This window comes from Schistocerca americana, chromosome 7 (genome assembly GCF_021461395.2).
Source record: "Schistocerca americana isolate TAMUIC-IGC-003095 chromosome 7, iqSchAmer2.1, whole genome shotgun sequence".
NCBI classification, from domain to species: Eukaryota; Metazoa; Arthropoda; class Insecta; order Orthoptera; family Acrididae; genus Schistocerca; species Schistocerca americana.
Genome location: NC_060125.1, coordinates 119,613,848 through 119,685,936, shown reverse-complemented (window position 1 = coordinate 119,685,936; position 72,089 = coordinate 119,613,848). Strand labels below are relative to the sequence as shown.

Here is a 72,089-nt window from a genome sequence, read left to right as displayed (position 1 = left end):
GACAGAGTTTTCTGAAACAGAAGTTAAATTCTAAAACATTTCCAGGGGCAGATGTGCACCCTGACCATAATTTATTGATTACGAACTGTAGATTAAAACTGAACAAATTGCAAATAGGTATGATATTAAGGAGATAGGACATGGATAAGTTGAAAAAACAAGAGGTTGTTGATAGCTTCAACGGAAAAATGAATACAATAGCAGACGAATGGGTGGTTTTAAGAGATGAAATAGTGAAGGTAGCTGAGGAGGTACAAATAGGTAAAAAAGGCCTAGTAGAAGTATAGGATACCACGGAAAATATTCAGTTTAATCGATGAAAGGAGAAAATATAAAAATGCAGCAAATGATGCAAGAGAAAGGGAATACAAACGTCTAAAAAATGAAGAGTAAAATGGCTAAGCAGGAATGGCTAGAAGACAAATGTAAGGATTTAAAAGCATATTTCACCAGGGGAAAGCTAGATATCGCCAAAAGGAAAATGAAAGACGCCTTTGGAGAAAAGTGACGCAGCTGGATGAATATCAAGAGCTCAGACGGGAAGCCAGTCCTAGGGAAAGAAGGGAACGCTGAAAGCTGGAAGGAGTATACAGAGTGTCTGCACAAGCGAGATAAACAAGAAGACAGTATAATAGAAATGGAAGAGGACGTAGATGAGACGGATGATACTGCGGGAAGAATTTGACAGAGCACTGAAAGATGACACAAGGACCAGGGAGTAGACGACATTCCGTCAGAACTACTGATAGCATCCATTTGGTGTGCGAAATACCCTCAGACTTCAAAAAGAATATAATAATTCCAGTTCCAAAGAAAGCAGCTGCTGACAGGTGCGGAAACTACCGAACTGTCAGTTAAATAAGTCATAGTTGCAAAATACTTAAACGAATTCTTTAGATAAGAATGGAAGAAGTGGCAGAAGTCAGCTCCAGGAAGAGCAGTTTGGATTTCGGAGAAACGTAGGAACACGAGGGTCAGTACATACCCCAGGACTTATCTTAAAAGACAGTAAAGGCAAATCCACGTTTATAGCATTTGTAGACATAGAGAAAGCTTTGGGAAGTGTTGTCTGGAATACCTTCTTGGAAATTCTGAAGGTCGTAAGAATGCAATACAGGGAGCGAAAGGCTATTTACAACTTGTACAAAAACTAGTCGGGAGTTATTACATTCCAGGGGCATGAAAGGGATGCTATAACATTCGAGGGGCATGAAAGGGATGCAGTGGTTGAGAAGGGAGGAAGACAGCGTTGTAGCCTATACCCGATGTTATTGAATCTGTACATCGATCAGGCAGCAAAAGAAACCAAATAATAATTTGGAGTAGGAATTAAAGTTCTGAGAACAGAAATAAAACTTTTAGGTTTGTTGATGACAATGTACTTCCGTCAGAGACAGCGAATGACTTGGAAGAACAGTAGAACGGAATGAACAGTGTCTTGAATGGAGGAAACAAGATTAACACCAACAAAGGCAAAACAAGGATAATGGAATGTAGCAAAATTAAATCAGGGGATGCTCAGGAATTAGAATATGAAACGAGGCGCTTAAAGCGGCAGATGAGTTCTGTAATTTGGGCAGCAGAATAGCTGATTGTCAAAGTAGGGAGGACATAAAATGTAGACTGGCAATGACAATAAATGCTTTTCTGAACAAGAGAAATTTGTTAACACCGAATATAGAGTTACGTGTTAGGAGGTCTTTTATGAAGATGACTATCTGGAGTGTAGCCACGCATGGAAATGAACCACTTACGACAAACAGTTTTGACAAGAAGAGAAGAGAAGTTTTTGAAACGTGGTGCTGTAGAATAATGCCGAAAATCAGATGCGTAGACCATATACCTAATGGGACGGTACTGAACAGAATTGGGAAGACAAGAAATTTGTGGTACAACTTGGCTAAAGGGAGGGATCTGTTGATAAGAGGCATTCTGAGGCATCACGGGACCACCATTTTAATACTGGAGGGAAGTATGAGGGGTACATATCGTAGAGGGAGACCAAGAGACGAATACTGTGGCCAGATTCAGAAGGATGTAGGGTGCAGTAGTCACTCAGAGACGAAGAGGCTTGCACTGGGTAGCCTATCATGGAGAGTTGGATAAAACCAGCCTTCAGACTGACGGCCCCAACAACGACAATAAGGAGGTGGTCAGTGACAGAGTCAATTCAGAATTTCTTCCGTTAACATTTTGTTCGTGGTGTTAGATGATCGCTCCAAGAAATGCCGATCAGAAATGGGAAATCGAACGTCTGGGCAACGCAAACGGAGCAAAGGTGTCAACTAGCGCTGCAGATGGCCAAAAAACGAAACACACTGAATGTAAGTTAGACTTCCGCACGTGGTGATACCGGCGATCACGAAGATGCGCGTGCACAGCAGAGACAGCCTGTGCTTTGAAAACAGCATGGCAATGCAGTAACTGTACCTAACGTAAATGGTGACATATCAGAGAAGGTCATGATACCGACTGCAATGTTATTCTCAGATTGTCGAGAGTGAAAATTCATCTCTAATTAGCCAACACGATTTTCTACGTCGAAAACCTGCGTCCCGCGTCGGGTGACGTGATGGGGGCGCACTTGAAGTGATGAGGATAGTATGACTGCTGAAACCTACTCACTGCTGACTGTGGAGCAGATTTTACCTCAGGGTATGAGATCTGGCACTAAACGTCAAACCTGGCACTTATGTCCAACACCTTTTTTCCTTCAGTTTAGACGCAACAGTCGTAGCAATTTCACCGCTGCTGTCACTCAGTAAGATTTAACGCTGTGTGGCACTGCGGTACCCACTACCGCAGTCACTGCTTATCGTTTGGCCTCAAGTTGTGGAAGTAATTTCATTTCATTCTATGTTCTTTGCTTCAGATAATTGAACTGTAACTGAACTTGAACGTCAATGTTACACCCAAAGAGGAAAGTTTACTACTACCATTCCTCTTTTCCGTCTCACAAGGGGAGGCCGCCAATTGTGAAATCCAGATTCGATTCATACTGCTCATAATAAAAGCTCATGGCCAGAGGTGTAATGTGGCAAAGCACCAAGATGCACTTCTCAGCCGTTGTCGAGAAAATCGACAGTTAAAAGAAACCGTTGCGGTGAAACACTCTCTACAATTAATAGTTTTCTACAGCGTCGTGGCGCAGTGGTAAGCGCTCGGGTTCGTAATCCGAAGGTCTCCGGTTCGAATCTCGCGCCATGCAATTTTTTTTAATTATTAGTTTTTGTAATATATATATATATATATATATATATATATATATATATATATATATACTATTAATGAATTGCTTATGGATGTTAGTGAAGGCTGATCGCTCTCCAATTGTACCGCCTCCATTTTTCCGTTTTTTTAACAGGGTGTACCAAAGCTCTCCCGTCCGCACAGCCGGCCGGAGTGGCCGTGCGGTTCTAGGCGCTGCAGTCTGGAACCGAGTGACCGCTACGGTCGCAGGCTCGAATCCTGTCTCAGGCATGGATGTATGTGATGTCCTTAAGTTAGTTAGGTTTAATTAGTTCTAAGTTCTAGGCGACTGATGAGCTCAGAAGTTAAGTCGCATAGTGCTCAGAGCCATTTGAACCGTCCGCACTGATTTTCGACGATGTTAATAAGTTGCGCTAGGGACCGCATCTACCTTCTTTCGAAGTTAGCAGTTAACTACGCTGTTATGCGGCGGCTCGTTTCGGCCCATTCAACATCTGTCCTTCAAGTGTAACGAGCGAGTAACGGAGTTTATATTTGTTACCTGCCGCAGCAAATTTGTGTTCGTGGGGTCTCTATTCTAATTCGAACGTTTGACTTACGCTATACGTATTCGTTTGGGAATACCGTTTCTACGTTTTCCGTTAACTATACGTGGTTAACATTATGAAGACAATTAATAACATTTGTGAAATACAACTTTGTTTGCGGAAAACATAATGATGTTCGAAGTCGGCAGTTTTTCCACGACAAACGACTTTCAACAACTTATTATATGCATAATTGCTGCAACTGATTGCCGGGAATTATATATATATATATATATATATATATATATATATATATATATATTTGAATTACAAAAAACAAATACTAAAAAAAGGGTTGCATGGCGCGAGATTCGATCCAGCGACCTTCGGAATACGAACCCAAGCGCTTACCGCTGCGACACGACGCTGTAGAACATTATTAGTCGTAGAGAGTATTTCACCGCAACGGTTTCTTTTAACTGTCGATTTTCTCGACAACGGCTGAGAAGTGCATCTTGGTTCTTTGCCACTTTACACCTCTGGCCATGAGCTTTTATTATGCGCAGTATGAACCATGGACCTTGCCGTTGGTGGGGAGGCTTGCGTGCCTCAGCGATACAGATGGCCGTACCGTAGGTGCAACCACAACGGAGGGGTATCTGTTGAGAGGCCAGACAAACGTGTGGTTCCTGAAGAGGGGCAGCAGCCTTTTCAGTAGTTGCAGGGGCAACAGTCTGGATGATTGACTGATCTGGCCTTGTAACATTAACCAAAACGGCCTTGCTGAGCTGGTACTGCGAACGGCTGAAAGCAAGGGGAAACTACAGCCGTAATTTTTCCCGAGGACATGCAGCTTTACTGTATGATTAAATGATGATAGCGTCCTCTTGGGTAAAATATTGCGGAGGTAAAATAGTCCCCCATTCGGATCTCCGGGCGGGGACTACTCAAGAGGACGTCGTTATCAGAAGAAAGAAAACTGGCGTTCTACGGATCGGAGCGTGGAATGTCAGATCCCTTAATCGGGCAGGTAGGTTAGAAAATTTAAAAAGGGAAATGGATAGGTTAAAGTTATAGTGGGAATTAGTGAAGTTCGGTGGCAGGAGGAACAAGACTTTTGGTCAGGTGAATACAGGGTTATAAATACAAAATCAAATAGGGGTAATGCAGGAGTAGGTTTAATAATGAATAAAAAAATAGGACTGCGGGTTAGCTACTACAAACAGAATAGTGAACGCATTATTGTGGCCAAGATAGACACAAAGCCCTTGCCTACTACAGCAGTACAAGTTTATATGCCAACTAGCTCTGCAGATGATGAAGAAATTGATGAAATGTATGACGAGACAAAAGAAATTATTCAGGTAGTGAAGGGAGACGAAAATTTAATAGTCATGGGTGACTGGAATTCGTCAGTAGGAAAAGGGAGAGAAGGGAACATAGTAGGTGAATATGGATTGGGGGGAAGAAATGAAAGAGGAAGCCGCCTTGTAGAATTTTGCACAGAGCATAACTTAATCATAGCTAACACTTGGTTCAAGAATCATGAAAGAAGGTTGTATACCTGGAAGAATCCGGGAGATACTGAAAGGTATCAGATAGATTACATAATGGTAAGACAGAGATTTAGGAACCAGGTTTTAAATTGTAAGACATTTCCAGGGGCAGATGTGGATTCTGACCACAATCTATTGGTAATGAACTGCAGATTGAAACTGAAGAAACTGCAAAAAGGCGGGAATTTAAGGACATGGGACCTGGATAAACTGAAAGAACCAGAGGTTGTACAGAGTTTCAGGGAGAGCATAAGGGAACAATTGACAGGAGTGGGGGAAAGAAATACAGTAGAAGAAGAATGGGTAGCTCTGAGGGATGTAGTGAAGGCAGCAGAGGATCAAGTAGGTAAAAAGACGAGGGCTAATAGAAATCCTTGGGTAACAGAAGAAATATTGAATTTAATTGATGAAAGGAGAAAATATAAAAATGCAGTAAATGAAGCAGGCAAAAAGGAATACAAACGTCTCAAAAATGAGATCGACAGGAAGTGCAAAATGGCTAAGCAGGGATGGCTAGAGGACAAATGTAAGGATGTAGAGGCTTGTCTCACTAGAGGTAAGATAGATACTGCCTACAGGAAAATTAAAGAGACCATTGGAGAGAAGAGAACCACTTGCATGAATATCAAGAGCTCAGATGGCAACCCAGTTCTATGCAGAGAAGGGAAGGTAGAAAGGTGGAAGGAGTATATAGAGGATTTATACAAGGGCGATGTACTTGAGGACAGTATTATGGAAATGGAAGAGGATGTAGATGAAGATGAAATGGGAGATAAGATACTGCGTAAAGAGTTTGACAGAGCACTGAAAGACCTGAGTCGAAACGAGGCCCCGGGAGTAGACAACATTCCATTAGAACTACTGATGGCCTTGGGAGAGCCAGTCATGACAAAACTCTACCATCTGGTGAGCAAGATGTATGAAACAGGTGAAATACCCTCAGACTTCAAGAAGAATATAATAATTCCAATCCCAAAGAAAGCAGGTGTTGACAGATGTGAAAATTACCGAACTATCAGTTTAATAAGTCACAGCTGCAAAATACTAACGCGAATTCTTTACAGACGAATGGAAAAACTGGTAGAAGCGGACCTCGGGGAAGATCAGTTTGGATTCCGTAGAAATGTTGGAACACGTGAGGCAATACTAACCTTACGACTTATCTTAGAAGAAAGATTAAGAAAAGGCAAACCTACGTTTCTAGCATTTGTAGACTTAGAGAAAGCTTTTGACAATGTTAACTGGAATACTCTCTTTCAAATTCTGAAGGTGGCAGGGGTAAAATACAGGGAGCGAAAGGCTATTTACAATTTGTACAGAAACCAGATGGCAGTTATAAGAGTCGAGGGGCATGAAAGGGATGCAGTGGTTGGGAAGTGAGTAAGACAGGGTTGTAGCCTCTCCCCAATGTTATTCAATCTGTATATTGAACAAGCGGTAAAGGAAACAAAAGAAAAATTCGGAGTAGGTATTAAAATCCATGGAGAAGAAATAAAAACTTTGAGGTTCGCCGATGACATTGTAATTCTGTCAGAGACAGCAGAGGACTTGGAAGAGCAGTTGAACGGAATGGACAGTGTCTTGAAAGGAGGATATAAGATGAACATGAACAGAAGCAAAACGAGGATAATGGAATGTAGTCAAATTAAATCGGGCGATACTGAGGGGATTAGTTCAGGAAATGAGACACTTAAAGTAGTAAAGGAGTTTTGCTATTTAGGGAGTAAAATAACTGATGATGGTCGAAGTAGAGAGGATATAAAATGTAGACTGGCAATGGCAAGGAAATCGTTTCTGAAGAAGAGAAATTTGTTAACATCGAGTATAGATTTAAGTGTCAGGAAGTCGTTTCTAAAAGTATTTGTATGGGGTGTAGCCATGTATGGAAGTGAAACATGGACGATAAATAGTTTGGACAAGAAGAGAATAGAGCTTTCGAAATGTGGTGCTACAGAAGAATGCTGAAGATCAGATGGGTAGATCACATAACTAATGAGGAAGTATTGAATAGAATTGGGGAGAAGAGGAGTTTGTGGCACAATTTGACGAGAAGAAGGGACCGGTTGTTAGGACATGTTCTGAGGCATCAAGGGATCACAAATTTAGCATTGGAGGGCAGCGTGGAGGATAAAAATCGTAGAGGGAGACCAAGAAATGAATACACTAAGCAGATTCAGAAGGATGTAGGATGCAGTAGGTACTGGGAGATGAAGAAACTTGCACAGGATGGGGTAGCATGGAGAGCTGCATCAAAGCAGTCTCAGGACTGAGGACCACAACAACAACAACATCTCCCATTCACAGGAAGAGATCTGAGGAACAGGGATGGGTTGAATCTAAATGTTTCTTTAATCTCGTTAACAAGTTTTTTCGTTTGTTTATTGGTTTCAATTATAATCACTTTTCTAAAAAATGTAATTATAACTGATAATTGGCGAAGGGAATGCAGACAAAACTTCAACTCGCCGTCTCAGGGTGTCAAAATTTTCAGGGAAAATGGTATCAGATACTCTTGAAAACTGTACTCCGCATGTATGTATCCATTATGAGACGCCTGGAAGTTGTTTTCCGTTCCCACGGCTTTTCTACACAGTACTAGGCGTCGTTTTCTTTTTTTCCTTGTTTTGCCCACCACTTGTTTGCGTTACTCCACGCTCTAGTACCCACAAAACTCAAATATTCAAGGATGCACACAGAATCAATAAAATTCTTCTGGGTTTGAGGCAGGATTGTCATCTGTAAAATACCGACGTTTCGGCGACTGTTGCAAGACGCCGTCCTCAGGTTGTATTGCTAACTGCTGAATGAGCTCTAGTTTGGATACTTATATACTATGGAGGAGTGCTGTCATTGGATGTGAGGGTGAGGAGGAAGGGTATTAGGAGTTCATTTTATTGGTCTTTGCATTGCGTGTTGTCATTGGCAGAAATGGGCGTTTGCCATTGGAGGTTCCTTTACTGCTTGCCACGGGTGGAAATCGGCGCTCGTGTTCAGTTAACCTTGTGCTTATTGGCCGGCTAGTCTCACCTACATACACCAGTCCGCATTCGCACCCGATTTCATAAACTCCGGCGGCGTGAAACTTGTCAATTGTATCTTTCGTCCAGCCCAGAATGTCTTTTATTTTGTTGTTGCTACGAAAAATCGGTTTAATGCCTACCCGACGGAGAATTTTGCCCTGACGATCACTAACCCTTTGTACATATGGTAGCATGACGGTATTCTGTGCTTCGTTCTGCATTTCCCTGTTGCCCTTCTCCTTTGGCGCTATGTTTTTGTGTTATCATCCTCATCTCGTAGCCATTAGCTCCAAAAATGGACCTGAGGTTCTGTAGCTCAGCTTGTAGGTTGTGTTCATCACTGATCCTGTAGGCTGTCTTAGTTAAAGTTTGCAGGGCCGAATTCTTTTGCGTAGGAGGATGCATGCAGGTACCTGTCCGTGTTGGTGGGCTTCCTATAAACTCTGTGTCCAAGTTTCCCCTCTGGTTTACGGTAAACTCCCACGTCGAGAAAGCAGTAAAGCAAACTTCAATGGCAAACGCCCATTTCCGCCAATGATAACACACAATGCAAAGACCAATAAAATGAACTCCTAATACCCTCCCTCCTCACCCTCACATCCAATGACAGCACTCCCCCATAGCATATAAGTATCCAAACCATTGCTCATTCAGCAGTTAGCAATACACCCTGAGAACGGCGCCTTGCAACAGTCGCCGAAACGTCGGAATTTTACAGACGACAATGCTGCCTGAAACCCAGAATAATTTTATTGGCTGTGACAACGGCCGCGAAAGCCTACGTTTACATGTACACATAATCTTAAAAAAACACTCCCTGTTTCAGAGGTAGCTGCATGGGCCAAAAACAAGACAAACATGTCCAGTAAAGTTGGGCTCTAAAATGCATATTTTAAGACAGGGCCGGCCAGAAATTCTGCACGCGTGCGGTGCTCCTGCACATGTGCAACTTCCGGGTCACAGCGTGCACGCCGCAGCCGTCAGCGTACATGTAGTGCATGTTTCTACGCACAGATGTCGCTCCTCTGTTACACAAAGTGCGTTATCGACACCTCGTATGTATTTCACAACCTGGGCTGTATCTGTAAGATCTGTTGCTTCATCGAGCGCAACAGAGAAAGCAACAAAGTATTTAGCCTTATTTATTAGCTGCCTGTGCAGATCGCCGGCCATAGCACTGATCTGTCTTGTCACTGTTTGTCTGGATAGACTGATTTCTTGAAACCTGCTGACGTTCGTGGGACACACAAGTTCTGCAGCATCAATCAGACACCCTTTCACAAACTCCCCTTCGGAAAAGGGTTTCCCAGATTGTGCAGTTCTTAATGCGATTTTAAAACTTGCTCGCTGTGAAGATTTAGCGTGGTTGTCATTCTGGAAAATGGAAAACAGTACGTTGTACTGCGTACAGTAAAACAGACGTAAATGTAACACAAAAAACTAAGAGTTCAAGAAGTATCAGTCACTTTGACGTACAGTAAAATCGAGTTGATGTGTCTCAACCATTTTCTAAAGGACATTTAATTTTGCTTGCCGTTCTTCACTGTTGAGTACACTACACTCGTGTTTGTGATATGTATTGTAATGTCTTTCAATTGAAAACTTACGCTGGACGCCTATTATTCGCCGGCACAGCAAACACAGTGAGTTTTCACCAACGGCTACAAAAAAGAATTGCAGTTCCCAGTCATTTTTAAACGACTGAGAGCATAGATCTCCCGTCCTTTGCTCTTTCATAGTACTTGCCATTTCTCAGTACTTCTCTGTTAAGGTTACAGTCACCAGGGATATACGAGACTGGATATGTTGCGCTCTTGCTTGTACCAAAGGGAAGTGGAGCCGCCACCGTTCATTTAGCACACATGTCTAATAACAGATGTCGCTATCGCTGGCTGTCGCACACGTGCGCACATGTGCAGCACTTCCGCACGTCTGCACTCTGTGCAGCGTTTGGCCGGCCCTGTTTTAAGAGTTATGCTCATCTTCGCTACTGTGAAGAACATCTACTGCATGCTCTTTGCTGTTGCAATCAACCTAGAGAATGCAATATACAAGTGAGGACATGTCGCCTGTTATTGTCACGGATACGGGATGTCCACCCTGCTTGAGGAGGTACCATTTCACCATCGCAAAACATTTTGGCTAAAATTAGTGTTGGGTATTTTATGTACTATGAGATCCTAGAAAATATATTTGCAGGATAATAATATATGTACATACTACGTAACATAAAATAAAACAAAATTAAGGTATTCTTGCTAGATTCGTATTATTCCGGTGATTCCTTCCAGTCTTGTTCATCTGAGCAGTCTGTTTCTATTGGGCACTCCTCTTCATCATCATTTTCAGCTTGAGAGACCTGCCTCATCCATTCTTCGCTCGAGAGCAGTAGATCTAACGTCTCTTTTAGGAAAGATTTACAGGTTTCCTTTGGCTGCGGTCTCACACGCGTCACTTATGGATCAAATGTCAGTAGTAGCCTGTTTATTATATCCAAACTGTATTCTTCTCGTGAGAATTTCCCGGTACAGACGAAAGTGCTTAGTGCGAGCCTCGGCGGCTTCTTCTGATAAACTGTGGGTTCAACAACAGTTGAGCATACACGAAAATCTTGTATACAGGGGAAGACAAGACAAAGGATTCCGTTGATGTAAATCAACATACAGTCCTGGTGTTTCAAAAGTATAAGCAGCAAATCAGTCTATGTCTATCTGATGTCCACCGGAAATAGCCTCTAGAATATCCCTGAATAGAAGAGTTGCAGATCTACACCTGTTATTTCTGCTGATGTTTCAGCGTCTACAAAATGTCTTGTGCTGCTATTCCCATCATTTCTATTTCCCTAGTCTTGCATCTACAGCTAACCCCAAGTGACTTCAAAACATCTCTTGTGTGACTTTTTTCGTCTCTTGAATAAGTACGGTTTTCTCTTTTGAACGGTTTTGCAACTTCTCGATGTTTATTCTATACCACAAATGATACAAAAATTCTAAACATCTAATTTTGGCATGGAGTGTAGGCAGGTTGACCTGAAGATCTTCTGTATTTACTACACACATCAAAAAAAGTTTTGCATCACCCTGGTCCCCAGAACTCCTGAAGATAGACGTTAACTGTGGATATTTTATCACAGACACAGTCCCTTTGACTGTTCAGAGATGTCACTAAACCTTTCCAAAGACGTAAATAGCCATGCATGAGCAGCGCCTATTAGACGGAATGGGTCCGACAGCCGATCAGTTCCAGTCACTCCACCAGGAAGGAGCTACATGGTTCGTGTTGTCTGTAGTTCAGCCATCCCTAGACGGTCAATACCGCGGTTAGATCATGTCCGATTTGTTACTTTGTGCCAGGAAGGGCTCTCAACAAGGGAAGTGTCCAGGCGTCTCGGAGTGAACCAAAGCGATGTTGTTCGGACATGGAGGAGATACAGAGAGACAGGAACTGTCGATGACATGCCTCGCTTCAGCTGCCTATGGATTATGGCTCGGAGGAGCCCTGACAGCAACGCAACCATGTTGAATAATTATTAATATACCGTAATGTTGAATAATGCTTCTCGTACAGCCACAGGACGTCGTGTTACGACTCAAACTGTGCGCAATAGGCTGAATGATGCGCAACTTCACTCCTGACACCCAAGGCAAGATCCATCTTTGCAACCACGACACCTTGCAGCACAGTACAAATGGTCCCAACAACATGCAGAATGGACCGCTCAGGATTGGCATCACGTTCTCTTCACTGATGAATGTAGCATATGCCTCCAATCAGGCAATCGTCGGAGACATGTTTGGAGGCAACCTGGTCAGGGTGAACACCTTAGACACATGGTCCAGCGGATGCAGCAAGGTAGAGGTTCCCTGCTGTTTTGAGGTAGCATTATGTGGGGCCGACGTACGCCGCTGGTGGTCATGGGAGGCGCCGTAACGGCTGTACGATAAGTGAATGGCTTGCTCAGACCGACAGTGCAACCATATCGCCAGCATATTGGCGCTGCATTCGTCTTCATGGATGACAGTTCGCGCCTCCATCGCGCACATCTTGTGAATGAGTTCCTTCAGGATAACGACGTCGCTCGACTAGAGTGGCCAGCATATTCTCCAGACATGAACCCTATCAAACATGCCTGGGATAGATTGAAAAGGGCTATTTATGAACGACGTGACGCACCAACCACTCTGAGGAATGTTCACCGAATCGCCGTTGAGGAGTGGGACAAAGTGCCGTGATGAAACTGTGGATAGTATGACACGACGAACAGTGGCGTGCATCAATGCAAGAGGACGTGCTACTGGGTATTATAGGTACCTGTGTGTACAGCAGTCTGGACCACCACCTCTGAAGGTCTCACTGTATGGCGGTACAACATGCAGTATGTGGTTTTCATGAGCAATAAAAAGGTCGGAAATGATGTTTTTGTTGATCTCTATTCCACTTTTCTGTACAGGTTCCGGAGCGCTCAGAACCGAGGTGATGCAAAACTTTTTTTGACGTGTGTATTTTGTTTTCTGAATGTCACCGAAGTCTTTTGAGCCAGCCTTGCAAATTACATCATTGAAGACCTTTGCATCTATCATATTCATCAGCAATGTATGTTTTATGGATAAATCACCCTCTGTTATTGCGATTTTGTACCTTTTTAGCTGTTTCACGAATAAATCTAATTTTTATTGGTCTTCAGTAGCGAGGAGTTATTTCTTTATTCGTGCGACTAATAAGTTGCAGGGGCACTTTAGATGACTTAAATATGTTCGCATCATGATCATGGTTGTTTTAGGATTTTGGTTTAAATTCGCTGTCAACCATCACAACCCAATTTATAGAAAAGTTCTAGTGCATCTGTGTCATCGGTTGGAAGATCATTTAAAACCTCTTCCAAAGGCTTGAAGTTGAATCTCTGCACATGTGGCAGTAACCTGACAGAATTCAATCAGAGGGTAGCACTGCGTTTTAACCTCTTGAAGGATACTGTACAAGAGGTAGACCTTATCAGCTGTTCGGATTGTTCCATTTTGTTTCGTTGTCAGCGAGGCTTTCCCACAGAATGGGAAAGCTTTTGTGGTTGTAAGTCTCTACGACTCGGATCGAATGCCTCTCTCGTGTAGGAGATGAAGTGACCAATTTGGAATCTTCAACATTTGCAGATGCTCGGAGCTTCATTTGCGGCCATACGTTAATTCTGTGGCTCCAAAATTGCTGTCTTAAGCCTTTTACTACGTTCGCTTAACTCTACGAACAAGTTTGATGGCCGTCCAATTCGAGTTTCGCAACAGCGAATTTTGATGATACTCCGCAGGCAGTTATGGTCATTTTTTAAGAAGGTACTTCCAACTTTGCGAAAATCTAGCCATCGCTTCTTTAATTGTTACTTTATATAGGGCACTTTATGTTTAAATCCTTTCTTTTCTTCGTCATGGAAGGCAGGAACTGATAATACTTTCCCATAACGTTCTGACGTGCTGACCACGTGCCACTCCACATCCGCAACCAGCGATGCCCAGTGGTTGTGGATGACACGGCCGTCGGTCGGTTTCTTTGGGTCTTCTGAAGCCTGTTCGGAAGAAGGGAGAGCTACCGACCGCATTTTACGACCAAAAGAACTGCTTTCATGACATCATCAAGTCGATGCAACATTATGAAACGAAATTTGTTTGAAATCTTATGGGACTTAACTGCTAAGGTCATCAGTCCCTAAGCTTACACACTACTTAACCTCAATTATCCTAAGGACAAACACACACACCCATGCTCGAGGGAGGACTGGAACCTTCGCCGGGGCCAGCCGCACAGTCCATGACTGCAGCGCCTGAGACCGCTCGCCTAATCCCGCGCGGCGCAACGTTATGGAAAACCTTCTCCGATAATAAATATTCAGCTTTCACAGCTTTGTCCAGTAACAATAGTTGCTGGCGCGCCTCTTCCAGTTTTAAAATGTTCATAGTCGGTGCGAGATTCAACACTCCATGTGTTCCTGTCAGTTCGTCTAAAACGCAAATAGCTCGCATGTATACTCTTCGACAAGTCGGCTCCAACTGTAGGTGTGTATATTCATTTCTCAAATCTTCGTTCATTTTTATTACACACACACACACACACACACACACACACGTGCGCACACACACACACACACACACTCACACACACGCACACACAAACACAACACAAGAGAAAGTGACAGACAGAAAGAGAGAGAATGAAAAGAGTTGTTGCTTTGTGTAAATCTTAGAGTATGCACCCAGTAACGATAAGATTTCAACCTACGTGTAGTGCTACCCGGATAATAGCCCCGAAACGTATCGCCAACGATAGATAAGAAAATCCCTTTGCGATAACTGAAGCTTTGAGAAACACTTGTAACGAATCTTACCATCCTGAGTGTGACTGCCTGTCTGTCAAGCGGGAGCGGCTGTCGGACTCCGTAAACCTGAGGACCACGTAAGAAGGCAGCCATGGAAACCAGGGCGCTGTCCACCGTAGCTCGTGGGCTGGTGGGAGGTCTGCCTGGCAAGGCCAGCAGGTAAGAGCAGCACCCTCCTTTTCGTGACATTTCTGACAACGAAAGCAGAAACCTAGCTACACTTCGGTATCGCGTATTTACTGCAAGAAGTACACAATATGTGGGGTGTATCAAATCAGCTACATAATGAACCCATTAACGCACTACCAATACTGAGAAGGCCTTGAAAATATTTAGAAGCGCATGTTAAACTGGTTGTTTGCGAACACTGGAAACAAAAGTAGTGTCCATAAATGCGGAATGAATAACTGTAAGTAGGCTGTTTAATTGTTTATGTTGGTAACGCCACGTAGCGCTCAGTATGATAATCACTGACTGTGCTGTGTGCAGTCTGAGGGTGGTCGGCATTGTTGCAATATTTGCTATTGTAGTGTTGGGCAGTTGGATGTGAACAGCGCGTAGCGTTGCGCAGTTGGAGGTGAGCCGCCAGCAGTGGTGGACGTGGGGGGAGAGATGGCAGAGTTTTGAGAGCGGACGATCTGGACATGTGTCCATCAGAGAGAGTAAATTTGTAAGAGTGGATGTCATGAACTGATATATATGTCTTTTGAACATTATTAAGGTAAATACATTGTTTGTTCTATATCAAAATCTTTCATTTGCTAAGTATGCCTATCAGTAGTTAGTGCCTTCAGTAGTTTGAATCTTTTATTTAGCTGGCAGTATAGGCGCTCGCTGTATTGCAGTAGTTCGAGTAACGAAGATTTTTGTGAGGTAAGTGATTCATGAAAGTTACAGGTTACTGTCAGTCAGGGCAATTCTTTAGTAGGGATTATTGAAAGTCAGATTGCGTTGCGCTAAGAGTATTGTGTGTCAGTTTAGTGATGATCAGAATAAGTAAAGAGAGAAATGTCTGAGTACGTTCAGTTTTGCTCAGCTGTTTGAAAGTAAAATAACGTAAGGCGTTTATCAGCACAGTCATTCATAAATTTTTCTAATTGGAGGTTTCATATAACAAATGGGACATCGACTGTTCACTATGTAAACCATGGAAGGCGTACAATACACAGACTTTAACGGTGCTAATGGAAACCAGACAATTCAAAAAGAAAAACTGAAACTGAGAAGATGTGCAGGTGTCTCATTATTGATGAAGTCTGTTTTGTCAGGATTTTGTTAGAGGCCTAAACTTCAATTTTCTGCCCAAAATTTCGCTTTCTTTGGCATGAGACATCATCAGGTAATACTAGCACGGGGATTAGATATTTCGACGTGTGCTGCTTTTTTTTTTTTTTAAGTAAAAGCTTAAACGCTTAACTGATACACGCAGAAGAAACCAAAGAATCACTTATCGGCAACAGCGCAACATCGTCGTGGTATATTGGCAGCCGGCCGCGGTGGTCTCGCAAAAATGGTTCAAATGGTTCTGAGCACTATGGGACTCAACTGCTGTGGTCATAAGTCCCCTAGAACGTAGAACTACTTAAACCTAACTAACCTAAGGACATCACACACATCCATGCCCGAGGCAGGATTCGAACCTGCGACCGTAGCGGTCGTGCGGTTCCAGACTGTAGCGCCTTTAACCGCTCGGCCACTCCGGCCGGCGGTGGTCTCGCAGTTCTAGGCGCGCAGTCCGGAACCGTGCGACTGCTACGGTCGCAGATTCGAATCCTGCCTCGGGCATGGATGTGTGTGATGTCCTTTGGGTAGATAGGTTTAAGTAGTTCTAAGTTCTAGGGGACTGATAACCACAGCAGTTGAGTCCCATAGTGCTCAGAGCCATTTGAATTTAGTACCTTGGCATACTGTCACCCGAACCGAGTCGAAATTAGCCGAGTCGTGCAGAAGTTTGTCTCACAGATCCTTCTAAGAAAGAAAGGCAGATTGCGGTTTAACGTGATTTCGCTTATGGTATCATTACAACGGCAGCAGCACATCGAATGGGACAACGATGGAGCAGGGAATCACTTCTTCTAATTAACTATCTCTGTATTTGATTTAAACCTTTCAAGAAACACATGCGAAACCTAAATCTTAATGGCGGGACTGGTGTCTGAACTCCACTGCTCCGAGATCTGTGTGCAGTGTTTTGATCTCCTTGTCTCTTCGCTGGGTGAATGTCGTTCAACAGATGAGGTAGTTCTGTAACTTTTATTTAAGAGAGAGATCAACAGTTTGTTTAACTTAAATCCTACACTATCACTGTTGAAGCTGCTATGGTATTTTCGAATTTCCTTGTCTTCTCTATAAATCATAGTATGCCAGTCTTTTTCGATCTGATTAAGCATTTACTTTGAGAGAATAGTATTGCTCCTTGGTACGATCCGATGCTTGTCTCCAAACTTTCTTGTGAATTACTTAGTATAAACAGTAATTAAATACAATGTACCCGTAAACCGGACACAGTCTTGTAATCGATCAATATATGGCCATAGTTTTTAATATCAGCCACCTTGTTCCACAAGAGTTGATGCAGAATATTAGCATATGACAATAACAAATTAAGTAATTAACTGTGCTAAGTGGAGTTTACGCAGTACTGGTCTGATGAGAGACTTATCAGCCCATTGCAGTATGCGTGGAGTTTGCGCAGTACTGGTTTGATTAGAGACTTATCAGTCCATTACAGTACGCGTGCGATTGTGTGTGTGTGTGTGTGTGTGTGTGTGCGTGTTGCGGCATTAGGGATCCACTTGCCGACATATAAGTATAGCAGAAATTCAGTTTTCGGTAAATCAGCCTTCCACTCAACAAAACATCTGATTCAGTCTTTCTTGACCGTGTTCGGATTTCTATTATCCAGTGCATAAGCCACAACTAAATCTTTGAAGTTTCCTGATGAGTAATTAGCAAATTCGAACGTAGATTGACTTTATCTTGAGCGAAAACACTTTCATTTGTTCTTGTTAAATGTCATCTTCGTCGAAAATTGTCAGTGAGGAAAACATTCTCTTGAATGGGCAGCGCCTTGAATAATCTGAAGCTGAACTGTAAATCATAATCTTAGACTATTTTCTCTTTCTGCTGAAAGAATCAGTCAAAACACGAAAATAATTTTCCCTCAGTCCTTGCAAAATAAATAAAATAATAATAATGGGTCTTGACTGAGAAGATGAACAAAATAATTTTCACTTCTTGTGGACTTTACTTCATCGTAACGACTAGCTTTGACAATAAGATGTCAACAAGCATACATAATCTCATTATGTGTTATTTAATTAAGACAACGATATCCATTTGATTTTCAGTTACAATTTTTTTCGTAGGTTATTCAACTGAGGGCAAATAGTGGCAAACATTGGCTGGCAGTATCTCCGGTCGGTTAGTGCGTGGCGGTGGTCGGCTTATTATTTCTGGTGGCGGTGACGAAAATTATGAATCAAGATATTTAAATTAGAAAATAAATTCTTGATTCAATAACTTAATACCATTGCACCATTATCTTATTTCTCACCCGCACACGCTGTGGTGGTAAGAATCCTGGTGTAACTACCACTAACTTCCGTTGCACCACAGTGTGTGCAGTCGAGTTTTCGAATGTACAGGGCGGAGCAAATTAAGGTGGCCTGGAGGACAGAGTTCCAGGGTACAGAGAAACACAGCAGAGGAAAGGAAACACAGTACTAATCTATAACAGCTGCTGAAACTGACCACTACTCAGCTCGTGGCACTTTTGGACCCTAGTTAGCAAGCTGCTGAAGGCGGATCGAAGCTACTGGAATTGCTACAATCTCATCCGAAATGTTCTGTTGCAGTTCTTGAAGACCGCGAGGGTTTTTGCGATGCACCTTAGACATGAGGTCTCCCCAAACAAAGTAATCACACTGACAGATCGGGAGACCTGGGTGGCCAGCTAGGGCAGCGACCAGAGTGCCCTCTGCTAACGGCTCTGTCAGGCGTGAATGTTGTGCGAATCTGCTCCAACGTTCGGCCAGCTGTATAGGCAGTTGCTCTATCCAGTTGCAAATAACTGTAGGTCTTTTCCTCCTCCGTTAATGCTGCCACAAATGGTTTCCAAATGTTAGCAATGTAACGCGCCGACGTCAGGGTCTGATGAAAGAAGATGGGACTAATAACGTGGTGTGCAAACACTGCACGCCAAATTCCAACCTTATGATCACGCAGTGGTGTTTCGTGGAAGTTACGCAGCTGATGGTTTTAATGCATGAACAGCAGAACTCAGTAGGGATGGATATGCAGGTCCAGGTGGTGTATTCGTCCGCAGGATCGACGTGATAAACGTGATACGTAGGTCTCTTGCGACATGTGTCGGTTTGATATGGTAAGACTCTGAAGCACTTTGCGGTGAACTGCAGCCACATTTTCTGGTATGCGGGAATGTTTCAGAATGCTTTCTGACGTGTTCGAAACAGTTCTTGTCTGACGCAAATTCCAGATTAAACGTTGAACGGCGCTCTTAGCTGGCACGTTGACACTATTAGACTTCTCAGCAAGCAACTGACCACACCGTTTCCACGACTATGTTCTCACGTAACTTTCCACAACGAACACTCGCTGCTCCACTTCGAGTACCCATCGGCATTACTCCACTCACAGTGGCACAGCGCACACTATCTGAACCGCTCCGGATCACGTAGCAGACGTACACGTGGTGAGCGCGTCACGTGGTGTGGTTATATGCATTCATTCATCTCCAGTCGTATCCACTCGTCCGGCCTACTTTGATTTTCCCCACGCTGTATATTCGTATCCTATTGTAAAGCCCCGAAATACAGCTGGCTTGGTACCCGCTGGAAGTGAAAACGGATGGAAGAAACACTCCGCGTAGTGATCTCGTATTAAGTCAACACAACATTGATTCTATTGACGTAATGAAAGCGAAACTAACACACTAGGATATCGCGTTTCGGGTAATAAGTTCGTTAATAGAACACGCGTCCATAAATAGGGAATGTCCTGGTATACTGTTACATTAAAAAAAAATCGTTGCACAAAATATGTGTCGAATCCTAAATATAAGCGATAAATCGGTGCACTAACATATAAAAAACAGCTTTTTCAGTATTCTTAGCATTCCTTTTCCGATATTAAGCCTAAAATCACAGCCGGCCGCTGGTGGCCAAGCGGTTCTAGGCGCTACAGTCTGGAACCGTGCGACCGCTACGGTCGCAGGTTCGAATCTTGCCTTGGGCATGGATGTGTGTGATGTCCTTAGGTTAGTTAGGTTTAAGTAGTTCTAAGTTCTAGGGGACTGATGACCTGAGATGTTAAGTCCCATAGTGCTCAGAGCCATTTGAACCTAAAATCACTATGGCACTAAATATTAGACAATAATACTTCTTACTGGATCAGAAACTCTCTTCAAAGTCAGCCTAACTTGCAAAATAAGTTATTTTGTAGCCTTAAATAATAAAAAGGAAAACAACCTCAGAACAAATGAGAATATTTTCTTCACGTCTCAGGCTGACCCTAAGGTTCCCATTTCCATTAAAAATAAACAAAAAAACTCTTCCGAAACAAAACGAAAATTAGTTTTCTTGTTGTTTCAACTCAGCAAAAATTTTCCTCTTAAACCTGATCATTCTAAGTTAAAAAGTTTATGTCATCTTCCCAATCTCTTCCCTTAGGGAAAATATCTCACTGATATTTGATCAACCCTGTCTAATCGGAAACTTGCTCCCACACAAATGATGAAAAGACATACGGTCAGCAAAAGAAGAGAAACGACTGTCAGTTACCCAAGACTATTTGTATAGTTTATGTTGTTTATTCCACTTTTACAGTGTTCAAATGGCTCTGAGCACTATGGGACTTTACATCTCAGGTCATCAGTCTCCTAGAACTTAGAACTACTTAAACCTAACTAACCTAAGGACATCACACACATCCATTCCCGAGGCAGGATTCGAACCTCCGACCGTAGCGGTCGCGCGGTTCCAGACTGAAGCTCCTAGAACCGCTCGGCCACCAAAGGCCGGCTTTTACAGTGTCTTTATGTTAGTATTTCCTCTTTTAAAATGATATTATCCCTAAAACATACGAGCAAGATACTTAGGGAAGGTACAGGAAGCATCACAGAAAATATCTTCCAGATGTTTCGACCCTCAAATGTAAGGTCGCCGATTTATGTCGATCCAGGATGCAAAATTTAGAGATTTGTCTGTCTCTGCTACGTAGAAATAATCCGCAGGGAGAACATACCAACAATTAATCCAACTCGCTCCTAAGCATTCTACAGCAATCAAATATCCTCACAGAAACTGGTCACAAGTTTCAAGAAATGTCCACTCAAAGATTTACCCACAAATATTAGAGCTACGTGGCTAGATTTCATCACCAAAACCCACGCAGCTCTTGCTAAGAGACATAAAATGAGACGACTCCCTAAGCCTTATACGAAGTGTGTAGTGTTGATGTAAACATGGAACACAAATATCTATGCAAGAAAACGATTAACGTTTGAAATTGAGTTAGAAATGCCTTGACTTAAAATAAAATGTAGTTGCCTGGTTTTTGGACACTTGGCATTTTTTTCTCGCCATACGTAAGAACTCTACTGTACAGGACTTCCGAGTATTTGTCATTGCAACACTGGAGTCTCAAATCTCATCCATGGGCGAGGTAGGGACCGTCAGTGCGCAGTTATCGGCATTGATACTCGAGACGGGCTAAAAAAGGAAAATACAAAACAAAAACAGACCTGATGGAATAAGACGTTCAAATGTTTCAAATGGCTCTGAGCACTATGGGACTCAACTGCTGAGGTCATTAGTCCCCTAGAACTTAGAACTAGTTAAACCTAACTAACCTAAGTACATCACAAACATCCATGCCCGAGGCAGGATTCGAACCTGCGACCGTAGCGGTCTTGCGGTTCCAGACTGCAGCGCCTTTAACCGCACGGCCGCTTCAGCCGGCGAATAAGACGTATGAGGAAATCATTTTAAGCTATAAAGGAAAAGATTTAGACTGAAGACTGTTCTGAGATCAGATATGAGAATGCAGCAACGACAATTCTTCTGTTTTAAAATTTTATTACTATTATTTTAATTGCAAGAGAAGGAAATGATATTTTTTGCATAGGCATAAACACGCATAGAAATTTATAAATCCTCGTAATACTTATTTTAGTTCAATAAAACATGTAATTAAAAAAAATAGACACACTCTGAGGATTACCCCCATTAACACACGTTATTTGTGGGTGAGCTCATCGATCGTCGACCCAGTTTTCAGGTGAAGCTTACTCCTGCATATGGGGTCAAAAACCGATGCCAGAGTATCACTACGGCAGCTGACATCTGACTTGCATGTATAAACATGTTTGGTTCCTTTTACTTGCTTTGAGTCATGTAATGTACTGTCTGTTAGCTGTGATGGGCGTCGTATCAACGGTGACGCCACTTGCTGCCAGGGTGGGAGGACTGTTTGGCCACGTGCGTCTGCTTGTCGGCCCACATTGGGAACACCTACAGTGGAGGGGCGCTGTTTCCACTGCCACGCTGCCTCGTCTGGGATCAGCACTGTCAGATACTCTGCCATGAGGTCTGCAGCTACGCTCTCACCAGCTTCAGGAAACTTCTGGCGCTGATACCGGTGTTTCCACTGCCACAACGACCACCGAGCGCCTTGGTATCCGCGTTGCTGTCCCTCCTCCTGGGCCCTGTAGCGCTTCAGTCATTGCCATCTGGTCGAGGCACAGATCTCTCTACTAGTGCTCTCCCCCCACCCACCCACCCACCATCCGGGCCCCGCCCACTCTAATTCCTCAGCCATAGTCCTCCTCTTCCAGTCCACAAACTCTCCTTGCATCAAGGAGTCCACTAACTCATCTGCTTGATTAATTGCAATCATCTGTATTATTATAATACTTAACACTCCTCACCAACTCCACACACTCCCGCTCCCGTCTGTGCCATCACTAGTGCACCCTACCTGTATTCATCTTATTAGTTTGTCCTCAGTTCCTATTTTTTTTATTTTCGCTTGGAATAAGATTTCAGTGAATCTTGACTTGAATGGTTCCTCTTCAAAGACGAGATTTTGCCTAGTTTGTGTCAGCCAGTGGGCACACAGAATTGCAGGGTAGGTATTTCCCTTAATGCTAGACGAACTACGTCCAGTTTGCACTTGACAATAGAATCGCTCCACAATTCTGGCAATTTTCTTTCACAATACCTTTATTACACCGGTTTTTGCTATACGGGAAGTCTTGATACGCCCCTTTCCTCATCCCTTTTTTAACTACACTCCTGGAAATTGAAATAATAACACCGTGAATTCATTGTCCGAGGAAGGGGAAACTTTATTGACACATTCCTGGGGTCAGATACATCACATGATCACACTGACAGAACCACAGGCACATAGACACAGGTAACAAAGCATGCACAATGTCGGCACTAGTACAGTGTATATCCACCTTTCGCAGCAATTCAGGCTGCTATTCTCCCATGGAGACGATCGTAGAGATGCTGGATGTAGTCCTGTGGAACGGCTTGCCATGCCATTTCCACCTGGCGCCTCAGTTGGACCAGCGTTCGTGCTGGACGTGCAGACCGCGTGAGACGACGCTTCATCCAGTCCCAAACATGCTCAATGGGGGACAGATCCGGAGATCTTGCTGGCCAGGGTAGTTGACTTACACCTTCTAGAGCACGTTGGGTGGCACGGGATACATGCGGACGTGCATTGTCCTGTTGGAACAGCAAGTTCCCTTGCCGGTCTAGGAATGGTAGAACGATGGGTTCGATGACGGTTTGGATGTACCGTGCACTATTCAGTGTCCCCTCGACGATCACCAGTGGTGTACGGCCAGTGTAGGAGATCGCTCCCCACACCATGATGCCGGGTGTTGGCCCTGTGTGCCTCGGTCGTATGCAGTCCTGATTGTGGCGCTCACCTGCACGGCGCCAAACACGCATACGACCATCATTGGCACCAAGGCAGAAGCGACTCTCATCGCTGAAGACGACACGTCTCCATTCGTCCCTCCATTCACGCCTGTCGCGACACCACTGGAGGCGGGCTGCACGATGTTGGGGCGTGAGCGGAAGACGGCCTAACGGTGTGCGGGACTGTAGCCCAGCTTCATGGAGACGGTTGCGAATGGTCCTCGCCGATACCCCAGGAGCAACAGTGTCCCTAATTTGCTGGGAAGTGGCGGTGCGGCCCCTACGGCACTGCGTAGGATCCTACGGTCTTGGCGTGCATTCGTGCGTCGCTGCGGTCCGGTCCCAGGTCGACGGGCACGTGCACTTTCCGCCGACCACTGGCGACAACATCGATGCACTGTGGAGACCTCACGCCCCACTTGTTGAGCAATTCGGCGGTACGTCCACCCGGCCTCCCGCATGCCCACTATACACCCTCGCTCAAAGTCCGTCAACTGCACATACGGTTCACGTCCACGCAGTCGCGGCATGCTACCAGTGTTAAAGACTGCGATGGAGCTCCGTATGCCACGGCAAACTGGCTGACACTGTCGGCGGCGGTGCACAAATGCTGCGCAGCTAGCGCCATTCGACGGCCAACACCGCGGTTCCTGGTGTGTCCGCTGTGCCGTGCGTGTGATCATTGCTTGTACAGCCCTCTCGCAGTGTCCGGAGCAAGTATGGTGGGTCTGACACACCGGTGTCAATGTGTTCTTTTTTCCATTTCCAGGAGTGTATGTTCTCATTTTCCTTAGAGTTACGCTCTACCAAAGCTACAGTTCGGTAGTAAATGGTAGGATTGCTGGTAGTATTGGTATCATTCGTAGGCAAAGAAATGTAAATGGATGCGAGAGAGAGAAACTAGGAGTTGACCACTTCTTTTTGTTTTTATTTGTCTGTTTGTTTTGCACGTTATTACTACTGCACATCATTCATTGTTAGTCCATTGTCTATTTCATTTACTTATAAAATGTTAATTCCATTTTGTAAATAATAATAGTTGTTTGATAACGTAATTTCTGCGCTTTTTGTGTATCCAGAGCAATTACTTCCGACGCAGGTGCAGTTTAGATGCACAAACATGATAAAATCTACAAAATTATTGTTATTATTTTGTTCTCAGTAGAAATTTCTTCATTACAGTGAAAGGCAACAGCTTCTCTTTACTATCGATAAAGCCGAAAGTTGTTTATGAATATCAGACATATGTTTTATGTAAACTCGACAGTGGATTATATGTTTACTTTGCGTTTGTTTATTAATTTTCCTTTTTCTTTCTTTGAGGAAATTGTGTTTCCTAGAACTATATGATAAATCTGTATTATTTTCTATTTGTTCTACAGCATCCCTCTGTTTCACATTGTCAATCAACAATTTTCGAGTAAAATCTGAACTTATTACTGAGAATTTCAAATTTGCAATAAACACTGTTTATTTTTAAGTAGCTGACTGGAGAATAACTATGTAGAACAAATGTGTTTCATAGGTTGCACAGCCCTTCATACATTCTTAATCAGTTTCTACAAGGTTCACTGCTTCCGGTTTCTATTAGAATCTAGCAAGACACTGATCGTATATGCAAACAAAGTGATCGAAATGAGGTAACGCCCGATAGATAAGCAGAACACATAATATATAGGTAATGTGGCTACGATTTTAACTGACGCGCGGTTTGAGGCGCAATGTCACGGATTTCGCTGCCCCTCTCGCCGGTGGTTTGAGTCCTCCCTCGGGCGTGGGTGTGTTCTACGGTATTGTAGACCATCAAGGCTGAACGCAGACTACTGTATGAAACTTCTTGGCAGATTAAAACTGTGTGCCGGACCGAGACTCGAACTCGGGACCTTTGCCTTTCGCGAGCAAGTAAAGTTGTGAGGACGGAGCGTGAGGCGTGCTTGGGTAGCTCAGTTGGTAGAGCACTTGCCCGCGAAAGGCAAAGGTCCCGAGTTCGAGTCTCGGTCCGGCACACAGTTTTAATCTGCCAGGAAGTTTCACATCAGCGCACACTCTGCTGCACAGTGAAAATCTCATTCCAGACTACTGCAGTTTTACAACTGTCCCTCAGACTATATATCATCAAGCAAAAGTTGTTGTTGTTGTGGTCTTCAGTCCTGAGACTGGTTTGATGCAGCTCTCCATGCTACTCTATCCTGCAAAAGTAATGGACATTATACTGTCCTCACTTAAAATACGAGGGTTATTCCAAAAGTAAGGTCCGATTGATTGCCAAATTGAAACCACAGTGAACATCAGAAATGTTTTACTTGTAACAATTAGCTACACCTTTCAGCTACTTCTCTACGTAGTCGCCGTTCTGACTTAGACTTTTGTCATAGCGTTGTACCAACTTTTCAATAGCCTCATCATAGAAGGCAGCCGCCAGCCAGCCAGGGGGAGACAATTGCGGACTGTATTGTGGGTAATCTAACATTTCCATTTGAAAACGATGCAGGAGCATCTTCATTGCCCCTGCAGAATGCGGCTGAGAATTGTCGTGAAGACGAAACAGCACGACAGTTATGTAATGTTGGCTGCATAGCTTCAGGCGAAATTTCTCACCAGGCCCTCGTACTTGGCGGCAGACACTATTTTCTAGACATCTTTACGCACTCACTGCGAGCTCAGAAATGAGAAGAGCGACGTGATGCTAACTGGGGTTATACTAGAGACACTACCCAACACATCTGTGCAAAGCTTTATCGGATTTTCATAGTCGTTTCCATTTCGCGACCGATCGGACCTTACTTTTGGAATAACCCTCGTATTAGGGTCTTTCTGTGGGTATTTTCATTTTAGCGACGGGGAATGGGCGGATAGATCCTTTCTGTCACACGACTTCCTGTAATTTTCGTGTTCTACCTGTAGACCCTCCAACGGCGGGTGTTGCTCTGAGCAGCCGGTGCGCTCAGCCTGTTAATGGCTGCTTTTGGGAGCACTGCAGGCCGCTGCCCAAACTGCGTGTTCAGCTGCGGCACGCAGGAGCGGAGCCGAATTAACTTCGCACATCTCAGCAGAAGTTTGCGGAGACGGCCGACACTTTTCCACGTAATGATACAGCAACCTGCACGGGTTATGTATCCATGTGCAATTCAAACGGATATACACAGCCTGCGAAACCACAGTGTGGGCGGGCTCAACAGTCTTGCGCTACGGTTCGCCCTGCGCTAAGACGTTGCCAAGTGCCACGTTTCCTTAGCCACTTAGAAGGGGCCGAGCGCCTGCTGGGTTACAGTCGGCGAGCGGTCGCTCCCGTGAAACCGCGTGAGACAGAAGAGCGTCGATAGCAAGTGGCGTGGGACGGCCGTCGCTCTCTCAGCTCAACACACGGGTGCTGTCCTCTAGAGCTGTCACCGGGTTAGAATGTTCTCCACAGGTGGTCAGCACAGAACCCCATCGACGAGGGAAAGAAAGAGAAAAGTATCGTGTATTAAACGTACCACGGCTCTTAACTTTCTAGAACTCCTTGCAGTTTTCGAGACTTTTAGATTTCAGGTTACTTTATTCTCCAAAAGTTACCTTAGTGAGTATTATTTATCGTATAGATGGAAAGATTACAAAATTACTACATGTCAACAGTTAAACACAGCTACCCAGCATCGAATAACACAAATGAAAACAGCTATATGTGGATATCTACATCTACATCTACATCCATACTCCGCAAGCCACCTGACGGCGTGTGGCGGAGTGTACCTTGAGTAACTCTATCGGTTCTCCCTTCTATTCCAGTCTCGTATTGTTCGTGGAAAGAAGGATTGTCGGTATGCTTCTGTGTGGGCTCTAATCTCTCTGAATTTATCCTCATGGTCTCTTCGCGAGATATACGTAGGAGGGCGCAATATACTGCTTGACTCTTCGGTGAAGGTATGTTCTCGAAACGTTAACAAAAGCCCGTACCGAGCTACTGAGCGTGTCTCCTGCAGAGTCTTCCACTGGAGTTTATCTATCATCTCCGTAACGCTTTCGCGATTACTAAATGATCCTGTAACGAAGCGCGCTGCTCTCCGTTGGATCTTCTCTATCTCTTCTATCAACCGTATCTAGTACGGATCCCACACTGCTGAGCAGTGTTCAAGCAGTGGGCGAACAAGCGTACTGTAACCTACATCCTTTGTTTTCGGATTGCATTTCCTTAGGATTCTACCAATGAATCTCAGTCTGGCATCTGCTTTACCAACGATGAACTTTATATGATCATTCCATTTAAACCACTCCTAATGCGTACTCCCAGGTAATTTATGGAATTAACTGCTTCCAGTTGCTGACCTGCTATATTGTAGCTAAATGATAAGGGATCTATCTTTCTATGTATTCGCAGCACATTACACTTGTCTACATTGAGATTCAATTGCCATTCCGTGCGTCAATTCGCTGCAGATCCTCCTGCATTTCAGTACAATTTTCCATTGTTACAACCTCTCGATACACTACAGCATCATCTGCCAAAAGCCTCAGTGAACTTCCGATGTCATCCACAAGGTCTTTTATGTACTCTGTCCCACCACTCGTCACTTTTAGGATGTCTTTGAAAGAAACGTTGTAGGCGCTGTGGGACATGTTGATATGACATGAGCATCTGCCTATTGTTCTGCTTCACAGTTACTCGATGGTAATGAAGATTTGCCGCAGATTGTCTGAACATCTTCTATGGTCTGTTCGAGTGCAGTTGAAGGTAGCCAGAATTGTTCGAGGCTAGTCAAACCCAGGGGGATTCTTGAGGCATTAAGGAGAACGGTTTTGTGGCCAGCAGCGTTTCCACTCATCGATGGGATGTCTTAATTTTAGTCTTTTTCGTTCCGCAGGAAATGTGTCATTCAAAACTGGAAGCAATCTCTTGGTATTCACGCAGTAGCGCACTCGTCCGTCTGGTATCAGGAGATGGACGGTGGCTCAAGATAAATAAGTGGTATGAGAGAGTACATCGTGTTGACCCATTAACAATGAGTATGGCTTCGTTAATTTGTATCTCTATCACCGTTATGTGTGGGCCATTAACCCGGAAAGGCGCACAGTGCTCTGCTTTTGAGTATCACAATCCGAGTGCTGATACCCGAAGAGCGTCTTTTGATGATCCCCAACGATCGCCCCAGAGTTTATGGAGAATGTTGTTTCTGCTTTTGAGCTTTGCAGATGTTCGAGTCAAGTGCTCCTTAAAAGAAAGTGTCCTCTCTAACGTGATTCCAATGTATTATGGATGCATGCTGTGATGAAGTTTGGCCCCCTCAAAATAGACTTCAAGGGCTCTATGTGCCAATCTACCGGACAGATGATAACATGTAACTTTCGTCTTATTTGAGTTGTAGCATCCATTTACGGAAATATTGGCTTGAGATGTCTGGATAAGAAGTAACGATTTCCTCAGTTATTTCAGAGATCTTGCGTTGGGTGGCTATTGCCCAGTCGGTCACATGGTCAAAGCTTCTGGACTGTCTACGAGGTGCATCAGGTAAGTATAAATTAAACAAGAGAAGGGCGAGGATGGATCCCTTTGGTAACCCATTATTCAATAGTTTTTGAGAGCTAGTATTTTTCGCCGTAGGTTTTGTAAATGTTACTTTTGTCGTCTCTCTCCATGCAACAACTTCTAATAATTTACAAAGCAGTCCATGGCTCCAAACCGCGTCATATGTTGCACTTAGCTTAACAAATGCAACTGATATTTCTTGCTTCTATGGTATTCCACTTCAGTAAATATTGTTAAAGGTAAGACTTGAAGAGCGCAGGTCTCTCCTGGTTGGAATCCACCTTGCTCAATAGGAAGGTTCTGAAAGGCTGTTGGAACTAAATATAATTGTAGATACATAAATGTACAAGAACACTTACTCAAATATTTTTGGGGGTCATCACCTTGTGTCACCCCTTCTCTCCCCTGAAGTAGCAACTGATTACGGATCCCACAGTACGCGAAAACTCTGAGCTAGTCAAACATGTTATAGACTGCACGGTGTCGTACGGTGAGCGACTGACGGCAGCGTTGCTGGTCTGGACTTTTCAGAGACCGACGGCTGTCGCAGCCAATCGCCGCGCTACTCGTGGTCCTCGCCCTGGGTTTCCAGTCGGTCTGCGCCGACGCTGCCAGAGCCTGCCCTGCAGGCTGTTCGTGCCAGCACAGTGGCGAGCGGGTATCCTGCGTCGGACTCACCCGAGTGCCCAGGTTCCTCGGCTACTCCCCCAGGACGCTGAGCATCACTCAGCACCGGATAACCACAATCGACAGCAGGTCCTTCAGAGGACTGGAGCGTCTGGAAGTACTGGAAATCACCGAGGGTCGCCTGTCTGAGGTAAAATATAGCGCTGAATAATTTACGTTTGCAATCACCGTACGTCGAATGCTGACTTCAGTCATGCTGGTGTTGGTGCCGATGAATGAAATGAATCCGACATGGTCTCAAATCGTCAGAAGGGACCAGAATACAATGCCTCGCATATGTCCATAGCATGAATTCTGTTGTCAGTAACAGAATATCATCACTGTTGTGAGGTCTGTACGTCCTATCCCTATCAGGAATATACCACATTCTGACTGGATCACTTGTACATTTATTTGCGTCAATACTCATAGTGACTACCACTAGTAACTGCAAAAATGTGTTTATTACTTTTCCATAGCTGCTATATCTTTCGGTCAAACTTATTTAAACAATGTTTTTTGTTACACTTCATTTTCCAGTTGAAGACACAGACCGTGAAGGCCATATGTTTTTGCGACAGTTACATTCTGCAGATATTCTGTGGACGCTGCCCTTCAGTTCCTTAACGGCAAATTATCCTACACATCTTACGACACATTCTCCCCTACAAGCCTTTACACTACCTCAGTTCTTTGTTGAAGTGAAGTTGAAAGCTTCGGTAGAAGCTTATAGCATCTATGTGCGACGAGACTGACAGTCTCTTAGCGTGAACCTCCATCAATACACGCATCATTACGAGAAAAATTCAGTCAATTTTCTTTCACATTTTATAATAGACATTTTCCTTTCCTTTTTTTAAAGAGTTTCGTCTATGACAGGTAATACGATTTACTTCATGTGCCGGTTATCTTCTATTCTCATTTACATGTATCCTGTGGGAGGAAGAAATCGGAAAGAATTGTGCGGGGTAACTCTCGATATAAAGCCACAATTTTAGTGTTGTGACAAGTACACGATATATATAATTTTACACAATTTTTATTCTGTAATTTAGTAAGCAGATTCAGAAGGATGTAGGTTGCTGTGGTTTCTCGGAGATGAAGAGGCTTTCGCAGGATACAGTTGCATGGTGAGCTGCATCAAAATCAACCCAGCCTTTGAACTGAAGACCACAACCACAACAACAACAACTTTCAGAGTAAAACCTCATGACTTTACACTTTCAAAGCTCCACACAATGAATATTTTAAGATACTAATTCAGTTTTCGCTGTTTTATTTCCATTTTATTATCTACTATCATTTACTACTACATATCTACTATTTTATCCCAAACTTACAGTTTTATGCATCCTATCTGGTACATTAATAGGAGGCTTTTTACATAATTGATATTTCGCAATTTTCGTGTAAGATCCTCTCCCGCCACTATTCCTCCAGTTGCCCCTCGTCCGTCTAGCGTTCTTTGCCCGCTCTCTATCCCCTCGTTCGATTTCATGTTTTTACTACTCAATGGAGTTTACATTATACATACCCACTGTTCTTCACTATTAGCGTATCATCGAGAATTTTTGCATAACTATACGATCTATAATTTTAGCACACTGCCTCTTAGAAAACTCATGACATCCCCACCACGATTCCCTGTTTCCTATCCCTACCCCAATCAGCCTCATTCCTTTCCCCTCCTCCCTCCCCTACCTACGACATACACCCGTTCCAAACAATGACTCCAGTTGGAAACACATTACTTTGATACGTAAATCAGACTAAGAGCAGCCGACCAGTTGCAAAGGATAAAGTAATCTTTACCTAGGTTTCAATAGATATAAATCTATCTTCTTCAGAAGACGGCAGTATTATAACAACATGAAGTGATATGTCCTTATCGTTTAGGCAAACATCTGCATAGTTACATTAATCATATAAAATATAGCCCTGAAAACAGGGTTTGTCAGACAAATAAAATAGGTACATAAAAGTTGCAGAGCGCCTAAACGATAAGGACATATCTTCTGAAGAAGATAGATTTATATCTATTGAAACCTAGGTAAAGATTACTTTATCCTTTGCAACTGGTCGGCTGCTCTTAGTCTGATTTACGTGGAACCGTTGCTGTAGCGCAGCTATGTTTAAAGTACTTTGATATGTGGTAAATGTGGTTGTGAGTAGACAAGACGGGTTTCTAACTACTTAGCTAAACATCTATGTACAATTCTTTCCTGTTCTACTTATTGTACACTAATGGCCGTTAAAATTGCTACACCACGAAGATGGCGTGCTACAGACGCGAAATTTAGCCGATAGAAGATGATGCTGTGATATGTAAATTATTAGCTTTTCAGAGCATTCAAACTAGGTTCGCGCCGGTGGCGACACCTACAACGTGCTGACATGAGGGAAGTTTCCAACCCATTTCCCATACACAAACAGCAGTTGACCGGCGTTGCCTGGTGAAACGTTGTTGTGATGCCTCGTGTAAGGAAGAGAAATGCGTACCATCACGTTTCCGACATTGGTAAAGGTCGGATTGTAGCCCCATCGCGATTGCGGTTTATCGTATCGCGACATTGCTGCCCGCGTTGGTCGAGATCCAATGACTGTTAGCAGAATATGGAATCGGTGGGTTCAGGAGGGTAATAAGGAACGCCGTGCTGGATCCCAACGGCCTAGTATCACTAGCAGTCGAGATGACAGGCATCTTATCCGCTTGGCTGTAACGGATCGTGCAGCCACGTCTCAATACCTGAGTCAACAAATGGGGATGTTTTCAAGACAACAACCATCTGCACGAACCGTTCGACGACGTTTGCAGCAGCATGGACTATCAGCTCGGAGACCGTGGCTGCGGTTACCCTTGACGCTGCATCACAAAAATGAACGCCTGTGATGGTGAACTCAACGACGAACCTGGGTGCATGAATGGCAAAACGTCATTTTTTCGGATGAACCCAGCTTCTGTTTACAGCATCATGATGGTCGCATCAGTGTTTGGCGACATCGTGGTGAACGCACATTGGAAGCGTGTATTCGTCATCGCCATACTGGCGTATCACCCGGCGTGATGGTATAGGGTGCCATTGGTTACACGTCTCGGTCACATCTTGTTCGCATTGACGGCACTTTGAACAGTGGACGTAACATTTCAGATGTGTTACGACCCGTGGCTCTACCCTTCACTCGATACCTGCGAAATCCTACATTTCTGCAGGATAATGCACGACCACATGTTGCAGGTCCTGTAGGGGCCTTTCTGGATACAGAAAATGTTCGACTGCTGCCCTGGCCAGCACATTCTCCAGATCTCTCACCAATTGAAAACGTTTGTTCAATGGTGGCCGAGCAAGTGGCTCGTCAGAATACGCCAGTCACTACACTTGATGATCTGTGGTATCGTGTTGAAGCTGCATGGGCATCTGTAAGTGTACCTACCATCCAAGCTCTGTTTGACTCAATGTCCAGTCGTATAAAGGCCGTTATTACGGCCCGAGGTGGTTGTTCTAAGTATTGAAGTCTCAGGATCTATGCAACCAAATTGCGTGAAAATGTAATCACATGTCAATTCTAGTATAATATATCTGTCCAATGAATACCCGTTTATCATCTGCATTTCTTCTTGGTGTAGCAGTTTTAATGGCCAGCAGTGTGAAATATTAGAGGTTACATATGCAGTTTAGCTTCGTTTTAGATCTGAAGACGATCCAGATTGAAACATGTATTCTAACAAATATACAACTGAGGCGGAACAATAAATGAGAATTTTATATATATATATATATATATATATATATATATATATATATATATATATATATATGTTTAGAAAAAAAGAACGCCTTGAACGATTACAGATATAACGTTCATATTCACAGGACATGTACAACAGCGTATTCTGCAGAAATTGTTAACATTTGAACCATGTTGGCCAACGGGTTCAAGGTCAACATCGATATCGCGGCGCAACACCACCCACCGCCAAAATGTGTCTGCGTCTCTTGTTGTCGCTGCAAACCGAAGGTAATGGATCAGTGTGACTTGAGCAGGCGCATGCGCGAACCGTACCGTCAAATCATTGAGTTTGAAAGAGGGCGCGTTACTATCACGAGATAATGTGGTGCATACATCCGGAAAACGGGTGCTCGTGAGGTTGGAAGTGTTTCGGCAGTGCAAAGGGTGTGTGCAGAAAGGTTCTCGAAAGGCTGTAGAATGCGACGAGATGGGTAAGGTCGCACAACACCCCAGACGCAATTTTCCAGCAAGACAATGCATGATCACGTATTGCCGAACAAACACGTGCCTTCTTGGTGCCACATGGTGCCAGCCTTTTGCCCTGGCCCGGCAGATCACCAGACTTGTCAATCTAAAATGTGTGGAACGTGGTGGAAGAACGAGAGCAGTACTGTGACCCAATGTCACCCACCACAGATGAACTTTGGAACCAGGTGACCACAACACTGATGGCTTCACCACAGGACGCCATTCGTGCCTTCTACGCATCGATGCCATCACGCATGGAACAAGTTATCAGGAGCCATGGCGGAAGCTGTGCTTTCTAGGTAACAGGATATATGCTGAACCAGGTGATTGAAATGCCAATCATTTCGGCAGGACGTACTAATGTGTATCTGCTGTGTATATGAACGTCCTGTCTCACTTTCAGTGTTCTCAGTTCATTTCCTTTTTACCGAAAATGTCAGCATTCTGTTAAATATTCTTGACGTCATTTTTCTTCCCACAAACGTTATCACCAACACGAGAGGTCGCATGGCCAGTAGCGGGTTCGTGGCGTTCGGGGAAATAAACTGTCCACCTTTTAGAGTCTATCCCCATCACAATCACTACAAATAACAAAATTGTAAAAAAAAAACGCGGCATTGAGTATGTTGTACAGGATTAAAACATTTTGTTAGCCGGTATTCGGCTTACAAGGCCATCATCAGTCTTTAACTGTCGTCGTCAAAAAATTAAAAACAATTGTAAACAAATAAAGATGGCGCTCACCTAGCCTGACGATAGGGTGATCAACTCTCGCGTATTACCTGGGGTCTCCCAGATACAGAAACTGTTCCCAGTCCCCACGGCTCCCCCGTTGAGCGCCTCTTTCTCTCACATATTTCATCAGTGACCACTGTTATGGGGAGGTCGGGTACGACTATGCGTCTGGTAAGAGTTCGCAGTGGGATTTTCTGTACAATGGCCTCACTGGCCGACAACGAAAAAAGTACATTCAGTTGTTCCTTCTATACCGACACAGGCACATGACATTTTTAAGAGCTCCGCCAGATTTATTGGTTACAGCAGGTAAATATAAGTTCTTAATTCAAGTTACGTTATCATTAAGTTCTATATCGTAAGCAGTAAGCACTAAATAGGCAGGCGCTAGAATACAAAATCATTTGCCAAAAGAATGACCGTTCTGTGAGGAACAAACCACGGCACGACAAACAGCGGAATCAAGCAGAAACTGCCATTTGTGATATTTTTTTGAACTGTGTGGCGCACTGATTAGTAGTACGGTCTAAGACAGCGGGAAAACTCCGCACATGCTCTTAACCCTCTCCCCCCTCCGTCTTTGTTTCTAACGATTACTAATCCAGGGCCGGCTGGTGTGGCCTGTACGTATTGCTTCCAAACCTAAAGGAATCACTGAAGTTGCCTGCATATTCGCTGCCGGCCGGAGTGGCCGAGCGGTTCTAGGCGCTTCAGTCTGGAACCGCGCGACCGCTACGGTCGCAGGTTCGTATCCTGCCTCCGGCATGGATGTGTGTGATGTCCTTAGGTTAGTTAGGTTTAAGTAGTTCTAAGTTCTAGGGGACTGATGACCTCAGATGTCCCATAGTGCTCAGAGCCATTTGAACTAATCCAGGAATAACCATTAGGCAGACAGATGTGAGTGTTTTGATTCGAGCTGCGTATTCTAGACTAGCCGCAATCCATAAGCTAAGAAATCCTTCGAGTCGACTGGAATATTCTCGTTCAATCAAGATGTCGTCACCGCAGAAGACTTTGCTCATCATAAATAACTGAGAGAGCCGAATATCCAAAAACTGAAGAAGGAAAGGGAATTCAGCAGGAGTCCACGGACAAATGCTGCTCCCCAGTGACACGTAGTTTATCAGTTGAGTCACCAGGAAAAAACCAAGAATACAAATGAAGTTCAAGGCGCTGATGTACGAACAGGTGTGGGGCTGCCCAGCATTCGGCAGCTGCCAAAATATGATCTACCCACAACAGAGAAGAAAATGGCAAAAATTAAATCCGTGATTTTGTCTGTGTCTCCATCAAAAAAAATTCTTTGTTAGGAAAAGAAGCTAAACCAGACAAAACCAAGAAGAGACAAAATACCAGTAACGAGCAACGCAGAATCTCTAGGGCTACTCTCGATTTTATCGCGTCATCATCTTCAGGAACAGCCAGGTCGAAAACCGAGGAGGCATCTAACGTTTTGAATTGTGCTGAAGTATACAAATATCCTATTCACGGAAGACTGGATTAAGTGCGATAATTGCTCGGAATGTTGGCATGAAGAATGCACAGTTTATGAAGGACATAGTGAATTTTCTTGTGATTTATGTTGGTCTGTAGTCTTTGACTACATGTCGCGTACTCTTACCAGACCATGCGGCTAAGAATACGAACGAGCAGTGTTTTATGGTTCAAATGGCTCTGAGCACTATGGGACTTAACTTCTGAGGTCATCAGTCCCCTAGAACATAGAACTACTTAAACCTAACTAACCTAAGGACATCACACACATCCACGCCCGAGGCAGGATTCGAACCTGCGACCGTAGCGGTCGCGCGGTTCCAGACTGTAGCACTTAGAACCGCTCGGCCACTCCGGCCGGCGATCAGTGTTTTACATAGTTGACATTTAGTGTTTATGGTAAACGTTAGGCAGCTGTAACTGATATATACTTTTCCTAAATAAACTAGTAATAATTTATTACAAGAAAAGTTTGTTTTAACCTTCTCATCTGTTAGATATGAGGGATTAAATACTAAGTGGGCACTCTTTCCCGGCTTTCCGCTAATCCCACGACATACTATCAATAGATCTAATTCACTGACGGACAGAGCTCAAACGTTTTTCATACAATAATCGATACTGTTGTTGACATACAGTCTTTCTTCTTCACGTGCTTCCAAGGAAAGGAGACAGTTTGGTTCAACGGAACGCGAGGAGGGGAGAAAGAATGACTTATCGTTAGCCTAAGCGCTTAGAAGGGGCGTGAGAGAGAAGATGTTTAGTTGTTTCTTGGTCAGTACTGGAGAGCCTCTGATGTACTTGTCTTGTACAGATTGGCAGTTGCGGTACAAATAACTCACGGACGTAAGAAGGGCTCGCGAAAGGGGATTATAGAGATGTTCATGTTTAAACACACTCACTATATTATTTATTTATCAGTTGACTCACACAACAGAAGCCATACAAAGTTACATTAAAAATGCAGATGAATGGCCAAAAATATTACCAAATGATTAGTGAGGAAGATCCAGACTTTTATATTTATATCCCTACAGTCACCCATTCCAAAAAAATGCGACGTACTTTTGCAGCTGAAATTTATTGCGACTAAATCTGCCTTAAACCACGCGTAATTCATAATCAAATGCTGGGCATCTACCTTAAAACGGTGATCAAATTTGGGTCGCTCTAGCTGAGGCACAAAGACAAAGTAACTGTCATCTTCGACAGTGCAGTGCTAACGCAATTACAGAGTTAAACGTTGAACAGTAACTAAACATAAAGGGAGAAAACCAGGACATAACATTAACACCAAACTCGTAAAACAGTACCTATGCATCAAATTAAATTAACAATCCGAATAAAATAAAATTAGTAGTTTTTTTATTTTATTGGGATTGTCAGTTTAATTTAAATTGTTATACAGGAATTTTGTTTCCAGTTTAGTGTTAATATTTTTCCTAGTTTCCCCCATTTACAACTTTTAACTTATTAATCGCGTTATCACTGCACTGTCAGTACGACATTTACTTCGTGTTTGTTCCTCGCTCTAGATGAGTAACATTTTCTCCAGCGCTGTTTACGAATATTGTAACTTCTTTGACGATGAGAGTTAAAGTCCGGTGATGGCTTTGTAAGACTTCTCGGCTAATTCCGCGCGGCGCCACAGCCCGTTTCTCGCACCTTGCGACTTCCATCTGTTAGGTCCAATGAAGGATGCACCCCGCAGGAAGCAATACGTGCATGGTGGGGAAGTTATTGATGCAGCAAGACGCTGGCTCTCGCGTGTACCAGTAGAGTGGTACCATCAGGGCATCCAACACCTCCCAGTAGCGTGGCTTAAGACCATCACAGTGAAAGGGGATTGTGGCTAAAACTAGGTTTCCGTAGACATAAGAGTGAATAGTAATACTGTGAACAGGCATCCTGGACAAAACGGAGCTGTTGACTGCCGCTTGTAATTTATTCAGCCAGTATTTAGTAATGTATATTTCCTTTTCCCACTTTTATATCGTCATCTTGATTGATTCCAAATCCCTTTCCATGTCAGAACATTTGAATTTCTAATGTTGATTTTCTCAAACAACGCTTCAGCTTCCATCTTTTCCCTTTCACATAGCTTTAGCATCTGTCGTAAATCAATTGTCAAAATATTAATCTCACCTTAAAGTTTCGATACTTCTTCCAAATCACAGTAGGTACCTCGTTCCTTCTCCTCATCTTCAACTTCCTCTAATTTCCTTTCTTCCCTACTGTATGCTAAACCAATTGTCCTTTTCCCCCTCTGACCGACTCACAAGCTTCATATTTTTATATAACATTGTTGGCGAACAGCGATCTTATTGTGATAAAATTATCTAAAACAGTGTTGATCGCAGCCAACGCTAACTTCTGACAGGTTTCGGCCATTTAATTACGGGCCATCAGCAGAGTTTGCACCATCTCGATGATGACAATTCTACTTTATCATGAATCACTGCATGATCCCTTTCTTCCTCTGAGTCTTCCAGGCTTATTTCAATAACTCACAAACACAATGATTCCACTTTCTTCTTCTATTTTTCGTCAAGACATAATACTCTTTGCTTCCCGTATATTGTTGAGTCCACACATCTATTACATAAATCTATTCTTCCTTTATTCTTCTTTAAATAATCACTGGCTATTATAACATTCACATTCTGTCCTTCCACAATCAGTGGCTTGAGCTTCCGTTCCCTTCTTTCACATCCCACGACTGTATTGGCCTCCTCATTTCCTTCAATACATTTCTTTAGAATTGTCCTTTTCAGTTACAGTTTCGGAATGGGTAATAACGTACATGATTTAACAGCTTCACAGTTCTTCAAAACATCTCTTGACATTACCACAGCATCATTTGCAATGTCTACAATCATTACCATACCACCTTGCCATAATTCACACATGTCTCCAGATACAGGTTTCCTTTGCAGCTGCTTCTCTCTGAACAAACCTTCACAAATATCGTGTCCGTACAGCATATTTATAAATAAAGTTTCTTCCTTTTCTTCTCTTTTGTCCAAAGCTCCATTGTTGTTGTTGTTGTGGTCTTCAGTCCTGAGACTGGTTTGATAAAGCTCTCCATGCTACTCTAGCCAGTGCAAGCTTCTTCATCTCCCAGTACCTACTGCAACCTACATCCTTCTGAATCTGCTTAGTGTATTCATCTCTTGGTCTCCCCCTACGATTTTTACCCTCCACGCTGCCCTCCAATACTAAATTGGTGATCCCTTGATGTCTCAGAACATGTCCTACCAACCGATCCCTTCTTCTGGTCAAGTTGTGCCACAAAATTCTCTTCTCCCCAATCCTATTCAATACTTCCTCAATAGTTATGTGATCTACCCATCTAATCTTCAGCATTCTTCTGTAGCACCACATTTCGAAAGCTTCTATTCTCTTCTAGTCCAAACTATCCACCGTCCATGTTTCACTTCCATACATGGCTACACTCCATACATATACTTTCAGAAATGACTTCCTGACACTTAAATCAATACTCGATGTTAACAAATTTCTCTTCTTCAGAAACACTTTCCTTGCCATTGCCAGTCTACATTTGATATCCTCTCTACTTCGACCATCATCAGTTATTTTGCTCCCCAAATAGCAAACCTCCTTTACTACCTTAAGTGTCTCATTTCCTAATCTAATACCCTCAACATCACCCAACTTAATTCGACTACATTCCATTATCCTCGTTTTGCTTTTGTTGATGTTCATCTTATATCCTCCCTTCAAGACACCATCCATTCCGTTCAACTGCTCTTCCACGTCCTTTGCTGTCTCTGACAGAATTACAATGTCATCGGCGAACCTCAACATTTTTATTTCTTCTTCATGGATTTTAATACCTACTCCGAAATTTTCTTTTGTTTCCTTTACTGCATTGAATAACATCGGGGAGAGGCTACAACCCTGTCTTACTCCCTTCCCAACCATTGCTTCCCTTTCTTGTCCCTCGACTCTTATAACTGCCATCTGGTTTCTGTACAAATTGTAAATAGCCTATCGCTCCCTGTATTTTAGCCCTGCCACCTTTAGAATTTGAAAGAGAGTATTCCAGTCAACATTGTCAAAAGCCTTCTCTAAGTCTACAAATGCTAGAAACGTAGGTTTGCCTTTCCTTAATCTTTCTTCTAAGATAAGTCGTAAGGTCAGTACTGCCTCACGTGTTCCAGTATTTCTACGGAATCCAAACTGATCTTCTCCAAGGTCGGCTTCTACTAGTTTTTCCATTCGTCTGTAAAGAATTCGAGTTAGTATTTTGCAGCTGTGACTTATTAAACTGATTGTTCGGTAATTTTCACATCTGTCAACACCTGCTTTCTTTGGGATTGGAATTATTATATTCTTCTTGAAGTCTGAGGGTATTTCGCCTGTTTCATACACCTTGCTCACCAGATGGTAGAGTTTTGTCAGGACTGGCTCTCCCAAGGCCGTCAATAGTTCCAATGGAATGTTGTCTACTTCGGGGGCCTTGTTTCGACTCAGGTCTTTCAGTGCTCTGTCAAACTCTTCACGCAGTATCGTATCTCCCATTTCATCTTCATCTACATCCTCTTCCATTTCCATAATATTGTCCTCAAGTGCATCGCCCTTGTATAGACCCTCTATATACTCCTTCCGCCTTTCTGCTTTCCCTTCTTTGCTTAGAACTGGGTTTCCATCTGAGCTCTTGATGTTCATACAAGTGGTTCTCTTATCTCCAAAGGTCTCTTTAATTTTCCTGTAGGCAGTATCTATCTTACCCCTAGTGAGATAAGCCTCTACATCCTTACATTTGTCCTCTAGCCATCGCTGCTTAGCCATTTTGCACTTCCTGTCGATCTCATTTTTGACACGTTTGTACTCCTTTTTGCCTGCTTCATTTACTGCATTTTTATATTTTCTCCTTTCATCAATTAAATTCAATATTTCTTCTGTTACCCAAGGATTTCTACTAGCCCTCGTCTTTTTACCAACTTGATCCTCTGCTGCCTTCACTACTTCATCCCTCAAAGCTACCCATTCTTCTTCTATTGTATTTCTTTCCCCCATTCCTGTCAATTGTTCCCTTATGCTCTCCCTGAAACTCCGTACAACCTCTGGTTCTTTCAGTTTATCCAGGTTCCATCTCCTTAAATTCCCACCTTTTTGCAGTTTCTTCAGTTTTAATCTACAGGTCATAACGAATAGATTGTGGTCAGAGTCCACATGAGCCCCTGGAAATGTCTTATAATTTAAAACCTGGTTCCTAAATCTCTGTCTTACCATTATATAATCTATCTGATACCTTTTAGTATCTCCAGGGTTCTTCCATGTATACAACCTTCTATCATTATTCTTAAACCAAGTGTTAGCTATGATTAAGTTGTGCTCTGTGCAAAATTCTACCAGGTGGCTTCCTCTTTCATTTCTTAGCCCCAATCCATATTCACCTACTACGTTTCCTTCTCTCCCTTTTCCTACAATCGAATTCCAGTCACCCATGACTATTAAATTTTCGTCTCCCTTCACTATCTGAATAATTTCTTTTATTTCATCATACATTTCCTCAATTTCTTCGTCATCTGCAGAGCTAGTTGGCATAAAAACTTGTACTACTGTAGTAGGCATGGGCTTCGTGTCTATCGTGGCCACAATAAGGCGTTCACTATGCTGATTGTAGTAGCTTACCCGCATTCCTATTTTCCTATTCATTATTAAACCTACTCCTGCATTGCCCCTATTTGACTTTGTGTTTATAACCCTGTAGTCACCTGACCAGAAGTCTTGTTCCTCCTGCCACCGAACTTCACTAATTCCCACTATATCTAACTTTAACCTATCCATTTGCCTTTTTAAATTTTCTAACCTACCTGCCCGATTAAGGGATCTGACATTCCACGCTCCGATCCGTAGAACGCCAGTTTTCTTTCTACTGATAACGACATCCTCTTGAGTAGTCCCCGCCCGGAGATCCGAATGGGGGACTATTTTATCTCCGGAATATTTTACCCAAGAGGACGCCATCATCATTTAATCATACAGTAAAAGCTGCATGCCCTCGGGAAAAATTACGGCCGTAGTTTCCCCTTGCTTTCAGCCGTTCGCAGTACCAGCACAGCAAGGCCATTAATATTATTTAAATGTTTGTCCCTAAATCCACTTATCTCTAGGCACCTGTCGTCTTCCAGATTTATTTTTTCATTACTCACTGGCTCATGACATAAGCTGTCATCGCCAAGGCCTCCCAGTTTACTATAATTTATCGTCTCACTGTTTTGCGTTTGATCGCCTAACATATTCTGTTCGCGTCTTTCTGCACCTTCGATAACTTTCATATTTTCATTACAAATTTCTTGTAAACTGTTATATTAATCCATTTCCTGTTTGCATGCTTGGATAGAATCCCTATACACGCTCACAGCACTTTCTCTGCAGCTGAAGCAAATGGTCGCATTTCTATGTTATTATTTTACAAGTCTCTCCTTGCCCATTGCCGAGGTCGGTTGTTAGTGTACCTGTTAACTCCCTGAAAACAATTTCCATTCCTTGGCCAGTCATTACTACATTTATTCCACCGATTTCTCTAATCCTTATTCTCTTGATTCCTTGTTTGGAAACTCCTTTCATGCTGCTCAAAATGTCTTTCTAGCGGAAAACATCTCTATTGCCATTGAAATTCATGTCATTACGACAATCATTGCCCAGATTTTCCAGAGTCGAAATTAACTGCTTCATGGTATATCTTCTACTCATAATAATAATCACTTGTACCTGCTGTGACAACTTTCGTACGAGCATGCGAATTAAATTGGCTGTGCTAGGAATAAATACTTATGTTGATAGTGTTTCATTTTATACGTTCCGCATCTGGATAATTATGAGAGTTGAAAATTTCAGCCTTTTCTTTGGGCTGACGACATTGGCACGAAAACGTTTTTAAGAACTTGTTCCTAAATTCTTCTGTAGTTCAGCAGACGTGAGCCACCAACACTGTCTGAAGTTCTGTGTACCCATCCAGGCAGTTTCCTATAAAACCTGTCTTCCTATCTTCTGTCCAGTTTGGCGACAGTGAACTGCCGAACCGATTCGTCCCCATCACCGACAGCACCCTTGCGTCGCTGCTGTCTGTTACAAATCATTAGTGTTTCCAAAAATGTTCTTTTTCTGCATATCATTTTCTTACTTTTGGGTTGTTCTCTCTAGTTGTCTGACTTACATTCCTTTATGCATGAACAGTATTTGGCTCATAACGTTTCCTCCCCTGGTGGAGTCTTTCTGAACGTCATTAATATTTGTACCCAGTGAAAGTTTGGAATCAGCATGTGCCAGTCGGCGTTACTGCTACTTCTCACTAATTTTTCTGTCCTTTGTCTCGCTTAACTTCACAAACTTTTCGAACCATTGGTGAAGTACAATTGAACTCTGTTCTCATGCTTACTGTTTTATATTTTGGTGCCCAGAATTTTTTGTCTGTCCGAATATAATTTTGACTTTGATGCACTAATTCTGGAAGGGAATGCTTAACTGTTCTTTAAAATTTAGTAATCTACGTGTCATGTCTGTCCAGCAGTTTCTCATGTTCGATCAAAGTCGACTGTTGTTGTTGTGGTCTTCAGTCCTGAGACTGGTTTGATGCAGCTCTCGACCGTCATCAGTTATTTTGCTCCCCAAATAGCAAAACTCCTTTACTACTTTAAGTGTCTCATTTCCTAATCTAATTCCCTCAGCATCACCCGACTTAATTCGACTACATTCCATTATCCTCGTTTTGCTTTTGCTGATGTTCATCTTATACCCTCCTTTCAAGACACTGTCCATTCCGTTCAACTGCTCTTGCAAGTCCTTTGCTGTCTCTGACAGAATTACAAATATCATCGGCGAACCTCAAAGTTTTTATATCTTCTCCATTGGTTTTAATACCTACTCTGAACTTTTCTTTTGTTTCATTTATTGCTTGCTCAATATACAGATTGAATAACATCGGGGAGAGGCTACAAGCCTGTCTCGCTCTCTTCCCAACCACTGCAGCCCTTTCATACCCCTCGACTCTTATAACTGCCATCTGGTTTCTGTACAAATTGTAAATAGCCTTTCGCTCCCAGTATTTTACCCCTGCCACCTTCAAAATATGAAAGAGAGAATTCCAATCAACATTGTCAAAAGCTTTCTCTAAGTCTACAAATGCTAGAAACGTAGGTTTGCCTTTCCTTAATCTCTCTTCTAAGATAAGTCGTAAGGTCAGTATTGCCTCACGTGTTCCAACATTTCTACGGAATCCAAACTGATCTTCCCCGAGGTCGGCTTCTATCAGTACTTCCATTCGTGTGTAAAGAATTCGCGTTAGTATTTTGCAGCTGTGACTTATTAAACTGATAGTTCGGTAATTTTCACATCTGTCAACACCTGCTTTCTTTGAGAATGGAATTATTAAATTCTTCTTGAAGTCTGCAAAGTCGACTACGTGTCTTCAAGCGCATTTTTAATTTCAGTCATGGCTACGATTTGCTCGTCAAATGTATCTTCCATTTCTCTGCCTTGTTTTGCAATTGACTGTCTGTTTCAATCGTTGCTTGTAACAGTAACTGAACAAATCCGTGTGTGCCATCCTCCAAATTTCCGCTTCTTCCCCCTGGTGTTTTGGGCCTATGTCTTCTGAGGGACAGATTCCAGTCGCGTCGTTTTCAGACTGCTCACGACGGGGGTTCTCTTGCTCGCTTGACGGAAGGTTGGCACGCTCTACCTGTCTACCTGTTCACGTGGGTGCGTCGCTTGCGTCATTAATCCCGCTTGCCAGCGCTGGTCCTCTGCTCGGTGTCACCCGCTCTGGCGTCATCGCCAGGCTAAAACCAGCAGGTGTTTGCGCCACCGCTGCTGCGCGACACCTGGACTTCGCCGGGCGCGTCGGCAGCTCTTCCGTGCCCACCTAATGCGCCATTTCTTCCGCGTAATGGTCTGCTCGTATATTTTTTTCATATCGAGTGGTTTCACTTGTGACTGCGATCACCGTAGTCTTTTCCCAATATGTTCTTCAGGTCACAGTTCTGTATTCTCTTTCCTCTCCTGTGATCTATTGTGTTTGGTTATCGGCTTCATGTTTTTTTATCCACTGTGAATATAATCAACCACGGCACTATACCAGTGTCGGCAATAAAGCAGAAGTACTTATTTCGTTAATTACTGCACACTAGCACTTGACTACCTTGTGCGCCCCAGTAAAAGTTTTCCATGCACTTCTTTTAAAGCAAACGATCATGCAACATCAGTCCACATTGCTGGCAACATCTTATCCTGTTGAAATACTAAGCTGTTCGCGTGACCAGAATACATGTCTTGTTTGCGGAGCGAAGCCCTTCGCCACTTGGCACCCTAAACGATTAATCATCACCCTCAGCACTGTGTCAATATTGTTAGTCAATAACACAGCGTTACGTGTCTTACCTATACAGCTGTTTATGAGTTTGCATGTGCAGTTTAGTCAGAACCCTCCCACTGTATCATGTCCTTTAGTCATAATATTCCACTGTACAGTCCTCTAGTCAGAATATTCCCGTGGTACTATCGTCACACGAGGATCAAACATAGATTTCCTAGTCTCTAACCTGGCCTGGCTACCCACGTTTAACGTTACTGACATGACCCCGAAGGCGTTAGCTGGGATAGATACCGGGGAAACCATCAGACAACGCCCGAAGGCCAATACCTTGAATGCGTCGAAGTTTTGGGGAGTGCGGGCAGTCACCGTTTCTCTAATAAAAGTTATTTTTTACCATTAAAATTTTACAACTTTATTAACTTTGATTTTAAAATAGTAAGTGAACATTCGTTATCATTTTCCTTCCTTTTAAACCTCCCTGCATGTGATGCATACGACACCCAGCTAAACAATAAATGGTATACAATACATAAATTTTGATTTCGTCGTGGTCATGCGTTGTTGTGCACCGTGCTGTCCTTCAGTATCACATGCGGCACAGGAAATATTTTCCACGATGTACAAAACGATAACAGGGCGCAACCGACTTACACAAATTGCATTCTGGGATTATACGTCGATATGGAAGCGGTTTGCAAATATTAAAACGGGCGAGGGAGTAGATGCGGTACTATTGAACACTTCAACTATACCGCACCGCGCCAAACAGCAGACAAGATACAAATCAACAACTGTTGCTGCCGGCCGTGGTGGCCGAGCGGTTCTGGGAGCTACAGTCTGGAACCGCGCGACCGCTACGGTCGCAGGTTCAAATCCTGCCTCGGGCATGGGTGTGTGTGATGTCCTTAGGTTAGTTAGGTTTAAGTAGTTCTAAGTTCTAGGGGACTGATGACCTTAGAAGTTAAGTCCCATAGTGCTCAGAGCCATTTGAATTTTTTTGAACTGTTGCTAGGCAACCTCAGCAAAGGCAGTAAGAAAATACTTGGGGTTTTAAACTCGTGGGATGGCCACACCAAAACGCAGAATGACGTCCCAAGCTAAATTATGAAAATACTGTCGGCGATATCGCCACGACAAGCAGAACCATAAAATACCGTAAGAAGTGGACTGCTTTTAACACGATTCATAAGTGTCCTACTGAAAAGCTCCTCGGTTAATCTTTCCATTACTACAAACACTTAACAGTATCTCCAAAGTTCACTCGTGGACACTACCAGAGTGTCAAATTACTCCTTATAAGTGTAGATAACAGAATTTAACTCGCTGGACCGACTTAGGTTTCGTAATAAGACAAGCAATGATTCGGTCCGTCAACCTTTGATCCAAAACAGTCATCTACTTTAAAGCAGCTGACTATGCCGATATCAACGCTCCCCTCCCAAGCAGCGATCTAACAGGAGACTGCAGTACCGAAGCAGAGCTTGCACCACTCACAAGTCTGATATACACCCCACCAACGTGCACCTTTCTGGAATTCTTATGTTCACCTCACACACCAGACTTCTACATCTACATCTCCATTTATACTCCGCAAGCCAAACAAAGGCGCCACTGTCATTACCTCCCTTTCCTGTTACAGCCGCGTATGGTTCGCGGGAAGAACGACTGCCGGAAAGCCTCCGTGCGCGCTCGAATCTCTCTAATTTTACATTCGTGATCTCCTCTGGAGTTATAAGTAGGGGGAAGCAACATATTCCTTCCATACCTCATCCAGAAAGGCACCCTCTCGAAACCTGGCGAGCAAGCTACACCGCGATGCAGAGCGCCTCTCTTGCAGAATCTGCCACTTGAGTTTGCTAAACACCTCCGTAACGCTATCACGCTTACCAAATAACCCTGTGACGAAACGCGCCGCTCATCTTTGGATTTCTCTATCTCCTCCGTCAATCCGACCTGGTACGGATCCCACACTGACGAGCAATACTCGAGTATAGGTCGAACGAGTGTTTTGTAAGCCACATCCTTTGTTGATCGACTACGTTTTCTATGGACTCTCCCAATGAATCTCAACCTGGCACCCGCCTTACCAACAATTAATTTTATATGATCATTCCACTTCAAATCGTTCCGTACGCATACTCCCAGATATTTTACAGAAGTAACTGCTACCAGTGTTTGTTCCGCTATCAAATAATCATAGAATAAAGGATCCTTCTTTCTATGTATTCGTAATACATTACATTTCTCTATGTTAAGGGTCAGTTGCCACTCCCTGCACCAAGTTCCTATCCGCTGCAGATCTTCCTTCATTTCGCTGCAATTTTCTAATACTGCAGCTTCTCTGTATACTAACGCATCATCCGCGAAAAGCCGCATGGAACTTTCGACACTATCTACTGTCTTTTATATATATTGTGAAAAGCAATGGTCCCATAACACTCCCCTGTGGCACGCCAGAGGTTACTTTAACGTCTGTAGACGTCTCTCCATTGAGAGCAACATGCTGTGCTCTGTTTACTAAAAACTCTTCAATCCAGCCACATAGCTGGTCTGATATTCCGTAGGCTCTTACATTGTTTATCAGGCGACAGTGCGGAACTGTATCGAACACGCCTTCCGGAAGTCAAGGAAAATGGCATCTACCTGGGAGCCTGTATCTAAGATTTTCTGGGTCTCATGAACAAATAAAGCGAGTTGGGTCTCACACGATCGCTGTTTCCGGAATCCATGTTGATTCCTACAGAGTGGATTCTGGGTTTCCACAAATGACATGATACGCGAGCAATATTCTACAACAGATTGATGTCAAAGATATAGACCTATAGTTTTGCGCATCTGATCGACGACCCTTCTTGAAAACTGGAACTACCTGTGCTGTTTTCCAGTCATTTGGAACCTTCCGTTCCTCTAGAGACTTGCGGTACACCGCTGCTAGAAGGGGGGGGGGGGGGGGGGCAAGTTCTTTCGCGTACTCTGTGTAGAATCGAATTGGTATCCCGTAATTCTTCGTCGGAATCCAAGGGCAGAACCAAGAAATTACTTATGAGCCCTTGAATGATCACACGATGACCGCCTTCGGGAAAACACCGGCGCTCCGCACTAGGCTCTTTGAGCCCACGGCGTTCCATCCCCAAGAGACTGCTTCCACGTGGCCCACCGACCAAGCGGCCTTGCCCTCCGACGTCTCTGCTCACGCACAGTACAGAGCTAACGAGCAGCAAGCGCCGTCTTCCTCGTTCTGTCGCCTCGGCAAAGACAAGCGGCGACCAGAGACTCCAATCAGATCTCGATATTTACATCCCGGCGAGTACTGACAAGGCGGATGATTTCAAAAGAAAAGAAAATTTAAATAGCGAGCCGTGCCGGCTCAGTTACCATTCATTACATAACTGTTCATCCATGCTTTTAAAGTTGTGTATAGATATATTTTCATTACTATTCTTTACTGTTTTGTTTCATAAGAGCCGGGGCGCGTGGCCGAGCGGTTCTAGGCGCTTCAGTCTGGAACCGAACGACCGCCACGGTCGCAGGTTCGAATCCTGCCTCGGGCATGGATGTGTGTGCTGTCCTTAGGTTAGTTAGGTTTAAGTAGTTCTAAGTTCTAGGGGACTGATGAACCCAGATGTTAAGTCCCATAGTGCTAAGAGCCATTTTGTTTCATGAGACAAGTGTAAATGGGACCTATTTTACACTAGCACATATTGACGAGTACAGTGCGACTACTATTAAAAAATGGTTCAAATGGCTCTGAGCACTATGGTACTTAACATCTATGGTCATCAGTCCCCTAGAACTTACAACTACTTAAACCTAACTAACCTAAGGACAGCACACAACACCCAGTCATCACGAAGCAGAGAAAATCCCTGACCCCGCCGGGAATCGAACCCGGGAACCCGGGCGTGGGAAGCGAGAACGCTACCGCACGACCACGAGCTGCGGACGACTACTATTATCTGGCTGTTAAATGTTAATGTTTATGGGCAACTGAATTTTTGTCTGTCCATATTTTATAATATGACAGCATTTACAGTTGGGGTCGAAATGCATTTCCTATTGGAATCTACACTCCTGGAAATGGAAAAAAGAACACATTGACACCGGTGTGTCAGACCCACCATACTTGCTCCGGACACTGCGAGAGGGCTGTACAAGCAATGATCACACGCACGGCACAGCGGACACACCAGGAACCGCGGTGTTGGCCGTCGAATGGCGCTAGCTGCGCAGCATTTGTGCACCGCCGCCGTCAGTGTCAGCCAGTTTGCCGTGGCATACGGAGCCCCATCGCAGTCTTTAACACTGGTAGCATGCCGCGACAGCGTGGACGTGAACCGTATGTGCAGTTGACGGACTTTGAGCGAGGGCGTACAGTGGGCATGCGGGAGGCCGGGTGGACGTACCGCCGAATTGCTCAACACGTGGGGCGTGAGGTCTCCACAGTACATCGATGTTGTCGCCAGTGGTCGGCGGAAGGTGCACGTGCCCGTCGACCTGGGACCGGACCGCAGCGACGCACGGATGCACGCCAAGACCGTAGGATCCTACGCAGTGCCGTAGGGGACCGCACCGCCACTTCCCAGCAAATTAGGGACACTGTTGCTCCTGGGGTATCGGCGAGGACCATTCGCAACCGTCTCCATGAAGCTGGGCTACGGTCCCGCACACCGTTGGGCCGTCTTCCGCTCACGCCCCAACATCGTGCAGCCCGCCTCCAGTGGTGTCGCGACAGGCGTGAATGGAGGGACGAATGGAGACGTGTCGTCTTCAGCGATGAGAGTCGCTTCTGCCTTGGTGCCAATGATGGTCGTATGCGTGTTTGGCGCCGTGCAGGTGAGCGCCACAATCAGGACTGCATACGACCGAGGCACACAGGGCCAACACCCGGCATCATGGTGTGGGGAGCGATCTCCTACACTGGCCGTACACCACTGGTGATCGTCGAGGGGACTCTGAATAGTGCACGGTACATCCTAAACGTCATCGAACCCATCGTGCCACCCAACGTGCTCTAGAAGGTGTAAGTCAACTACCCTGGCCAGCAAGATCTCCGGATCTGTTCCCCATTGAGCATGTTTGGGACTGGATGAAGCGTCGTCTCACGCGGTCTGCACGTCCAGCACGAACGCTGGTCCAACTGAGGCGCCAGGTGGAAATGGCATGGCAAGCCGTTCCACAGGACTACATCCAGCATCTCTACGATCGTCTCCATGGGAGAATAGCAGCCTGCATTGCTGCGAAAGGTGGATATACACTGTAATAGTGCCGACATTGTGCATGCTCTGTTGCCTGTGTCTATGTGCCTGTGGTTCTGTCAGTGTGATCATGTGATGTATCTGACCCCAGGAATGTGTCAATAAAGTTTCCCCTTCCAGGGACAATGAATTCACAGTGTTCTTATTTCAATTTCCAGGAGTGTATTTAAGGAAATTTATTTAACACTCTGCAACGCGCAGATAACTAACACATCCATGTCGTTTTCTTTTTCTGCCTAAGAATTCTACATACGTACTGTACTGTACTGTTCTTTTGTTTGTTATCTCGAGGTGTGATGGCACTGCTGTGTGTTGCGTCTATCCTTTCTTGCAGTATTTTTGTAGGTAAATGATTTGTTGAAATAATACAGACCTAGAGCCATTCTTGTTATACTTTCATTTATTTCTTCTCGTATTTTGTGATACCAACTGTCGTCTGACACCGGAATTACCTCTTGCCCCAACTGTGCATACTAGATACTACTCTGTGAAAATGAAGCTTCTTTGAGCACTTTTCTATTCAGTATTCTGTGTCAGGGCGGTTAATGATGTCATTCTTTCTTCGCGTGATTCACCTCATCCCGCAGCCTCCGTCAGCATACGCGACTGTACTCAGAGCCGCCTCTGTGTCTCCGTCTCGCCCTGTTCTGCTCGTGCCGGACGCCACTTGGACGGGTGGCTGGGTATACGCTGTCTCTTCGCCCGAGGCCACGGGGTAGCTCCCTTAAGCCGTCGGCACACGGACCGTGCAACCGAACGTTGAGCGTTGAGCGTGCTGAGTTTCTGACGTCATAGTGTGCAATAGCACGTTCGGGAGCCTTTCCAAACGTGCAGAGCAACATCTGGCTTGTCAGATATTCTGAGCGTGTGTCTGAGCGTTGGCCAATGAGACAGCACAACGCCACCTACGTCACACGTACGCCGTCTCCCTTCAGTACAGAGTTGTGAGGCGCCATATTGGCATTCATTTCGTGCCTATACGTATACATGCCGTTTCTGGGCACCAGCGAATTGAGAATCACTGGATAACCCGTCGTTAACTGTGTGATTCGTTCCAATAAAATAATGAGAAACATCATATTCGTGGCAAAAGAATTATTGTAATTTACGTATTACGAGAGTATGCTATTTGAAGGCAGCGACTCACTGAAGATCTACCCAAAACGCATTGTTCTTGGTACAATTTGTTACAATGAAATTTCAATTTGTAAGATATCTACGATTACGGTTTTCAGCAAGTGGTAACATGCTATGATTGAGTGTGAAACAGCAAGTTGTTGGTTTAGCGAGGTCAGTAGTGCCACTGACCTATAAATGCCGGCACGGTGGCTCAGCATGTTCGGTCAGAGGGTTAGCTGCCCTTTGTAATAAAAAAACTGAGTGAAAGGATTAACAGTGAATTTCAACGGGTGTCATGAGGCATCCTCCTGGAACAAATGCAACGAACAATATCGAACAAAATGAGAAAAAAAAGCGAAGTCAGTAGTGTCACCGACCTATAAATAGTAAAACATTTGGGCAGTGGTTCGCGACTCGACACTTACAAATTTTTTCCTTAACATTTGCGTTTTTATTAGGTTTTGATACTTTATTATTAGTTTAATATAAGTATGTACTATAATAATTGATGTTATGTAAATATAAGTTCACCTCTTTTTGAAGGGTGACTTTGTCGATTGGCTTAATATATAGGACAGCTTGCGCTACTTGTATAAAGATATTTTGCTCCTTTTTCTTTTACGCTTCGTAATTCAGATGTTACAAAGATTCTGCTGCTGGGTAGGAACAGTGATCAAGTAAGGCTGACCTTGGGATTTTACTTAAATGTTGGAATGAAGAAATAATGTTTATCTTACGTGGAGAAGAATTGCAAATTTGCAACGCACTGTTTGTAATGGAACTTTTATAAGCTTGTGTCCTTATTGACTGGACATGGTACTTTCCTTTTCGTGGACGATGCAGGAAATGTGCGTTTTAATGGACCTAACGTGGGTATTTTACACGCGCTCGATTCGTAAACAGTGTGATTTTCGAACTAGAAACATCCCCAACTGCCGATGTAGTGCGTTGCGATCGCGTATACCACGGTGGGGCCCACGTACCGTATGCACGAGTCGCATCATTTCTGAGCGGTCAGCAGCACGTTGAACTTGGCACGCTCAACGTTGACGTTCGACAGCACGGCCCGTGTGCCGACAGCTTTACGCCACCGGCGTCACTGGTAAAGCAACACGTTTCTACACACGATGCAACAAGGCGCGCGCTACTCTTTCAACAGAGACGTTTTGTGATTGTTGCTTTGTCCTAATCAAACTATTCGATATTCTGGGGTTTGTGAACAGGGCTGGTTCATCTGTTATCTTACAGCTGTTAAGTCTAATTGTCAGTCGCTCAATCAGATGGTGACATTGGAGGTAACCGTGGATGCTGTCATCTTACAAAACATTATCTGTTTCCTCCAGGTACTGTTTCCACCTCAGTTTATCTTAGACTGGTATGCATTATTAAATACATTGTTAGGTGGTATTTGTGCATTCCCTTCTATAGTCTCCCACAGACTTGCTACAACTGTACATTGAGGCAGAATCACAACTAATTCATTATTTTTCAAAATTTCCACATCTAACAACTCAGCATTAGTTAGGCCGACACTGACAAGTCAGATTCTCTCAGCTTTATTAGAGCCCACGTCTCATCTTCCGTTACGTCCATGACCGTCTTTTTATGTAATGATTATAGTCCATGTTTCACTAAGGCTACCTGCTATTTGGACACATTGGACATGGTTTGCTGTGTTCCACTTCCACCACTCATTTGTTGTTCTTTCACTAAAGCTTAGCCAGGGAACCATTCAAAGTTGTTACAGTCTCTTCCCCTCTATTTAATAGTAAATAAAATATGCTATGAATTTCAACTGAAAAATGATTTACATGTTATTCCACATAGTACCAATTTCTTTCATAAAATTTTCTAGTAAATTCAGGCCTCCTTCTCTTTTTTTTTTCTAAGTTCTCTCTACTTATTTCTCTCTCTCTCCTAACAGACTATAAAGTTAATAAAATGCGAGTGTACATTATGTTCCTCACTCACTTCGACTGGTTTATAAAATTTGCGCTTGATGTATTAACATGAGAAGAAAGAAATATTTCCACCAAAGGCTACAAAACAGATTTCTGGGATAAAAACAAAATTATTTTTGCTATTCTTACATGAAAGAGCAGTCATGTATTAACTTTAAACAAATCACAATTCTACGCTAGTTTTATCAAATACTTGCCACCGCAGTCACTGCCATAGCTCCTATCAATTAAGTCTCTGCCCGTGTGCTATGCTCTATGCACCAACCTTTTGTTACTTAACCACCCGAGTTGTCACTGAACTTCAACGTGTCAACTACTCGTAAACATACAAGCAAACTTTGCAGATAATTATCTTTGCCTGTCCACGACAGTAAGCGGCAACCTTCGTCTCTCCTGCATTTAATCATCCTGTCGAGCTCGTATTTTATTGGAAAACACAAACTCAGATCGCATCTTCCCTTAGAGTACCCTTTTAAAACTACTCCCTCAATACAACTGTCTCTCCCAAGCTGTTTATAGTGAGCAAATTGTTTGAAATTTTCTCACAGGCTACGGCTACAACAACTAAACTGATTGTTGTTGTGCCAGCTTGGGACGATCAGAATCTCAATTATTAGCGCCCACAAATATTTTCTTCGCATTAGTGAGCTTCAAACGTTTATCTGAAGCTGAATGTGTTGTTACTTAACTTGTCCTTATCTCATTTACCATTATAAAGAGATATATCTTACGATCGTTTGGTAACATGGTCAGATCAGCCCCTGAAATTTGATATTTACCTGTACATCCCTGCCCCCATGAACCATAGACCTTGCCGTTGGTGGGGAGGCTTGCGAGCCTCAGCGATACACATAGCCGTACCGTAGGTGCAACCACAATGGAGGGGTATCTGTTGAGAGGACAGACAAACGTATGGTTCCTCAAGGGGGCAGCAGCCTTTTCAGTAGTTGCAGGGGCAACAGTCTGGATGATTGACTGATCTGGCCTTGTAACACTAACCAAAACGGCCTTGCTGTGCTGGTACTGCGAACAGCTGAAAGCAAGAGGAAACTACGGCCGTAATTTTTCCCGAGGGCGTGCAGCTTCACTGTATGGATAAATGATGATAGCGTCTTGGGTAAAATATTCCGGAGGTAAAATAGTCCCCCATTCGGATCTCCGGGCGGGGACTACTCAAGAGGATGTCGTTATCAGTAGAAAGAAAGATATAGTGGGAATTAGCGAAGTTCGGTGGCAGGAGGAACAGGACTTTTGGTCAGGTGAATACAGGGGGAAAGCAGGAGTAGGTTTAATAATGAATAAAAAATTAGGAGTTCGGGTAAGCTACTACAAACAACATAGGAAACGCATTATTGCGGCCAAGATAGACACGAAGTCCACGCGTACGACAGTAGTACAAGTCTATATGCCAACTAGATCTGCAAATGACGAAGAAATTGAAGAAATGTATGATGAGATAAAAGAAATTATTCAGATAGTGAAGGAAGACGAAAATTTAATAGTCATGGGTGACTGGAATTCGATAGTAGGAAAGGGAAGACAAGGAAACGTTGTAGGTGAATATAGATTGGGGGTAAGAGTGAAAGAGGAAGCCGCCTGGTAGAACTTTGCACAGATCACAAGTTAATCATAGCTAACACTTGGTTCAAAATCATAAAAGAAGATTATATACATGGAAGAAGCCTGGTGATACTGATAGGTTTCAGATAGATTATATAATGGTAAGACAGAGATTTAGGAACCAGGTTTTAAATTGTAAGACATTTCCAGGGGCAGATGCGTACTGTGACCACAATCTATTGGTTAAGAACTGTAGATTAAAACTGAAGAAACTGCAAAAAGATGGGAATTTGAGGAGATGGGACCTGGATAAACTGACTAAACCAGAGGTTGTACAGAGTTTCAGGGAGAGCATAAGGGAACAATTGACAAGAACGGGGGAAAGAAATACAGTAGAAGAAGAATGGGTAGCTTTGTGGGATGAAGTAGTGAAGGCAGCAGAGGGTCAAGTAGGTATAAAGACGAGGGCTAATAGAAATCCTTGGGTGACAGAAGAAATACTGAATTTAATTGATAAGAGGAGAAAATATAAAAATGCAGTACATAAAGCAGCCAAAAAGGAATACAAACGTCTCAAAAATGAGATCGACAGGTAGTGCAAAATGGCTAAGAAGGGATGGCTAGAAGACAAATGTGAGGATGTAGAGGCATAGATACTGCCTACAGGAAAATTAAAGAGACCTTTGGAGAAAAGAGAACCACTTCTACGAATATCAAGAGCTCAGATGGAAACCCAGTTCTAAGCAAAAAAAGGGAAAGTATAAAGGTGGAAGGAGTGTATAGAGGGTCTATATAAGGGCGATGTACTTGAGAACAATATTATGGAAATGGAAGAGGATGCAGATGAAGATGAAATGGGAGATACAATACTGCATGAAGAGTTTGATAGAGCACTGAAAAACCTAAGTCGAAACAAGGCTACGGGAGTAGACAGCCTTGGGAAAGCCAGTCCTGACAAAACTATACGATCTGGTGAGCAAAATGTATGGGACAGGCGAAATACCCTCAGACTTCAAGAAGAATATAATAATTCCAATCCCAAAGAAAGTAGGTGTTGACAGATGTGAAAATTACCGAACTATCAGTTTAATAAATCACAGCTGGATAATACTAACGCGAATTCTTTTCATACGAATGGAAAAACTGGTAGAAGTCGACCTCGGGGAAGATCAGTTTGGATTCCGTAGAAATGTTGGAACACGTGAGGCAATACTGACCCTATGATTTGTCTTAGAAAATAGATTAAGGAAAGGCAAACCTACGTTTGTAGCATTTGTAGACTTCGAGAAAGCTTTTCACAATGTTGACTGGAATATTCTCTTTCAAATTCTGAAGGTGGCAGGGGTAAAATACAGGGAGCGAAAGGCTATTTACAATTTGTACAGAAACCAGATGGCAGTTATAAGAGTCGAGGGACATGAAAGGGAAGCAGTGGTTGGGAAGGGAGTGAGGCAGGTTGTAGCCTCTCCCCGATGTTATTCAATCTGTATATTAAGCAAGCAGTAAAGGAAACAAAAGAAAAATTCGGAGTACGTATTAAAATCCATGGAGAAGAAATAAAAACTTTGAGGTTCGTCGATGACATTGCAATTCTGTCAGAGACAGCAATGGACTTGGAAGTGCACTTGAACGGAATCGGCAGTGTCTTGAAGGGAAGGTATAATTTGAACATCAACAAAAGCAAAACGAGGATAATGGAATGTAGTCGAATTAAATCAGGTGATTCTGAGGGAATTAGATTAGGAAACGAGACACTGAAATTAGTAAAGGAGTTTTGCTGTTTGGGGAGCAAAATAACTGATGATGGTCGAAGTAGAGAAGATATAAAATGTAGACTGGCAATGGCAAGAAAAGCGTTTCTGAAGAAGAGAAATTTGTTAACATCGAGTATAGATTTAGATGTCAGGAGATCGTTTCTGAAAGTATTTGTATGGAGTGTAGCCTTGTATGGAAGTGAAATATGGACAAGAAGAGAATAGAAGCTTTTGAAATATGGTGCTACAGAAGAATGCTGAAGATTAGATGGGTAGATCACATAACTAATGAAGAGGTATTGAATAGAATTGGGGAGAAGAGGAGTTTGTGGCACAACTTGACAAGAAGAAGGGATCGATTGGTAGGACATGTTCTGAGGCATCAGGGAATCACCAATTTAGTATTGGAGGGCAGCGTTGAGGGTAAAAATCGTAGAGAGAGACCAAGAGATGAATACACTAAGCAGATTCAGAAGGATGTAGGCTGCAGTACTTACTGGGAGATGAAGCAGCTTGCACAGGATATAGTAGCATGGAGAGCTGCATCAAACCTGTCTCAGTACTGAAGACCACAACAACAACAACAACAACAACAACAACCTGCACATCACACTAGCGGCATGAAAGTTATCTTTGTTCGCGTATACCCTTGCTCGGCGTCACAGGCCAGCAACATGAAGCAATATTATTTAAAAGCTGTAACAAATAAGTTTTCCTTCAGTGAATTAATTTTTAACGTAAACACCATCCTTTACCTCAGGCGTGCAATGTGAAAAGATGCTTCATTAACTTTCCATTTGTTTACCAGTCGAAATGAAATATGTCAACCGAGAATAACTAATGCCCCAGGGCCGTGGCCAGTGTTTTGTTTTGGAGAGAGTTGGGGATCAGACAAAAAAACCCTTAATTGTAAACTGTAACATTATTCTAACTTTTAAATGCGCACATATATTTCAGTAGACAAGATATTACATTTTACTACGTGGCAAGTCTCTGAGAACCAAATTCAGCATACTTTTTAATTATGTCATCAGGTTGTAGGCCAATGTTGAGGCCCTATGAAGAAACAACAGTGCTAAGACAGAGAGTCTGGTACTTCCAATGCTGCCGCACAAATAGTTCTCCTGTCTTCTTGATGATGAGAAGATCCTCCCAGGTATTGCCGTGGATAGTGGAATGGTAGCCAAAGCTTTCACGGTTCGTATTAACGAAAAAAATCTTCACTGCAATGACATAAAGCTGCGAGAGCACAATTAGGTCGACTAGCATTTTGGTATTTTATTCCATTTGCGCTACTGCAATTGCATTTCTGACTTGAACCCACATTCATCAATGTGGCTGTCCGCTTGATTGTAGCAATGGATTCTCTGTCAGCAAAATGCTCGTCAGTGCATTGTTTACGTAAAACTGAAGTTAAAGCGGTAACCGATGACTTATGATTCACAAATCTTTAATGCAGCTGCGCCGTTACGTTGTCCAATATGAAGCAGTCATCTGGAGTAGTGACATCACATGGTAATGCCACATTTTATATCTACCTCTGTTGTGAATTAATACGATGGAGAAGTAGTTCGGTTCTAGCTTCTTCTGCTACCAGCTTTATTTCAGATAACAGTTCTTTGAATCTGCAGTCTGCAATGTCACTCAAGATGTCGCAAATATGTTGTACATTTTCAGTTGCCTTTGAGAGATAACACTGGACTTTCTGAAGTGCTTATTAATGAAAACATTTCTTTAGTTGTAAAAAGTGAGACCAGGAATTCGCTCTTCTCCAAAGCACAAAGAACGTGGCTGGCCTTGTCCGAGGTATCCAGTTTGCGGCTCTGTTAACAGCACGTCCAGAGCGTACAAGATTGGAATGTAAATATTCCTTACTCTTATCAGTGAATCGTATCTTTCAACCCATCTCGTTTCACACATAGACAAGAGACTGGTCCTTGTGATATGCTCATCGCAATATTCCGTGACTTTTACTTTCAGAACATTTGTGCTTTGTGAACAATCAGCCACGCGGGATTAGCCGAGCGGTCTCAGGCGCTGCAGTCATGGACTGTGCGGCTGGTCCCGGCGGAGGTTCGAGTCCTCCCTCGGGCATGGGTGTGTGTGTTTGTCCTTAGGATAATTTAGGTTAAGTAGTGTGTAAGCTTAGGGACTGATGACCTTAGCAGATTTCACACACATTTGAACATTTGTAAACGATCCTCAGTGAAATTTATAGCTGAGGATACGTGTCTGTGCAGTTTCGAAACGACTGAGTAGAGTCAGGCCGGGGCCGTGAAAACTGCAGTGTACATATTTAGGTTGAGGAAACTTTTCACGAATTACAGCTTGCACCCCTCGAAGATATCCACTCATTGTGGCATAGCTTGCCGACACAGATAAGGCATATCAAGTTCATAGTTTTCTAGAGTGTGCACGACCACTGCCACTAACCCTCGACCTGTTAACTCACGTACTGGAACAGTTCCAAGGACACCTCAAACGATCTTTCGACATAGCCTAGTCGCAGTGAGATCCTGTCTGTCCCTCACATATCGCAGGTGTCACCTGTCAAAATAATAAAAAAAACTGTGACCCATTCGCTTTATTGATGGTATTTTATTGAATTAAAAGGCCGTGTGCAATGCTTGCCGATAAATTTGTCATTTATGAAAGGAAACAACTGATTTTTTTTTGCAATAATCGGGATGATCATGGATTGGAGAAATTAGTAAATTGTTTAAATTGAAATGAATGGTTGTTAATAGTTACTATTTATGAGAAAGATTATTATTAGGACGTTTTTTAAAACATTTACATGGGACTTGAGATAACAATACTACATATGCGCGAGGCTGCTTTTTACCTTATACAATAATACTCAGGCTCCGGCATCGCTGCACCACGACCGGCCCAGCCAACACGATACACCAGACCAGACTGCTCGCTAACAACAACTTACTGCTACTGCTACACAGTTCCTACTGCAGTCTACACTGCTCTCTGGTCTGAGATTCTCTTATACCTTACGTATCGCAGGCAGCGCGTGAGCAATACATCGAAATTACATCTGCTCGGACCTCTTACAACCTCTTTCAGCAGTCTTTTTTTACCTACATAAGGTACACGCTACCACTGGTAACATCAGACTTTTCATATTCTCAACTGAGGCTTTTGAGGCCCCCTTCTGATTTTTATTCATCAGTTTTTGTTTGCCAATTGTTTCGGTTTAGAGTTGTTACATCACTTAGTGCCTCATGAATCCAATAAAATGGCATCCTTCACAGCTCTATGCTGAGTGTTTCTTTTCCTCACAACCATCATAGACTCGTGATCTCCATCAGACCATTGGTCATGCAATGCTGCTTGGCAGTGACTTTTACATTTGGTACAGCTCCCGGTCTGTAGCGTTCGGCTGAATGTAAGCTCCAAGGTACCATCCAAAAGGTCTCTGCTTAGGCCAGTTTCCCATGGCTTATTATTACGCAGTGTGTGGACATCATTGTACAGTCCCAGTTTTTCAGACTGCTATTCGATAAGAAGCTGACTCTGATCATCTAAAGACTACTGCCGCCAACTTACATTTCGCGGAAAGACCACAAAGATAAGATAAGAGAGATTAGGGCTCGTACAGAGGCATATATGCAATCATTTTTCCCTCGTTCTGTTTGGGAGTGGAACAGGGAGAGAAGATACTAGTTGTGGTACGAGGTACCCTCCGCCAAGCACCATATTGTAGATTGCGGAGTATGTATGTAGATGTAGATGTAGATGAGGTCATCAGTCCCCTAGACTTAGAACTACTTAAACCTAACTAACCTAAGGACATCACACCCATCCATGCCCGAGGCAGCATTCGAATCTGCGACCGTAGCAGCAGCGCGGTTCCGGACTGAAGCGCCTAGAACCTCTCGGCCACAACGGCTGGCCGTTTGGTCAACATGTGGACACGTAAGGATGGTCTGCCGCGGGGATCTATGTTCAACAATGTACGATGAACGGTGTTCTCAGAAACGTATGTGCACCAGCATTGTGCTCTTTCGGCAGAGATGCCGCAGATCACCATCTATCCTACTTTACAGAGGAGGCAAACCTCCGAACCTCAACTTCTGTGAAAAAACGTGGACGTCCATCCATTTAGCACCTAGCGGTAGTTTCACTTTCCTTTTACCTCTATCCGTAGATGCTCACGAGAGTAGCAAGTCAACATTCGACCAGCTTCGCCGCTTTCAAGATACTCGTTCACGGGCTCTGCGTAATAATAATTTGCCGTTTGTCAAAGTTGTTTATGTGAATGGCTTTCCCCATTTGCAGCCCGTATCTTCGCTAGGGTGATCCCCCTTCCGTATCTGCTCCGCTAATATTCTTTCGTTAGCGCGTCATGTGCTTGGCACCCAACGTCGCGTTGAGTAGTGGTCATAATGATGTGGCTTATCAGTGTACATTTAACAGCGGCACATAGACACCTCCTCGTTCAAAGACATCGATTTTGCAGATGCTGGAGAACGTAACGGCATCCATGGTGTCGTCGCAACACGTCTGCAGCAATTTAGCATGCATGCTACATTAGCCCTGATCGGCGGCTACATCACGCCACTGATGTCCAGTTCAGTGTACACGCTGTCTTGTTCTCTGCAGCCTTCTCCCGTGATGAACAGCGATGGTATCCACGCGGTCTGAGGCATCACACAGAACGCTCGGATGGCCTGTGTAGAACTTCACCATGGCTGCGGCAAGGACAGTCTAGGTCGGGCCGTTTCACCACCTCTGAGAGTGAGTAATCACCGTCCGTCCCGGGCTGGTCATTGTCGATGCCGAATCAGTGATTAAGAGTTTCTGACAATTAGCAATAGGATGTGGAACAGCGTTAGCCACCTGAAATCCATTGACTTCGATTCAGCATCAGTTTGTTAATACGCTCCATTAGTCCGGTAGACTGAAACCATTCTAACAATTTTGCTATGGCGTCCCACATTTTCCCATTACCAAATGTCATCCTAGTGGCTCAGAATGTAGTAGAGGTTTATGTACTAATGACTGAAGCAGGTTGTGACACTGCGTATGGTATTGTGCGGCTGCGCTGTGGGAACAACGCGCTCAACTTCCGTCGCTATTGCTTTATGTACCTTTGTCTGTTTTTGAAACCTCTTGAGCTGCGTAATTTAAAAGGTATATGGTGGTTATTAAGGATCCACTCTCCTCGGTCGGCCTATAATATAAGAGAGCTTTTTATATTTTTTTGGAAAAAGTGATGAAGCAATCGACGAGTCATTGGTACGCCTCCCATCCGAAGAGTTAATGTTGATCCTTCCATAATTAGATGTGTCTTATGACGGAACGCCTGCAGTAGTTCTTATCCGAAATCAAAAAACAAACAATTTAATTAACCTACAGGATATTGCGCACAGAGTAATAGCACTGTAAGTAGGCTGTTTAGGTTTTTATGTTGGTAACATCATGTAGCGCTCTGTATGAAAATCACTGACTGTGCTGTGTGCAGTCTGTGGCTAGTTTGCATTGTTGGAATATTCGCCATTGTAGTGTTGGGCAGTTGGCTGTTAACAGCGCGTAGCGTTGCGCAGTTGGAGGTGAGCCGCCAGCAGTGGTGGATGTGGGGAGAGAAATGGCGGAGTTTTGAGAGCAGATGATCTGGACGTATGTCCATCAGAGACAGTAAAATTTTAATACTGGATATCATGAACTGTGACTTTTGAACACTATTAAGGTAAATACATTGTTTGTTCTCTATCAAAATCTTTCATTTGCTAACTATGCCTATCAGTAGTTAGTGACTTCAGTAGTTAGAATCTTTTATTTAGCTGGCTGTGGTGGCGCTCGCCGTATTGCAGTAGTTAGAGTAACGAAGGTTTTTGTGAGGTAAGTGATTCATGAGCGGTATTGGTTATTGTTAGCCAGGGCCATTCTTTTGTAGGGATTTTTTAAAGTCAGATTGCGTTGCGCTAAAAATATTGTGTGTCAGTTTAATGATGATCAGAATAAGTAAAGAGAGAAATGTCTGAGTACGTACAGTTTTGCTCAGCTGTTTGAAAATCAAATAACGTAAGGGGTTTACCAGCACAATCTTTCATAAATTTTTCTAAGGGGGCGTTTCAGCACAGTTTTTTTAATTTGATGAAACAATAATTCCTTTAGTAAACACAGTCGTGGCCGCGTGTAAGCTGTTACTTTTTGTTTGTGGATGACTGCTTTCGAAGTACTACAGAGATGGTCATCAGATATACACACCTTGGCGATGCAGGAAACGCTGGCGTGGAGCAGGCCCATCCGCGCTGGTGGGGGGGACACTGTCCTCAGTAGTAACGACTTATATGCGACCACGATATGGTAATATCATTAAATGGTTGTTTCCTGGACCAAAGTTCCAAAAAATTACAAAATAGCAAAATGGCGTACGTTCGAAACTCAGATGTAGTTTTGTCGTGTGTTTCATCACGTTTTTTGCCATAATTGATGAATAAATTAAGATAAAAATTACGATATCATAGCTTGAAGACATGCTTGCCGAGTAGTTCAGCCATATTTCAGAAACATCCCTTAATTAATGTGCCACAATTCGTTCTCTCACTTGAGATACTGTATGATGATGATGATGTTTGCTTTGTGAGATGCTCAACTGCGTGGTCATCAGCGCCCGTACAATTCCCAATTTTTACACAGTCCATTTTCTTTTCACAAACCAATCTAGTCTCACAAATGAGGATGATGATGAAATGATGGGGACAACACAAACACACAGTCACCGGGCAGAGAAAATCCCGAACCCGGCCGGGAATCAAACACGGGAACCCGTGATCCAGAGACAGCAACGCTGACCCCTAGATCACGAGATGCGGACGAGATACAGCATGTAACGTCACTTCTGGTACCTTATCTTGCAGATATCCCCCGACGCATTCTACGCGCTGAGAGACCTCAAGGAGGTCAACATCTCACACAACGAGCTGAACGTGCTGCCCCGCGACGCGTTCGCCGAATGCCGCCGGCTGGAGCTTCTGGACCTGTCCTGGAATCCACTGGTGCTACCTGGCCGGGGCCCCATGCTGGTCTCCAGCTCGCTGTCCGCCCTCGACATGTCCTTCTGCAGCCTCGGCAAACTACCGGACCAGGTTTTCTCCAAGGTGCCGGTCCTCAGCGAATTACGACTGCGGGGTAACAACCTCCAGCTCGTATCCGAGTGCATTCTGGAACCGATCCCCCAGCTGATACTGCTGGACGCCGATCTGACGTTCCAGTGGACCGAGTGCTCTTCCCAGGAGGCGACAACGAGTGGCACTCGGCAGGTGAATAAGGTGGGAGACCCTGGGAGCGGGCGGGACCCCGCCGAGCGGCAGGCAACAGGCAACGTTCTCGCCTACGAAGAGGTGACCTTCATCCCCACCCTGGCACAGTGGGTCTTCCTCGTCGTTACAGCACTACTTACAGCGTTGCTACTCACCTACATTCGCAAAGCATGTGAAAGAGGTCAACGTCGGGAGGAACACATATACGAGATTCTAGGTGGTAGTCAGACAGTTCGCATACCAATTACAAACACGAATTCAGAACAAGCAGCAAGTCGACCAGCTCCTGCGAGCATTTAAGCTATCTTGCAACAGTTTCCTCAGGTGAGAGGGAGAGCCGTTATGTTATTCCAGTACCGGGGTACGTTTTGTTTGCAAAAAAGAGGTAAAAGATTTCATATTTTTTGTTGTGTGTATAGTTGACAGTACATTTAATCCAAGTTCTCGATCTCGAAAACTCTCGGGACAACTTTTTGCAGCCAAAAGCCCAAGAAATTTTGGCACTTTTTTTTAAGGCTTTCGCCAATTATTCGGAAATTATCCATCCTACTTTAAATGTTACCCTAACCAAACTGAAAGAGCATTAAATGTTGACTCGAATGACCTATTTAAATGTGAAAATCGGTGCAGCCATTTGGCCGCAATCAGTTGTCAAAGTTAATTCATTTTTACCAGTTCGGCTAAAAAGTCGGCTCGAACGCCCGTAACTCAAAACCGACTACTCCAAATGAAAAATGTCACGTTATCAAAGTTATAAAGCAAGGAATTTCATATTAGAAAACCATCTAGTTTTTCAGTTTTAGGCACTATTAAACGTTTGTGCACCTAAAAGCCAAAGTAATTATATTCTACTGTTTTTCTTTCAAGTCACAGTTATTCAATGAAATGCAATCTCCAGTGAGGAGATGGCTCTCTAATGAGCACATATGTGTTCTGCGTGTGTATCATTTTTAATTTTCTTCGTTCAATTATGTTTTTATTCGTTTTTACACATGTCTTAATTGGTATGAGTCGGTTGCTAAAATGAAAACCAAGTACATAGTAATGGACGTATGAATAACATAAAAATTTGTACTAATGAAGAAATAAAAGGGTATGGCAACATTTAAAAAACAATAATATATCAGAGATTAACATTTTATCAAGTTTCAATTCCATCGCCGTCATTTGGGAGACTCCGGCATGTCCCGCTCCCAGCATCCGATCTCCTGTGTCACCAACATCCTCGACCTGGAACATATCTTCTACCTTCTCCACATCGTTGCCGGGTCCAGTTTCTGGGGCGTTCTCGCAAGATAAGCCATAAGAGTGTTTGCACGCCGATGAGCACTTCAGTCCAGATTTGGGACGTCCACATGCTGCTGTCCACCTCGTTCTGCGTGTACAGGAAACCACGTTCAGTAGCGTAGCTGGAGCCGCATCGTCAGGGGAAACGAGGCTGATTTCTTACAGCCACACTGGAACTGATCAGTTTTCTGCCCCTGACAAGCTTACAGCTCACGGTAGGATCACAGTCAGTGTCACCTCGCTGCGTGCGGTGTTGGCGGTAGCCTTTCGTGTTTGAAAGATTTTCTCGGGGCAGACTTTACGAAAAGCTCGTGCCTGAGGTCGTCCAAAGCCGCGCAGCTGTAATTCCCGTACACTGTTCTACTGCCTATGCTGTTAAGTCTTGAGAAGCTGAGGGTTTAACAAGTTCAGCAGCTTGCAATTTAAGATGTGGCTGTTGCTCCATATGGTTTAGTAATTAATAAAATGGATTGTGTATCATATACTGCGAAGGCATGGCTGAAAAGTGCAGATCCAGAATCTAAACTGAAAGAATTACTAGAATACCACACTCTGTCGTCCCACTTTATGAAACTACGGGTTGTTCTAGGAGTCTTCTCTACCGGTTAGGAGAACAAGCACGCCTATGTCCTCGCTTATGATTGCCACACCGTCAGACTCAGTAACTTGGGACATAGCTACTTCCACAACTAATGAATCGGCATACTCTTCTCCTTGTAACACTTGAATACCTACATCCTCAAATTTCCTCATGAGCATTAAAAGCAAGTCGTTCTCGTTGCTCTTATTTACGAGAAACTTCTCTTCTGCGACTGCAGCATTTGTATCTTCATCGAAAATGATGTCTGATGAAGAACCCTGTGTCCCTAAACGGCGAGATTTTTCAGAAGACTTTCTTCCCCTTCGCGTAGCATCTCTTAGATAGGAACGTCTTCTTCCCCGATCAGTGTTGTCAGACTCTATAGCTGTGCAGGGAGAGACTGACATGATTCCTACCGTGGAAAGGAAAGCATTCAACCCGTCAATCTTGCATATGTTAAAATCGGCGTTGTCAGAGATGCGCTGGAAGAATCCTTCGCTGGTTATGGTTAGGATGTTCAGGTCGCGCAGTCAAGGACGTCTGAAATAGGGAAGCTTCCATTATTGGAGCTGCGCATCCAATTGCACTAAAAGCGTCGACAATAAGTCTTAATCCGGATCTGTTGTATATGACTGTACTGAGCCCATTCAATAGTGAAGATAGAAATGACCGTGACCTTTCTTCGGAAATCAATGAATGTGACAAAGCAACACTTTTCTTATTTACCTAGGGTTCATTTTGACTTAAAAAGAAACAACAAACTGAAATTCCTTTGACTTTCAAGTGTGCGAACGCTTAATAGTGCCTAAAACAGAAAAAGTGGATGCCTTGTGACAGGAGATTTCACACTCTACAACTTTGATAACTCGAATTTTTGAACTGAAGTAGCAGTTTTTGAATTACAGGCGTTGGAACCGGCTTTTTAGCTAAGCTGGTAAAAATGAACGAAACTTGACAATTGATTCCGGCCAAACGACTGCTCCTATTTTGGTATTTAAGTAGCTCATTCGGCGAAAATTTAATGCGGTTTCATTGAGGTAAGGGTAACATTTTCAGTACGCTGCTTTGTTTCCGAGTAATAGACGAAAACCTGAAAAAAGTGCCAATATTTCTTGGTTTTTTTGGCCAAAAAAAGTTGTACCGAGGGTTTCACACCATTATCATTATTTTTGTGTACTTTTCGCTGCTCCAATTCCCCCTGAGCAGCAGTGGTATACAGTATGGAACCCTCACAATGCAGTGACTTTGTGAGAAGTCCATGTACGGACACGATGAGCCTGTTTAGCTACAGCGCGAACAGTCCACGTATGATCGAGTGTTCTAATAAAGAAGAAAAAAAAGTAAAACAGAAAATAAGAAAAGAGCACCGAATAATGAGTTTCTCGAAGGAGAAGCCGACATCTAATTTGTAAAGTTGAATACACAGCCGTGAAAGCTGTGTGTTGACCTCGTGATCGAATCTTATTACTGTCCTGCAACATCTTAGGGCGGACGATGAAACCAGCTGAGCCTCACAGCGAATCTAGCTAGGCACACGTCGTCTGACAGCTTGCGGCCAAGAGTGCCAGCGTCCGGGGTGAAGCACGTGCTGGTATCACTGCCATTTAGAGCTCCTGCTGTTTCTGCCATAAGCGCCAGAAGGAACTGTGATGCTTGCGGCCAAGAGTGCCAGCGTCCGGGGTGAAGCACGTGCTGGTATCACTGCCATTTAGAGCTCCTGCTGTTTCTGCCATAAGCGCCAGAAGGAACTGTGATGCTTCGTGCAATGTCCTCCGACGTTGCCCATGTGCTGAATGTGCGACGCCCATTCAGAAACTGAAGATCTGAAGATTCTTTCGTCGTACACAGATAACAAGCGTTTTAAGAAACAGAACGAATGAAACGCATTGCTTGCCACATATTTTGCTAATCCCACACGACAGCCATGAGGCATATATGTAATTCGAAATCAGTTTTCGCAATTTCCAAATGTCTTTGGCAGGCACAAAATATTTTCATCTTTATTTCCTAATTCGGCGACAAAGTTTTGAACATTTATTTAAGTACTGATTTCATGTAGCTTTATGATTAACATTTTTTTCTAAAACACTTATATGTTTTATTATTGCTGAAACTAAGTTCCTTATTCCTAGATACAGAAAATAAAATCTCACTTGAACCATCACAAAAACAAAATCTCTTCTTATCATTATATAATAGTAATGCTGACCATATTCGATAAATGACGTCTACGTCTTATACTCTCGTCATGATACTAAACATGTCAAATTATTTATCAGAGAAATTAATTTGGAAAGGTATTTTTTTCTAAGCTTTCTTACCAATTTTTTGTTGACGAACGCTCGCTGTAATGTATTGCAAAAATAGTGCTAACATCACACATCCCTCAAGAAACATTCCTCTACTCTCAGAGAGATGCGTGCTCCACTGTAGGCTGTTCCAGCGCTGCCCCGTGCTGTAAGGCATCTGAGACAGAGGCCGTAAGCTGACTGGCAAGCATGCGCAGCGAGGCCAGGTTACCAGCAGGGTAGCCGCATTGCACTCGTCCCGCGCATGCGCAAACCACTGGGCCATTCCAGCCCGAGGGCACGCGACCAGGCCAGTGCTGAAGTGCACACTGCAGCCCGGGTGCCCGCGAGTCAACTGTTTGACCACCCACGCCCACCGCTAACTGCGGGTCGGCACACGATCTGGAGCAGCCCACTACAGTGACGAAGAAAACAAAAAATAATCTTAATTACAGTCCTGTATCGTATTTCAAAACAGATTTTTACACAAAGTTCCGTCCAGCACTTTCGAATATCAGTATATCTCATTTTTCACTTCATCGTGTGAAGATTTGTTACTTCTAACAATACTGAATGACAAAGTTCTTAATTATCTGTGTACGAACTCTGCAGCTTGACATAATAAAGTCAATCTGCAATTTGTAACTTAGAAAAGAAGTTTTCAGTAAGAGAAATCTTGTTCAGATGTATTCTTATTCGTAATATTTCTGTAACATAGGTATTTTTTTCCATGGGAAAACGCGTTAGACTCTCTCATGTAGCTTTGAGTAGAGTACGTTACTTGTATTTACAACCGTCGAAAAGCTGTGTAATTGTGCTGAATTTAAGTAAAACTTGTGTTACCGTATAGTACAGGAACACTACAAGGTACAAGGAATTTGTTATCCAGATGAACCTACAGCTCTAGAACTGAATAACATCATTTTGGAAACAAACTGTTGTCCCTGCACTTATTTCGTGGTTTTTGTTGGCCATTCGAATCCTGAGCTCTTGAGTGAAACGCTGTTAATAATTTACATTTATCCTTAATTATAATGCAGCAGAATGGCGACATCTAAATACATCACAACTATCAGTGGTTCAGACAATTTCTGATGAAGTACAAAGTACGTGACAATACACGGTTTTATATCTGTGAAACTAAATTCTCTATGTATATTTTTGATTAATTTTGTAGGTACTGTTGTAACACTTGTGAGTTGAAACTTCCCTGCTATTTCAAATGGACTCTTAACACCAAAGTATTCAATTTTTACATGTCAGTGGATTCTTAACCAGCAGTATCTATTTTGATATGTGTAAATAGTATTTCTTGGGAAATATATATCAAAGTTCTTTGATATAGTTATACATGTGATATTTATTTGATGGAATTCGTCAAATTATCTGAATGAAATGAACAAGATACGCCACTGTGGAGAGTTAACATTTTTTGTTGTGAAATAACCTCGGACATTACCGGTTGAAGACAACAGACGTAGACTGATGTACATTGTCCCAATACTAACACTACACACAGTAGTGCTCAATGTGCAACTCATACTGGCCAGTTTTCAACGTCTGATTTCTATGGCGGTATTATATTCACAAAATTCAATAACTGATTCTTTAATGTGAAACTAATATAGTGAACGTCCCAAAACTCCCTGGAAAAAACTCTTCAGTGGTTGAAACTGTGATAATTTAAGTCAAAAATAAACATTTGCTTGGTATCGAGTTGTTTAACTTGTTTCACTTGCATAAATACTACAAATTAGTTAAAGAATAGACTATTATATTTAAAATCTAGTTTTGTTCTTGTTTACATCTCATGAAGACTGAATAGACACAGTTCTATAAATGTGAAACTGTAGTAAGTAATTGTGTTTTCCTATATATGACGTTGAAGATATTGCCAGTTACCAAAGTTACAAGTGCTGGTTCAAAGAACAGCAAGTGTAAAATGAATTTAATTAGCAATTTCATATTGGTGTTTGGGCTATTGAAACTATTATATAGACATAAATTTCATAGCTTAATTATATTTTTATGGTTTTGTTATTTTTTTCTGAGATATTTCATCAAATGTAAATCTAATAATATGTAATAAATTTGTACCTGAATACATGTTATCCCCATCTCACCGCTCAAACCCATAATATTCGTTCGTTCATTAACAGTGTACAGTCCTAGTTGTGTTACAGAAAATAAATTACTCTTTCTGGGCACAACTCACTGCAGAAAACTATGTCAAGCATTCACACTATACGAGTATGTACGGGATGAACTAGTAAAAGTGCGCCAGGGTTGAGCGAGTGGTATGGGTATCTGTATTTGACACCAGGGGTGGCCAAGACCTCGGCTCATGGCCCATGCCCCAGCACGATTGCCATAGCGCTCAACCTGGCTGGCATGTTCTCCTCACCCCAACGCCACACTGTCAGAGGGTGAGGAGGGAAAAACTGAGTATGCACCATGTTTAAATAGCAATTCAGTCTTATAGTGTACGACTTGGTTTTATATTTCATATTTCTCAACAACATAGATCACGAAAAAAAAAGGTCAGTATTATTTAATTATTTTTTGTGCACTGAAGACATAGTTTTTATCTGGTACAAACTGTCAGAATACGAACAGACCCAGAGAATTTCATAGGTTTTCGAGCTCAGGTTTCCACGTTATTTATATTAATAATCGAAAAAATGCCTTTCAAACACATGTGTTGATCGAAATATTGTAGCACTTTTGCAACCTCGTTATAGAGATGTGGAAACTCTTGGAGAGTATTAACGTTAAAGGAATTTATCTATAAAAAAAAGAACTGCTGTACCTTGTAGATCGATCAGTTATGTCTGAATATGCACAGGGGCGCTGTCAACTGAAACGGTCTCGGAAACAACTCTAAAACTAGTGCGATATTGGCATTGTCCTCTGAACGTTTACAAAACTGTCGTTCCGGTTCTTTTAAGGTCACAATACATTCTTCAAACCTCGCGGTTTCTTTAATGTCAGTGTGCTTACGCAACTGGACTGTGGGTCAGAATGTGTCTCTTCTAAAACGCAATTTTCTTTCTAAATTCATCCCCATCAAATTAGAAGGAAGTTGTTTTTCTCCATGCAGTGCCTTTCTGTAGGTAGCGTGCAGTCAAGCCTACTTAAAACGCGAGGTCACCAGTCGATTCCTGATGTTCTCATTTTCGTTCCTGCACTCCTTTGTCCTTCATTAATTCAACAATGGCGAGTTTTAAAACGAAAACCGGTGACCTAGAAACGACGGAGAGGCTCCGTCCCCGCCGGAGCCGCAGTGGTCCACAACCCGACGACGACTACCGCAGTCCATTTCAACCATCCGCCGCCCCACACCGAACCCAGGGTTATTGTGAGGTTCGGCCCC

The 72,089-nt window shown here is 43.3% G+C and overlaps 1 protein-coding gene across 2 annotated transcripts; it reads left to right on the top strand.

The window, feature by feature from the left end:
* The first annotated feature begins 14,699 nt into the window (after positions 1 to 14,699).
* LOC124623175 (leucine-rich repeat-containing protein 4B-like) lies at positions 14,700 to 70,823 on the top strand. Of its 2 annotated transcripts, XM_047148979.1 has the most exons (4): positions 14,700 to 14,833; positions 29,666 to 29,951; positions 64,160 to 64,642; positions 68,844 to 70,823. In XM_047148979.1, the coding sequence occupies exons 1-4, from the start codon at positions 14,766 to 14,768 to the stop codon at positions 68,859 to 68,861; spliced, it is 855 nt and encodes a 284-aa protein (XP_047004935.1). In that variant the 5' UTR covers positions 14,700 to 14,765; the 3' UTR covers positions 68,862 to 70,823. The 2 variants fall into 2 exon arrangements, with proteins under 2 accessions (XP_047004935.1, XP_047004934.1); XM_047148978.1 differs by lacking the exon at positions 68,844 to 70,823 and having other exon boundaries at positions 64,160 to 68,428.
* Positions 70,824 to 72,089: the final 1,266 nt, after the last annotated feature.

Bases quoted from the DNA above. Each gene is read 5' to 3' on its own strand.
- LOC124623175 (XM_047148978.1), top strand. From the start codon at position 14,766: ATGGAAACCAGGGCGCTGTCCACCGTAGCTCGTGGGCTGGTGGGAGGT. The intron at 14,834-29,665 runs GTAAGAGCAGCA...TGGACTTTTCAG, and splicing joins CTGCCTGGCAAGGCCAGCAG to AGACCGACGGCTGTCGCAGC. The intron at 29,952-64,159 runs GTAAAATATAGC...CTTATCTTGCAG, and splicing joins CCGAGGGTCGCCTGTCTGAG to ATATCCCCCGACGCATTCTA.